This window comes from Glycine soja, chromosome 16 (assembly GCF_004193775.1).
Source record: "Glycine soja cultivar W05 chromosome 16, ASM419377v2, whole genome shotgun sequence".
In the NCBI taxonomy this organism is placed as follows: Eukaryota; Viridiplantae; Streptophyta; class Magnoliopsida; order Fabales; family Fabaceae; genus Glycine; species Glycine soja.
In genome coordinates this window covers 10,994,657-11,066,745 of record NC_041017.1, presented here as the reverse complement: position 1 = coordinate 11,066,745, position 72,089 = coordinate 10,994,657, and the positions used below count along the sequence as shown (strand labels likewise).

The window sequence follows — 72,089 nt, the reverse complement described above, 5'->3', positions numbered from 1 at the left end:
AGAGAATGAGGAAAAGCCTTTAGAAAGATATGATCTTCTTGGACGTCAGGGGGTTTCATGGTGGAACAAACAATATGGAACTCCTTAAGATGCTTATAAGGATCTTCACCTGCAAGACCATGAAACTTGGGCAGCAAATGTATTAGTCCAGTCTTGAGAACATATGGAACACCCTCATTAGGATATTGAATGCAAATGCTTTCATAAGTGAAATCAGGTGCAGCCATCTCCCTAAGAGTCCTCTCACAAGGTGGAGGTTGAGCCATGTTCTCAGTATAAAAATTAGTAGTGGAATGCTCAAAATCATAATATTCAAAATCACCCTCAACAGAATGCTCAAAATGCACAGAATGACCAAGATGCATACTATGCCTAACTAATCTATGAAAGGTTCTATCTATTTCAGGATCAAAGGGTTGTAAATCACTTGGATTGTCCCTAGTCATACACTATATGCAGCAAATAATGTGTTTCTCAACAAGCACTTAACAAGGGGGTAAAACTACAGCTATACTCAAACGATATCAAAATGAGCTGAAATTTTGTGAGGCACACCCTAAAATCATGAAAAGATAGCACAAAAATTTTCAAACAAAAATTCAAAGTCTAACTATGAAAACTACCTAAGCAGAGTTTAGAAAAATAGGACAATAATACTTGAAAAATAAAAAAAAATAAAACTTAGTAAATGGATGATTTTTGGAGTTTGGGAGTCCCCAACTAGCTTCCACAGTATGGGAAATTTTTTTCTACCCCAAATGCATATATAATAATAGTTATTCTGATACCCAGAGCAAAAGTTATCACCGTTTTAAGTTTTGCTAAAAATAAGTTCCCAAAATTTTTGTCTCTCTCAAATACTGTCACACTAAGTGCTCCTGGTATTTTTCACACAAAATATGGATTAAAAGAAGCTACCACACAAAAAATTAGCCAAAAATAACAACTCTAACTATCAAAACAAAAATCGTTAATTAAATTTCAAAATCCGTCGCTAATTCTCAGTCGCTAATCATTGTTCAGCACTGTTCATAGCAAAACAAAAGGTTGAATCAGTCGCTGAATCCGTCGCTAAAACAGTCACTAAACAGGGAATGCAACTGAAATGCAAAACAAAACGCTACACAAAATAAGATAATTAAACACTATTATGAACCTTTGGCCCACTGCTCCCCGGCAACGACGCCAAATTTGATTGAGGTCATACCCGAATCAAATAAACATTAAAAATGCATTATCTAGGAAGTGATCCTAGGTCGTCTCCCAATGAGCAATGTTCAACCAAATGTTCATAATAGTTAGTAATAAAACAGTAACGAATTGGGGGTGGGTTGTTTGTTTTTATAAATTAACAGCAAGCAAATTTTAATTAGAAAATATCAGAATTAAAACACGTTGTTTCCCCTTGATTCACAAGCAAGTCTCTTATCTTAGGTTACGAGAATTTATCCTTTATCTGTTCAACCACTTAACTTAATCCAACCTTAAATTAAATTACTAAGCGAAATTCAACATAAGACATTCATTATGTGATTAAGCAACACATACACCAATTAATCATGAACGAACTGATCATTAAGCATGAACGTAAATTAAGCGCAGAGACAATTAATCAAGCACTAAGCATGCATGGATTAATAGCAACAAATACAAAGTAATTGGTGAAGAGGAAAAATTGATCAGAATTCAATAGTAATAATAAAACCTAAAAGAGAGTTGTGCTTGATCCTCAAGAGAAAACAACGCTGGAGACTTGGCCTTCCATTAACCAGTAGAAAAGAAATTGTAGATTGAAGCAGAAAATGAAATTTTATTGCTATGTGAATAGTAAAAACTGGAATTGCAAAACCTAAAATTATTCTTTCTCCCTAAAATGAAAAGTGACTAAAACCAAAAGGAGAGATAAACTAAAACTAGAACCTTGGTGCTGTTATATAGTTCTCAGCCCCAAAGCTTACAAATCTGTTTTAAGTCCAAGCCCATAAATAAAATAAAATCTATATAAGATAAGATAAAACAAAATCTAGATGAAATAATATCTAGATGAAATAAAATCTAGATAAGATAAGATAAGATAAGATCAAGATAAAATAATATCTAGATGAGATAAAATCTAGATATGATAAGATAAAATCTAGATGAAATAATATCTAGATGAGATAAAATCTAGATAAGATAAGATTTGGTAGAATAAAATTGTCTGCTCTTTTCAAGTCCAAGCCCAATTCCGGATTCAAGCCCAATTGCTTATAATTCTCCTGAAATTAAATTAAAAACACAAAATTAATCCAGTAGGCCCAAATGATAAAACTGCATAATTAATTTGACAGTTAAGGTTAATCAGTAATTAAAATGGTGACAAAAAGGGTTAAGAAATATGAGAAAATGATGACACATCATGTTTATTTATCGCCTTGTATTAAATTTTAGTACTTTATTGCCTTATTTATTGTTTTGAATTTTTTGAAAAACTTATGTGAGTTTATTTTGACTAATTTACGTGTGGTTTGATATTATGTTAGCATAGTTATAGATTATAACTCTTTTTGGGATTTAAACATAAAGTTTTTCTTGAACATAACATGATTTGGAAAGAATCAAACAAACAATATTTTTTAAACTTATTTTTGGATCAAAACACAACAAAAGGATTTTTTTTTTTGAAAAACATTGAGAATGAAAACAATGAAGGACTTTCCCAAATACCAAATGAATTAATTTGAATATGGAAACAGGCCTTAAGCTTTAGTGATTGTATGCAACCACAAATTTTACATTGAGTGTCCTCATTGATATGTTCTACAGTCGATTTTGTATAAATTTCAAATTGTCATAACATATGATTCGTGGATATGATTTAGGCTTTCTTTCTTTACATTTTAAGCCACTGGCCAAAAAGTTATCCCAATGTATATTATTTTTGCCATTTGCAAGCCCTCTGAGCCAAACATTTGATATTTTTGGAACACTAACCCAGGATAAAAGTTTCCTACCTTACCATAGGTTAGGAGAGCAAAGGTGTTTTGTTGGGGAATTCTATCATTTGGTGGCTAATGTGATGTAAATACTCTATTCTTAATATGGGTATTAAGGGAAAACAAAAAGAAAAGAAAAATAGAAAAGAAAAGAGATAAAGAAAAGGAAAAACAAGTTCTTTATGGATAAATAAATGTCTGAATCATGTACAAAGTTGTTGTAAATATATGAATAGAAAGAAGTGATAACTTGGTTGAAACGAAAAAGGATAGCAAGTGATTGTTCGTTTAAGTTACTAGCTAGATTTTTATGTATGCCCTCTTATTCTCAAGGTATGTTTGAATATCCAAAAAAACCAAGATTTCCTTCAAAATCAGGCTCAACCTTAAAAAGTCCTATTGATCCATGATGATTATGCACATTATCTTTGATTTGATGGGAAATGACTTGCAAAATTGATTTATGACATATCGGTGATTGGAATTGAGATGAAGCACTTGCTTATGTGAGAATTATACACCTTTGATGAGGTTTTCCTCTATTTGAATGCATCCAGTGTTTCCTCTAGTGTTCTTTAGAAACAAAATGCGAAATGATCTTAATCTCATTTTTGGTTCTGTGAATTCCATCTTTGTGCTTTCATTTCTCATTGTTGCATTTTGAAAATTGTTATTATGATCAATTTGGGGGTTGATTCTTTACAAAGCATGTCCATAATTTTTGAAGCATATTTATTTTATACTTATACTATTGTTATATGTAATTTTTCTTTACTTTGCTTAAGGACAAGCAAGATTCTTTACAAAAATGCAACTTCCTTCTTCATATTTACTTTTCCAATTTCAAATAACTGTTTGGATTTTATGTCTTAATAGAAACCACAAATAACAATGATTGGGCACAACTGGTTAATGTGATGAAGCTAAGGTTGAATCATTCAGGTAGTACTTAAGTTTGATCCTTGATGAAAATAATTTTTTGTCAGACTTTATTTATGTCCCAACTGAACTTCGAATTAGTCATGGTCTCTTTCCTCTTAAAAATATATATATGGGGTTTGCTAACATAGACTCACTTAAAAATTACAAGGTGTATGTTCGCATCAAACACCTTTTCAATTGGAAAAAAACCAATTTGTTATCATTTAGATATGGATAAATCTAAGAGTTGTTATGTAATTTTACTTTTCTTTATTTTTTTAATTACAAATAATTTTTTCTCATTCCCTTGTTATCTTTTACGCACACTTCCTCCATCTTTGAAGAGTTTCTTCCTATTGGCCCCACTCCCATGCAACAAGCTTTGACGTTGGTTGAGCTAAGAAGATGTTACAATGGGTCTATTGCTTTTACGTTGGACTCTATGATCTGAGGTTAAGGATGTCCGATTATAATGATCTACATTTTGCAATTTTTAGATTATCTTTGTCTCTGAGCTTGGCTTGAAACAAATCATTTGTTCATGAGGTGCGGTGAACAAACCACCATTGAGCTTACAAGCAACAATACTTTGTTGATTGTAGTGAACAAAAAAAAAATATTTTCTTCAATGGTTGATCACATACCATTGAAAAAAAATCCTCAACCATTTATGCAATCAATTAAAATTCAGCATAAAGGAGAAGATGAATGGGTAAATAAAGAGGATATGAAAAGAGAAAATAGTGGTTGAAGCGAGAGAAACGTGGGAGACAAAAAATAGATAATTTGTATTTTTTAAAATTAAAAAAAATTAATTAAATTAAAATTACTTAGCTACCTTTAATTTATGTTGATGTAAAGTAAATGATGAAAGTCTTTTTTATCCAATTGAAAAGGTGTTGAATAATAATATACACCTTCTAATTTTTAAGTGGGTCTATATGGGATTTGCTAACGTATACACTCATATTTTCTTAATACGAGTGCATTAGCAAGCTACACGATGAGGTATTTTAAGATAATATTTAGTTATAGGTTGCTAACACAATCATACTAAAAAAGCAATGGTGTGCAAGTTAGAAAATTCCTATATACATATACATATACATATACATATATATATATATATATATATATATATATATATAGAGAGAGAGAGAGAGAGAGAGAGAGAGAGAGAGAGAGAGAGGATCAAATGACACCAAATCTCATCCATTCATTTTAAATCTAATCCAATTATTCTAAATGGTTCACTAAAAATCTCTTATGACAATCTCTCTCCCCCATTACCCCTCTCATGTGGCTAGCTTCTACTTTTGCTGCCAACAAACTTGTTATGCCTTTCCCATCATGGCGACAAAAGATTGGAAATCAAATTAGCATATGCAATTTCTAATTGGATTTTATACCATTTGTTCCCTAAACAGAATTCTATACCACTTTTTTGTCAGAAAAAGCAAAGATTCAAACTCAAATCTTTTGTACTAAGTGTCAATGGCTAAATGGGTGTGGTTGTGTGGAATGTTGGAGTGAGCACAAGAGGCATGTAATGGTGGCAAATGGTATAAAATCAAAAAATGAATACAAGTTTGTAAGAGTCACCTACCACACTAAGAACTTAATGGTCAAGGAACTTATTATTAAAAGATTTTAAAAGACCTTAATTTATTCATAGGAAAAAGGTGGAAATTTTTTTCATTTTAAGTGAAACTTTGAAATGGAAACTAATTCATTTCTAAAATAAGAAAACCATACGTAGCGTTGTAAAAACATACGTAGCGTTGTAAAAACAAGGAAACACGAGAAGGAGGGTTGAATCATGTTTCTTTGAAACTTTTTTGCAAATTAAACCTTTAAAAAAAAAACCTATATTGTCTTATAGAATGAGTTTATACGTGTGATTGATATTAAGTTGTACAAACAACAGTTTCAAAAACTCAATTTTATAAATAAATAAATAAAAACCTTTACTAAAAGCAATGTTTATAGAAATCACAATTCAAGGTTAGACAAATAGATAGAGCAAGAGATATACCAAATTTTATATTGTTTCATCTTTATCTTTGAAACTACGTCAATTCTTGGAAAATCCACAAAATTTCACTATCACATATATAAAGTACAAGTATTATTTTACAAGCCACATTTGGCTTGACCCTAGCTAGTTGTTTTATACTAGCTTTTCAAGCTAAATGCCCAAGTTATCTTTTATACAAATCCTCTCAAAGCTTCAACAAATCAAATAGATTTGTTTGATGTAAGGGGTACATCAACTTTTGTTAACATCTTATAGATTGATATAAGCTTATGCCCATATTTAATACTCTCAAGATTTACAAGGTGTTTTGATAACTTAGATTCTAATCTTAGAATGAATTACAAAGAATTTGAGTGCTTGTTCACTCATAAGGTTCTCTAACTTCAGCAATAAAAACTTTAGTTCTTAACAACCTTTATCCAAAAGTAAATGTTTTGACTGAATGGCCTTCTTATTCTTCTTAATTATTTGTAGGTGAAGGTATCCAATAAAGCATTTAATGAAACATTTATGTAGCTCACCAACTTGTCAAAATGATATGATAAAGTGGCTTGCTTATCTTCCTTATTCGCACTCCATATCTTGCATTAGAAGTCAAATCACTTGTTGTACACTCAAGTACACTACAATTTGTTTTGACATGCCTTTTGATGGAGTAGGTAGCTTTTTTAGTTGACTTCTTTCTCTTTCTTGTTCTTTGATTGATCCTATGAAAAATAAAAGAACATTCTCTACATAAACGATCAAATCTTCTAAGCATTAAACATGTCATAAATGCATTAACTTAGCATTTATTGAGCTATCATCTGTTACACAAACGTAAACCCAACAAAACTTCCATCTGGTGTGTGATAAGACGCAATCTCAAAACTTAATATAGTAAAGACTTAAAATTGCTACTATATGTCAAGAACAATTTCAAAAGAGAGATCATATGAACTAATCAACAATAGAACATATGCTGCCAAACAACAACAAAAACTTGATAGGAAATAAGGAAAAAGGAAATTGAAGCACAAATTGTAACAACTTCAGAATTTTGCAATGAAAGCAATAAAAAAGGAAAAATATAGATGAAAAAAATCAAAGAACCCTAGAAACCCCAAATCCATAAATCCCCAAATCTTATATCCCAATTCCCTAATGGTAAAGGCAGTGAATGATGTTGTACCCGCGTTGGTACCTACGTTGACAACAAACCCATCCTATTCCTCGATCTTGGCCTTCTCAACAACCTCCTGATTGGTAGTGATATAGATGTCAAGTTTGTGAAACGGCTTCCCCTTGACCTTATTGTCACCGAAGAGCTCGCATGTGACAACGCAAAGCATCAAGCTAATCATTAATGTTTCATAGTCGCATGACAAGTGTCATACCCTAATTTCGTCCGAGGACCTTCATTTGCTAATATTTTGAGTCTTGCTAGCTGAATTGAGCTACTTAACGCTAGTTGCCACGCAATCCATAAGATTTTTCGACGTTTCAGAAAAGAATGTGGAAAATACTCAAAAGGGAGGGCAAAAGGGTCATTTTTACACTTTTTTAGACCCCTGGCTCGCCTGGGCGACCAAAATAACTTCATGATGAAGTAACTAGCTCGCCTAGGAGAGCAAAGTTGCTTCAGAATGAAGTAACAGCTTGCCTAGGCGAGAGCTACCTTCATCCCAAATGTCATGTTTTGCTATAAATAGGCGTGAAGGGAGGCTCAGGAAGAGGTCCTAAGGTCCAGAATTGAGAAGAAAGAAGATAAAAAGAAGCTAAAACATCGCCGAATCGTGACTGCAATCGATTTCTACATTGTTCTTCGTTCATTCTTTGGTCGTTCTTCATTCTTCATCTGGTTAGTGTTTACTTTTAAGAATTTGAACTTGATCCATGGACCCTTAGGGGTCTTCTTTATTGTTTTGTGCATCTTCATCTCCTTCTCCTATCATCGGTAATCGCTTTTCTTTTGTAAAGTAAGTTTTAACCAATCGTTAGTACCGCAATTTATCTTTAAGGGATTGGAGGTTAATAAACAAAAATAAATAAATAAAACCAACTCATAAACTTCTTCATTTCATCAAAAATCAAGAGATCGTTTCAAGGTCCAACGCCTTAACGATTCTCTTCATTTTTCAAACTTAAGAAGATCGCTTCAAGGTTCAACGCCTTAAACGATTCTCTTCGCCTTTTCAAAGTTTAAAACATCGTTTCAAGGTCCAACGCCTTAAACGACTTTTGTTCCTAATCAAAATCAATCTTTCAAAAAAACATAAAATCAGTGTAACACACAAACTTTCAGACTTAAAGAACTACGTAGGTCTGAATTCCTCATCGCACTTGAGGATACGTAGGAGCAAGGGCAACACCCTTGTCGACCCCAAAAAAATAAAAATATAAAAAAGGGAAAAAGATAATAAACATAAAAAAAGGAAAAATACATAATTTTGAAGTCATGTTTTGCATACTTGATTAGAGGCTGTCGTCCCTTGTGACAGGCGTGTGGGGTGCTAATACCTTTCTCGTGCGTAAACAACTCCCAAACCCTCATTTTCAAAAATATGCAGACTTTCGTCCTTTTGGTTTTTTCTAACGTTTTCCTCGAATAAACATTGATAGCGACTCCGCTCGTTTTCTCCCTTGGAGACAAACGCTTTGGCCTATCCATCTTGGCCTTTTCGCACCCCCGCCGAAGGGTAGGTTGCGACAACAAGTGTTAGAACTAATGGAATCGGGGGACAAGGACAAGGAAGAAGATGACAATGATTGATTGTTAGGTTCAGAGTCAGTATCTCAAATCACCTCGTCGTCATTGTCCTTCTTTTTCCCTTTAACCTCTTTGCTGCCATGGAGATCCGAAAAGGTGAAGAAAAAATTTAGATTTAGAAGAGGATGAAAAAAAACGCAAATCTAGAAGAAGGTGAAGAAAAAGCTTAGACCTTACTTTGATTTTCTTCTTCACCAAACACGAGAGAGACAAATGCCATGAAAATAGGAAGGAAAATAATTGCTTTGATGTTGCTACGGGATGTACATAAAGTTTACAACAGTTTAAGCACTAGGCATAATGTCTTCACAACAAGTATCTATACTAGATGGAAGGCAAGAGATGTCCAGTTATGATGTAATCATAGATTGCAAGCTCTTAGGCAGGAGTTTTTGGTGCTTGCAGTTTTTTGTCACTTTTTATTTGTGGTAGGCGATAAGAAAATGTACCATTTTTTTATTACTTATAGTTTGTTATTAAAAAACACATAATTGAGATTCTTAGCCGCTACTATATTAAATTAATTATTTTGAGTTTTAAATGTTAACAGAATATTAACATTGTAAATGGAAAATTGAAGAAAGGACAAAATCAGATGCCTTTCGAAAACAAAGAACCAAAATAAAACTTTTAAAACTTAATATACGAAAACAAAAAAAACACAACCACCAAGTACATACTCTACTCCATGGGACATCATCAATCAATCATCGAACATCATCATCACGAGTCTTTCAATCACACTCACCAAGTACACCAAAAACAACCATCAAAGACAAAATCTACTTCATAGAGATTCAACATCATATAAGCGGTCTCCCATAAGCCTCATCCCTAATGTAGTCTTTCTCCTTGACCATTCAAGGAGTCTCTTGGGCTAGCCCTATAGGAGAAGTGTGATTTTATCGAAAAGAGACAAGTGTGACAATGGCTTACCTTTCTAGGTTTGTAATTACATCTATAGGGATTCACCCGCTCATCTATTTTATAGGTCCATTTAGCATTAGCCACCACAAAACCACCATCATTAGGTTGGGAGCCCACCAAACACCTTCAACTTATGTGTTTACTCATTGCACATGCACCTCTTTTGCACACACGATATATTTCTGTACACCAACTGTGTACCCACCATATACTGACAACAAAACATATTTTGAACCCTTGAGGTCTTTGATACGATGCCTCCATACCTCCATCTCACATGGCTTGGCCTAAGGGTCCAAATGACAATCCAACAACAACCCATCCTCTATATGCAAAAAGAGTCACTAAGCCTCTTGAAAAGAAGTTCTCAACACTCCATCACACCATTTAGAGACAAAAATATAGGGGTGGTGCTTGGGAAGATATCCCACTAGGTGAGACCCACAGGTCGCTTTAGTGGGGTAGAGTTCTAGCATGGAACTCATCTTCCCTAGTATAGCATTTTCTTTTCAATAAAAACTTTCCCAAAGGCCATAGCCAACCTTTCCAACACATAGGGTAGTTACAATACAAGATTATCATCTCATCAAACATATATATCTCAATCAATAACAAGATAATCTCAACAAATAAAGACATTCTCTCAAAGATAAATTTACTACATTTACTTAAACATTTATAAGATTCATAATATCTACAATTTTTTTTAATGATCATATCTCAAACAATCACATAACGTCCATCACATCATTAATTCACTTACTCATGCTTATCACATTCATGAACTTATCCCTAATTTTCTAAGCAAAACAAGAGAAACGGGGTGCAGTGGTGCAACATTAAGCATACTACAAAATTGTTCATGTCATTTAAATGGTCAAAGCCCCAAAGGAATGGGAAAAAGTTAAGATTTAAATGTATTTCTTGATTTTTTTTATTTTTTTTGTGAATTTGATCTTTTTACAAATTTATTTTTGCAAATTTCGGTCAATCATTAATTAAGTTAAATTGATAATGATGTGACGATGTAACTTTTATGCATTATGAGACATTATAATATGATTCATAAAAAGTTTAATTATACTCATTTTTATCTTTAATTTTATAAGGACAAAAAAAAATATTTTTGAATTTTAATTTATAAATTGACAGACTTTTAATATTCAAAGAAATTGGAAGTTTTCTTTAAAACAATAAATTGGAAGTTTTAAATTTCAGTAAATGAAAGGAATAAGTAAAGAGAAGTAAAATTGAAATCTTTATTACTCTCATTTATTTTTTAAATGGAGAAAATAATTAAAATTCAAATCCTTTTTTTAAATGCAAATAAATAATTTAAAAAGTTGTATAAAAACTAGAAAAATTAAATAAAATGAACACAAATATGTCTAAAATAATAGTTTAATAAAATAAATTTTGAAAAAATTATAAAAAATTTCATTATTTCCATCCTCTAAAATTTAAAATTATTATTTTTTACCCATTTAAATATTTGGAGAAAAATTCTGGTTTAAGTTACCTTTTTGATTTATTTATCGATCTATAAGAATCATAATGATTTATTGTTTTTTATTCTCTAAATAAATCATATTCTAATAATATTTAATTTTAGGTAAATAATATTTTTCTTTTTTACTTTTATGTATGTTTACACTTATGCACAACTTAATATTTCTAACATATTTTTCATGTTTTTGTAGGTAGTAAGTAAAGCTTTTTTATATATACTACTAAAGAAAAAATATTGTGCAATGCAAAAAAATAATATATTGAAGACTTAATTCTTAATTTGGTCCTCAAGTTTTATTAAAGTGTTCTAAATTGGGTCCACATATTTTAAAAAAGTTCAATGAAGTCCTCAAATTATTAAAAGTGCATGATGTTAACCTTCTTGTTAATTTAGATTGACACCATTAAAAAAAATTTTATGTGTCTGTCTCTTCTCCTTCTTTGTTGCTCCTTCTTTGTTGTTGGAACGATGACTTTTTCTTTCTCTCTCCTATTCTCCCCTCCTTTTCAGATCTGAGATATTTTCCCATTCTTCTCCCCATCTCCTCATCCAAACCAATTCCATCACAAGGTTTTTCATCACCGAAGCTTTTGAATATGAGTAGCCGCCATCAAAATCGGCATCACTCCATTTTAGATTTGTGTTGCGAGATGAAGTTGTGGTGGCTTGAGACTGAACACGGTGGATGACTATGACCCCACCCCAAACAACGACGACGTGTAGGGATCAACTCAGTGGTGTTGATTTGTGGTTGTTAGTGACAAGTTTGTTGGAGCATAAGATGAAGAGCGTCATGGCATACTCTTTTGATCTCTTTTCTTGCAGTCGTGGATGAGGAAGAGGGCATGGTTACAAAACCTTGTTGGTGTTGGGTCATGGATGGGTGGTTCGAGTTCGACTTGCTAGAGTTAGCAACAAAGGCACTATTGTCGTTGCTGATGCAAAAGAATAAGGTGGAAGATAACATTTATGGGTTTTTAGGGTTTCTAGGATTTTGTTTTTTTTGTGAATGAGGTTTGATTTTGATCAAAACCCATGCCATGGCCATGTTTGATTCCCTCTTTGACGGGTTTTTGTATTGTGAAATTTTGATTTTGATTTTAGCGTTTTTGGGATTTTTTTTGTTTGTGGATTTTTTGTTGAGTTTGACTGAGCGTTTGTGATTATACTATGACGGATTTAGTGGATTCGGGGGTTAGAGGCTTGAAGCTTTTGCTTGTTGGCCATGGCAATAAGGAGTAAGGATTATTAGGGTTTCAGAAGAAAGGGAAATTAGGAGATGAAACCTAAATTTAACAGTGTTGCGGCATTAGGTGGGGTTGCTGATGTTTCAAAGAGTAAGGAGAAGAGACAAAGATATAACCAACGATGTAGTAAATTGATAGAAATAACAACATTGATGTATTTTTAACAATTCGAGGACCTAACTGGACTTTTTTAAAATATGAGGACCCAATTGAACATTTTAGTAAAACTTGAAGACAAAATTGAGCATTAAGCCTATATTGAATTATCATATTATCATAAGTAGTATAGACGCTAAGAATAAAAAAATTCATATAAATAATCATGTATTAAAACCTTAAAATTAATGTCTTCTCCTCCTATCAAAGCTAGAATGCAGATTTAAGTTTCCTTGTTTCCTACTCCTTAAGGCTTCATTAAAATTAATGTCGACGACAGTTTGATGGGAAATCTCAGAGATTCAGGCTTTAAAGGGATTAGAAGAGATGAAATTGGATAATGGATTAGCAGTTTCAAAGGTTCTTGTGTGTTCACAACAAACTTAATGTCGAATTGCACGCAATCTTGTTTGTGCTGCAGTTGGCATTGAATATTGGTTACACAAATGCTAATACAAATCAGACAAGATTTGTGATGAATGATGATTCAGATACTAACACAAAATCCTCTTATAGATGCATAAACAATCTAAGCACTTAGTCCTTTTCTATCATAATGTTCAAGGTGTTTTGAGAGTTTTTTTTTACTAATCTTCCAAGAATAATAAGAAAGATTGGTTGAAGAAGAAGAGTAAGAAATATTTACACAAAATCAAAACTATAACATCTTCGAAAGGTTTTTAGTTTATATAGACCACGTCTCCAAGTTCCATTGTCTCATAACGAGCAGATCTTCATTTGACCTTCGTCTTATAAAAATAGGATCATTGGGTGCATTTAATGCACGTCTTTTTCTCATGTAAAAAGCTCTTCCCTTAAGGCTTGCGTGTACAAGAAATTGTAGTAGACAATCATGTCTTTGTGTCAGAGCAGGTCCTGGATAGCAGAGTTCATCTTTTGATGGCATATCAGATCTTGACTCTATCTTTCATTCATGTGTGTCAAGGGAAAAACTAATGCACACATTGGTTAGCTAAACTGGATTGTTCTTCTAATGTTGGGCTCGAGATTCTGAACTCTAGTTCGTTGGAGTTGAGGTAGCTCCTTATTGTGAACATTTGTTTGTTTTCTATTATTGCTTGTTGTTATTTTCCCAATCATGAAAAAATCTTAAAAAATGTATTAAATTAATATGAACATCAATGCATAAGTAGAAAAAAATGTTAATTTTAACCCAATAAAAATGTTATATGACAATAAAAATGCAGGCACACTAGTAATTATAATTAAAATTAACAATATTATCCTCCAACGATAATATATATTTACATTCGTATAAAAGAAGATAATATATATTTAAATGGGCACTTAAAAATTATTAGGTGTACTCTAATATTTTCTATATTAACTATTTCTTATGCTAAAAAAAAATCTTAGTTTTTTGTTTTGAAAAGAGGTGAAATTGGGCCTGATTCTGGGCCGGGTAAGTGAAGCAGGATCAGAAAATAGGATTTCGTGTGTTGAAATATAAAACGCGGAATATTAGGGTTTTAAGGGTGGGCGAGGTAGCCAGAGAGTGATACAATACAGAGTGCGTTGTTGCTCCTTCGCCACAACTCCCTGCCAACATGGGTGAGTAGTAAACGCTTCTTTCACATCTATCTCTAGTCGTTGTTGTGTTACTGCAAAACCCTAATGCCACGTGGTCATTCGTGCAATTTTCTCTAATGGGATTTGTTCTGAATCAGGTATCTCCAGAGATTCTATGCACAAGAGGCGTGCCACTGGTGGCAAGAAGAAGGCATGGAGGAAGAAGAGAAAGTGTGTGCCCCTTTCATTTATTCATTTTAATATTATGAATGTTTTTATTTATTTTAATTTGGTGTTGTTTTTGTTTTTTTGCTGCTTAGAGTTTCCTAATGCTGTTGCTGAAAGTGAAGGATGTGTTTGTATTAGATTTTTGGTCGTTTTGATTGGTATGATGGTTAGGATCTTTTCTTGGTTGTTCATGGCATTTGACGGTTTGAAATTGAAAGTGTTTTTTTTTTATTCTTATGTTTTTTTTTTGTGTTCTGGAGCATATGGTAGATCTAGGTGTAGCTGTTCTTCGGGTTTTAGTTTTTGTTTTGTTAGGGGAAGGGGAAAGGAAAGGGTTATTGTACTAGAGTTTCGCTTAGAAGTTTGATGCAAAATGGGAGACTTTTTCTAATCTTAGCTTGATTTCGTTATTGTGTGCTGCATTTTTTTTATTTGTTTTAGATGGTATGTGAATGACTGAGCAAGCACAAGAGCTTCCATTTTACTCTGTCTTCACTTTTTGCTGTTTAGGATCTGTTTGTTATGCTATTCTGGAAATTTATTAAATGCATATCCGATTTTCCCCTTCTGAAATGGATTCTGTTATTCAGTTTTGTATCTCATTTTTGTTAAGTACAAAATCATAGGACAAAATAGGAGATATAAAAATTAGGAGCTTAACATTTCCTACTTAAGACAAATAAACTGTAAGTGAACTGAGAGTACCTTACAGTTTAATAATAATTTTAGCCTTACTAATAGCTATTCTTTCCAATTAAATTTCCCTCAGTATAGTCTAAGTTTGTTTTAAACAGAATTTGGTGCAAGTTCTTTTGTACCTATTGTGTGTTGGTATTTGATAACTTGTTTGTATTTGATACCATTTGTTATAAATACACTGTAATTTGTTGGTATTTATTTTCAGCTGTGATGGTATTTGATAACTTGTTTGTATTTGATACCATTTGTTATAAATACACTGTAATTTGTTGGTATTTATTTTCAGCTGTGATGGTATTCTATTCTAATAGTTATTTCTTTAACTAAGATATTTTGGTGGTTTCATATAGGTATGAGCTTGGTCGCCAGCCTGCTAACACTAAGCTGTCAAGCAACAAGACAGTCAGGAGGATCCGGGTTAGAGGTGGAAATGTGAAGTGGAGGGCACTGAGATTGGATACTGGAAATTACTCCTGGGGAAGTGAAGCTGTAACTCGCAAGACTCGTATACTAGATGTGGTTTACAATGCCTCAAACAACGAGCTTGTGCGTACTCAGACTCTTGTAAAAAGTGCTATTGTTCAGGTTGATGCTGCTCCATTCAAACAGTGGTACCTTCAGCACTATGGTGTTGAGATTGGTAGGAAGAAGAAGACAGCTGCCAAGAAGGAAACTGCAGAGGTGATGCCTTTGGAATTTTTGCTTGTTCTTTCTTTTCTCTTTTAATATTTTACTTTATTCACTGTTCTTAATAGTTCCATGCCTTGTTTATGTATAACTTTTCTATTTTCAGTTGCTGGTTTTGGTTGTTTAAGTAAGGTTGGACATTAGACATTTCAAAATTGAAACCAATACTCTGATGCATTACATAGCAGTTCCTGATTCATCGCATGTTTTAAAAAGTAATTTATGGTGTGTCAAAGCCATCATTTTTCTATTTTTATGCATTGTCGAAGAATATGTGGATTCGACTTGTCTTATACTGTAGTTAAGAACATTTGTTGTTGTCTAAATAAGATGTATATGCTGTTGTGCTTCTTAAAGCAGCGTATGTTATGCGTTAGTAGAAGGTACAAATGGCTGAACGGGCAAAACCTATTATTGTTTTGTTTATGATGAGAAATGAGAAATAAATGATGCTGCTTGGTGCTATTTTGTTATTCTTTCCATTGTATTTGATAAACATAAACAGTAAATATGTAAAACATGATACTGTAATTTCTTCAATTGATGGATGAAGTGGACTGCATTCTCATGTATAGAAGCTGATATTTGTTTTTTTGTCTTGGGATGTAATTTGCAGGAGGGTGCTGCTGCTGTTGCTGTGGAAGAAGCCAAAAAGAGTAATCATCTGCAGAGAAAATTGGAGAAGCGCCAGAAAGATCGTAAGCTTGATGCTCACATTGAGGAGCAGTTTGGTAGTGGGCGTTTGCTTGCTTGCATTTCCTCTCGGCCTGGTCAATGTGGCAGAGCTGACGGGTAATTTTCTTAAATTGTTATTGTGTTTAATATGTTTATAACAAATCCTGTTCATATTTGTTAATTGTGTTCTTTTCTTGAATTATGCAGCTACATTTTGGAAGGTAAGGAGTTGGAGTTTTACATGAAAAAACTCCAGAAAAAGAAGGGAAAGGGTGCTGCTTGATTTTAGTGTTTCCCAGATTTTTATATGGCTTTAGTTGCTTTTATATGTTGTTGGTACAATTTAAGGTGATGTTTTGTGCCACATGACATCTTTTAGTGCAAACTATCTTGTTAGTCCTTTGCAAATTGACATCTTAATTTTGTTTTGAACTGTTTTTTTGCCACCGACGAGTTACAATTTTTATTAATTGAATGTCTTGCAATCCTCTTATTGTTGGGTACTAGGGGAGGGGGTGTTCAATGGCAGATAAAGCTACCGGGAAATGTCGCCCGTTTGTTGGCTGACATTTTAGCAGCCATTCAATTAATTTTTAAAATTATTAGGTTACTTAAGGATAATAGTATGTTTGAATATGGGATTTGTTATTTTAGAAGTAAACTGTAAAGTGAGAAGGTTCCACTTTACACATCTTTAGAGAAATGAAAATAGTAAAGTTAATATGATTGAATAATTAACTGTGGGATTTATTTCATCTCATTAGGTTTTATACCGAATAAGTTGGTTTAATTACTATTTTAGTCCCCAAATTTGGGTTTTTTTTTAGTTCTTGAAATTTAAAAATTCTTTTTAGTCTTGTATTTTAAAAATTGTTTGTTTTAGTTTTTGACATACTTGTACTTTGTGGTGGTTTTTAAGTATTTTGTGTTGGGTTTTTTTAGTACTTTTTTTTTTATAGTTTTCAAATTCAAATGGCTAAAAAATAAAATTAAGACCGTTAACAATTGTTATAAAGAATCAATTTATTATATAGGATTAAAAATGTAATTTTTAAAATTTAGAGACTAAAGAAATATTGTTAAATTTTAGGAACTAAAAAATAGATACCTCAAATTTAGGAACTAAAATAGAATTTAAGTCAAATAAGTTTTATAAAATAGGCAAAATTATACTTTTGGTCTCTTATTTTAGTTCTATTTTCGTATTTGGTCTCCCGATAATTTAATTCATAAATTTGGTCTCCCTTTTTTATAAAATCGTGCAATGGACGTCTTAATTAGACGTTGATTGTTATGTAGTGATGTTGATTGTCATGTGTCAACGTCTCAGAGACATCTAGAATTGCATTTCTTTAACCTATTTGTGGAAAAAAAAAATTTACCCTAAAATTAATTTATTTACAAATCCCTAATCCTAATTTGTCTTTGTTTAAGGTGTGATCTTAGAGCAACAAGCTTTTGTTTCAGAGCCATAGTGCCACCAACATGGTTCAAGTGAAGATCTTAAAGCAAAGTGAAGTTGCTCCACCACCATGCTCACTTCCCTCAACCATCATTCCCCTCACTTTCTTCGATATTCCATCGTTCTACTGTAACCCCATCCGATGCATCTTCTTCTATGACTTTCCCCACCCCACACACCACTTTCTCCAAACAGCACTTCCCATTCTCAACATTCGTGATCTTGTTGACACCCTTCATGACCAACAACAACAGCAACAAGTTAAGGTTCTTGTCGAGTTCCGATAGAGGCTATCCCAGGGTTTCGATTTGGAATTCCAGGACTTGGTTCTACGAGCAAAGGTGTTCATGCTTCTGGAGTGCATGTTGTTCGAGAACTTTAGTTCGGAGCGGGTGAAGGAGGAAGCTGCGATGACAATAGCAGCGATGGTGAAGTTCAACAAGAACGTGTTTGTCGGGTTGGTGTTGATGGGCCCACCATCAAGGCCTTGATTGCGATGGCTTCGGGATGCTTCGTTCACGTTTTACCGTTGCTGATAAGATTTATTCGAAGCCCGTTGGTGGACGAGATTCTCTGCAACAGCGAGATCCCCAAAATTGTAGGGTTTTTGCGTTCAAGCGACTTGGGGCTTGGCGTTGCCGCGTTGGATTGTGTTTTGGAGCTTGGGTATATAGGGAGAATGGAAGTAGTGGAAGCGATGTTGAAAATTGATTTGGTTGAGATTCTCATGGACTTGCAAAGGGAAGAAGGGTGTTGTGAGAGTGATTGTGATTTTGCGTTTGAGTGTTGTGTTTCGAGGTTTGCGATTCAGGTGGAAGTTGGGGAAGGGTTGAGTGGTGAAGAGAAGAGAGAGGTTAAGTCAGAGATACTGAGGATTGTTAAGGAAGCTTCTCAGTCTGAAGCCGAGTTTGCCACCGTTAGCGTCGAGATTCTGTGGGGTTCTTCACCTTAATGAATCGAATCAAAATGAATAACAGTTTTATGTTTAGTGTCCCAAAGTGGTAAAGTGCTTTTTGTTTTGGGGCACGATGAGTTGCCCACTGCTTGTGGTTGGTTTGTTGGCAATGGCAGATGTGGAATACATAGCTCACTTTTTGTTGGACTCAAAGACATGAAGCCAGAAACAAAAGTGGGTTTTAGAGCTTATGTTTTGCTTTGTGTTGGTCTAAGTAAATTGGTTTTAGGGTTTTTTTTCAGGGTTAGGGATTTGTAAGTAAATTGGTTTTAGGGTTTTTTAGGGTAAATTTTTTTTTACCACATATGGGTTAAAAAAAACACAATTCAAGGTACCTCTCAAACGTTGACATGTGGCAGTCAACGTCACTGCTTAACGATCAACGTCCAATTGAGGCATTCAGGACCAACATTGCAGGATTTTATAAAACAAGGGGACCAAATTTGTGAATTAAATTATCGGGGGATCAAATGTGAAATTGGAGCTAAAATGAGGAATCAAAAGTGCAATTTTGTCTATAAAATAGATATAATTTTTTTCCATTTGCCAAAATAAGATTTAATAGCTTCGGTTCTGCCAAATTCTACATTCGTAAGTTTATAAACAAAAATGAAAAAAAGTACCCAATGTTGTTTTTACTGATTTTAATGTTTTAATATAATTATTATGGAAAATAAAATGGTGCTCTCACCGAATACAAAATTAATTTTGGGTTTCTCATCTTTAAATCGATTCAGTTCAAATTCTCTCTAGTTCTTTACTTTGAGCTAACCCGTTACAGATGGAATTAATGCCAACGGATCTAGATTCCCCCCAGCAGTTGGTTTCTCATAGGGTAAGATGTGGACACAAATAACAGTACAATTCATATATGAGCGTTTCAACAACCAAAAGTTTCGTACAAAATTTAAATAACATTTTCTTTTATTTCCATGATGATGGTCATGATGATGAAGGTGATGACTATTTAGTGATGGATTAACGATAATTTTAAATAGTGTTTCAACAAATCTACTCAACTGATTGAGATAAATTTGGAAAGAGGAAAAAATTCTCCTAGGGGAAAGATTAAGGTAAGACCTTACATGGAATTTGTCTTCTTTCATGCATTTTATATATTAAATAAAATATCAAGTTATTCCAAGAATAATTTAAAGAGTTATTTCTCATTTTTATAATTTATTTTTTTGATATCTAATAATTTTAACGAATGAATAATCTTATTATATTCAAAGTCACAATGCAGTCTTAAAAGTTATTTTGTGGTTTCCATTAAGACATAAAACCCAAACAATTATGGAATTTGGAAAAGAGACCACTAAGAAAGAAGATTGCATCATGATTTTACTTATTTGCACACTCACTGTAATCACTAATTCCGCCATCTTAAAGTTGTGTATGTTTCTTCGGTCTGCGCTACATATTCAAGGTCAATATGAGGGAATGTCTAGCAAAGAATTTTGTGTGAAGTTATCAATATCATAAGGGTGTGCAAAAACTAATTTGGTAAAAAAATCGAATCAAACTAGTTTTGAATTGTAACTAGTTTGGTTTTATATCCAAATAGTCAAACTGATTTAGAAGCTAGTTCAAAACTGAATTGGTTTTAAAAAACTGGTTCGCTGAACGAGTTTTAATCAGTTTTAAACTGGTTCTAAGAGGCGAACTAGTTTCGAAATGATTTTTAAACTGTTTTGAACTATTTTTTTCAAATAAAAAAATTTAAATGAAAACAATTCGATTAACCGAATTGGTTTCATAAAATAGTGTACTCATTTTTTCTTGAATTAGTTTTGGGAAAAAATCAATTCGGTTTAGGTTTGGTTACAATCCAATTTAATTCGAACAAGTTTTTTTGCACACTCCTAAATACCATATCCTCCATTGCTTCCATAACAAGAGTGGAGCATAAATAAGTCCTGACATTTATCAAGTTCGACACTAATAAAATTCCAATCAATTCTACAACATAACCTCACATTTTGGTTGTGACAAATCTCTTGCCACTTTACCATCTGGGTTTCCATTTAATGGAGCACCATATAGTCCTCCATTGCCTTCAATAGAAGAATAGTGAAATGATAGCCCAACATTGTCTTCAAAGGAAGAAGCTGGAAAGGCCTGGTTGGGTACCACTTGGAATCTTTCCTACCAAATTATTGGAGAGATTTAAATATGAAAGGAATGACAAACTTGCAACTTGAATAGGAATTTCTCCACTTTGAGAATTTTGTGAAAGCTCCAAGGACTCTAGCTGTTCCAGGTTACCTATCAATGATGGAATTTCGCCGGACAAAGCATTGTTTGACAAGTTCAAGGCATAAAGTGCTTTGAATTTCATTAGCTCCTTCAAACTGGTTGGACGAGAAATCAATGGATGTCAAGGTTGTTAAAATTTTATCCAACTCAATCTGTTTACCTTAGCTCATAATTGTTGCACTGTCTTGATAATACATATGAGCACTAAGTTGTTTCCAGGTATCTTACCACTGAAGTTGTTAATTGCTAGATCAACTTTATGAAGCATGTTCCAATTGCCATTGGTGTTAGGACATCCAATGTCACCGCATAATTTATTTTTTGCAAAACGATGACATGCAGGGTCCTGGGTGGACATGTTCTTTAACAAGCACGAAAAGACATTAGTAATCTCGTTTTCTCCTACCTTAACACCTGTAACGTAGTGCAATTAGCAAGAGGTTTTGGAATCTTTCCATCTAATTTATTGTGATTGAGATCCAAAGTCCTTAGAGCACAGGAAGCTGAAAACATATATTGTACAAGGCCTGTGATATTGTTATTTCTCATATTCAATACCCCAAGGGTCTCACTCATTTCCATTAAACATGAGGGAATTGTTTCAAAAATGTTATTAATATATAGATCAAGAACTTTAAGTTATGAATCATTGCAAAGGGAATCGGCATGCAAAGTATTATTTGAAAGAGCGAGAAAAGCTGAGAATAACAGGTAATTATCGTTATGTATTGGGATCGATGAGCTAAATTTGTTGCTTGAGTTATCCAAGTAGATAGCTTTTTTCAGCAAAAATAGGTGTTGGCCCTCGAAGTTTATTGTGAAGAAGGTCAAAGACAAGCAAGTTGGAAGTAAATTTCTGCAGAGGTCCATTCAAATGAGTTAACAAATTGTGAGAAATATTAAGGCTTTCAAGATTCTGCAGTTTCCAAATCCAGTTGGGCACTATTCCAAATTATCTGAAAGATCTTTTCTCAAGAAGCTAGGGAAAGTTTTCAAGTTGCAGGATGCCAATTTTAGTATGCTAATTCTGAAAAAGGAAAGTAAGTCAACATTTGTAACATTCACAATGATTCATAAGTTATACTGTATGAAAGGTCTAGGTCTAATGTAGTTAAATTTCTGAGCTCCAAAAGCTTATTCAGCTGCATTGACGACCCATTGAACTTGTTGGAAGATTTTCTTATAAATAGTGATAATTGTAATATGAAAATTCAAACTTCCCTTTTAAAAATATTTTATTAATAGTATAAACAATCTATTCAGTGAATAACAGGTATTGCAACATTTTCTTTCTCTACTGTCACCTCTTTCAATTTATTTGTTTTTAACAGGCAAATAGAAACTTTTATTGATTAAAGTCGGCGCAAAATAAAGCACTAATTTTTTATTTATTTTTTACAATTGTAGTAGTATGGGGGAGGGGGGGGACCATATATCAGCTTTTGTATTAAAAACAAAAAAAAAAAAACAAACAAACTGATAAGTGTTAACATTTAGCTTGTCTTTTAATCTGTAGTTTTTTTTAAATATTTTTTGAAACGTCTATAAATTTTGTTTAATAACCTGAAACCTGAATAGCTTTTTTTCAACAACCTGGATTGCTTTTCTTATTTAACGTGTATAGCTTTTATTTAATAAACCTGTATAGCTTTTTATTTAGTACAATCTAATTCATAAAACAATGTGTTTTTTTTTATAAATATTTCACAAAAAAATACTCCAATACAAATAAATTTCTTAATTTTTATAATTTAATTATTTTATAAAGAAGATAATTGCAACTTTATTTATTTATTTATTTTTGAATTGTGTTGTCTATTTAAGAACCAAATAAAGGTGCTGAGTTGGAAAGATGGAGTACTTATAAGGTGCTTAAATTGAAACTAATTAAAATGAGTGACATGTATAGGTGAAACGTGAGACCCATTTAAACACCCAAGGAGAGGTGTGGGTATATGGATTATAATCTTAGGGAAATCATAAGATACATCTGCGATTCCTAGAGATCCACTCTTGCACATATGTTAGTAAAACCAGTACAAATTTGATATTGGCTAGGGCCAAGCATCTACAACATATTTATGGACGAGCTTACTTTATCACAAAGGTAACATTGAGGTTCTCTATTGACAAGGCTCAAAGTTTCATAATCACAATCAAGTGCAAAATTAACTATGATAAAGACAACAGTTAAAATTAATGGTAAAAGATGAAAATATGTTTGCTGACAGGTGTGCCAAAAACCTCTCTGCCTGATAACAAATACAAATTGAGCAACGACACAATGAAATTATGTGATTGTACAGTATGTCAATATAGAAAAAAAAAAAAAGAATAACAAATGTTATAATCTTAACAATCTCCACCTTTTCAATTCAGGCAGGCAAGTAATTCTATAATGGCATTGCATTATAGGACAGGAATGTTAAACCCCTTTATCTTTTTTCCAAAGTGTTGATACGTTTTGCCATTAGGAACTGAAACAACTGTTATGTAACTTAAGGCATATGACTCGGCAACAACAATGAGGCATAAGTCTTATACCAAAAACAAAACTGCAAGTTTGGCGTCAAGCAGCAACTGATTTGCTTTAATTGGGAGCCAAAAACCACACTGAACAGCTTAGGCTCAAATCAATGTGTTCAGGGATGGGTTTATGGTTTGGCCATTCTGACCTTTATCAATGAGGATCTTAGAGGTTTTGTATGCACTAAAAATCCAAAATCTGGACATCAACTAACCTGCTCTCCAATCAAATCAAGACCAACAACCAGAAAACTTATCCCTTGAAATAATAGGAAGTAGAAGTGAATTCCTTGGGCAGATAATAAGCTTCTAACTGAGGCAGTCAACAAAATTAATGCGAGATAAAGTTCTTTCCTGAAGAGACGATTTTTCTTGGTCTTCCCAGTTTTCTTTGACAATTCTAGTTTGCTTAGTTCCTCAATGCCTGAATCTGAGGATGATCTATGAAGACTAGTAGATCGCATTAGAGGTTCAGCTTCTTTCTCAAAGGCAACCAAATCTGTCTCTGATGACCTTCCCAACTTTTTTGTAACCACCCACTCGTAAGAACTTCCAAAGCGTAATAATCCAGATATCATGGCATTAAATTTAGTTACCGACATAGTGTTCTCAAATAGAAGGTAAGGAACTATAAATGGAAATGACCGTGGAGCTGGGAGAACACTTAGGAGGGACATGATTCCAGGAATGTAACAAACAACCCAGGCTGGGAGCTCGGCTTCAGGAAGGAACATGGTCAAAGGAAGAATGATGCAGAATAGCGTGAATGAATAAAATGGCAGGATAAGCTTCCTCAGGAGGAAGAAAAGAAATATCAAATTGACCTTCTTTACCCAACTAACCTGGTAAAAATGGAATTAACATCGTAGAAGTCAAACTATTTTAATAAATGGATGTAAAAAAAATGAGTTAGTATTCCATACAGTGCAAGATGTGCACAAATAACAGTACAAATAATTGGGTAAGCATATCTTTAGTATATATGAGCGTTTCAACAGCCAAAAGTTTTGTACAGAATTTAAATTGTATTTTCTAATTTAAAGAAAGAGAATTGTGAAGAAAATAACATTTAATAAGCTCGCACTCCATTATTCCACTACCCTAATGTAGATGCTTTAACAATGTTATAACAAGATGCTTAATTATTATACCACATTGATAATTACTGTTTTTAAAACATCAATTACCCCTATAATTGCCTTATTAATGACGTTGTGGGTTTTAATTAAGTGATCTTAGCACTATTTTAATTATTGGGATGAATTGGGTTTGAAGCAATTTTTCAGCAATTGTATATTGACATTAGTACAGTGTTTTAGCCATAACAGTTGTAGATTTGATATGTGTGTTCTTTATATGCCAAGATAGATGAAAAAGAGATATACAAGTTGTGAAATGTTAAATAGGCAAAATTCGGGCTTTCCAGAGGTTAAATTTAGCCTTTAAGTTTGAGCAGAGGTGCTGCCACACATATTGAACATACCCTCACTGTTTTAAACATATCTCACTTATTTTAAGCCCAATCAAGGCATATGAGCACACCATGGAAGCTTATTTCGTAGGTCATAGTTAGGACTAGGTTTATATTAGGGATTGTGAAAAACACAGCAACAGTAATATAGGGAATTTAGAATACAAATTGATACACTTTGGAATTTATTGTTTAGGGTTTTTGACAGATCCAAGATTCTTCTTCAAGATTTCAGTGTTGTTGTATTTCTGCACTCTTAAAGCTTTTCCAATGGTAATTCTCAATATCATGAAAGAATAAAGACCTTATCAATATAAAGGATTCAGGGATTGTGGTTAGGTATTGAGTTTGTATGCTTAATCTTTGTTTTGTACAAATTTTCTCATCCTTTTCTTCTTTTATGGATTTCTCTTGCAAACATGAATTATGAATATTTGACCTAAGCCTGATTGGGTTTAGACATTAATTTTATAATTGAAATAATAGAAACTAGGATTGATTAATCTGAAATCTAATTGAGGCTAGGTTAATAGATTGGTAATCTAGGTTAATTAAATTGATTTAGGATTGCGATTATGATTCTTGCTTTGTTGATTGAATTGTGGATGATCACTTGGCGGAAATTCAAAATTAACTACAAAACATGCTAATACTATAATAACAACAATAAATTTTGTCACATGAACTTGAATGCCTAGGATTGCTGTTTTGTTTTCTTGATTTGAACACCCCCCCCCCCCCCCCCCCCCAAAAAAATGCCTAACTGCCTTTTAATCAGATTAGAAATTCAATGTGTTCTAGAAAGAATAGCCTATATCCTTATACTATATATAATTACGGAACTTAGTTATATTTTGGCTTAAGTGTCACACATCACAGCCTATCACTTACACTGTCCTATATCCATTTGGATTTTAAATTCCTAAAGGCTTGACTGAAAGATAACGAGTGAGTAGTAGATAGTTGACAGCTTTATGATTAGTATCTAATGATTTTGCAAGATACTTTCAAATGACATAACTTCAGGAGGAGATAGTCGTTTTTTTTTATTATTAAAAAAAGATGAGTGTAAAGAAGATTGGGGCTGAAGGAACTTAGCAGGTCTAAAATACATTATTGGAGAGCCACTGGGAGCCATGTCTGGCCTCAAGGAAGACCAGATATTTTCCTACTATGATGCATGTCATGAGTATTACTCGGACCAAGGCATGAAGTGAGGTTGACTTCACATTCTTGAAGTGATCAGTTGGTGGGTTTTATCTTTTAAGTTTTAAACCCTTTCATGTCTTCTCAAGAAAGAAGACGAAAAACATACTACATATAATAATAATATCTAACATTTAAAATGCATATGATAAGAGCATACAGGAGATCAACAATTAATGCATCTAATTGGAAACATTAACAAGTTCTATGTATTCTTTCCTCAGCTTACTAGTAAGTAAACTACTTTACAATCATATTATCAATGAAACAAATCAGCATAAAATATTTATGTTGCCTAATAGCAAAAATTTGATATTTGATACCATCAACTCATCAAGTAGGCACTTTTCTAATGTTAATCTATCTTCTCATGTCTCATGATGAGTGTGTGCTTCTAAGTGAATTTATGCAAAAACAATTCAAATTTTACTACCAAGAAGTGGATATTTTCATTGAAAAACAATTTGGAAATATAGTTCTGATTCTTCGGAAAATAAAATACACAAAAGGATCAAACTATATTTATATTCAGATGATATAATAATAATAACAACAACAACAACATAACAACAGAATGCTAATTTTGTGGATTTAAAAGAATTGAAAGAAAACATGTGTCATGATGTGTGTGTGCTTCTAAGTGAATTTATGCAAAAACAATTCAAATTTTACTACCAAGAAGTGGATATTTTCATTGAAAAACAATTTGGAAATATAGTTCTGATTCTTCGGAAAATAAAATACCGAAAAGGATCAAACTATATTTATATTCGGATGATATAATAATAATAACAACAACAACAACATAACAATAGAATGCTAATTTTGTGGGTTTAAAAGAATTGAAAGAAAACATGTGTTGAATTCAATACCTTTGAACGAAGTATATCAAGAAAACACAAGCGAAACAATTGCATTGGACCAGAATGCCAGCGGTGTTGTTGTTTCTTATATGCCTCATAGGTCTCTGGAAGTTCACAAAGACACTGCAAGAAGACAAATTGTCATTAAAATCTAAATCATTTATGATTAGGCACCAAAATTTGAAATATAGTGCACCTTAACATCATTGAGAAATACAAACTTCCATCCACAGAGATGAGCACGAACAGCAATATCCATGTCCTCAACAGTTGTTCGATCCAACCAACCACCACTCTCCTCAAGGGCCTTTATTCTCCAGACACCAGCAGTTCCATTAAAACCAAAGAAGTTCATGAAGATACCATTCACCTGTTGTTCCACCTCAAAGTGGAAAGACAAATTGATGTTTTGCAATCTTGTAAGCAAGTTCTCATCCTTGTTTACAAATGCCCATCTTGCCTGTACTAATGCCAAATCATCCTTTCCCTTCAGTTAGAGTAAAACAAGGGGAAAAACGGTTAGACAGATTCTTAATACAGGAACCGGAAAGAATTTTCATTTAAAATGACTTGGTAATAAATAAGCATTTTCTACTATTTGTTTAGACTATTGAAAACATTGTTCCATATGAAAAATATTGTCTTTATATATAGAAATGAATTGTTTACTCTTTACTATCATTCTAATAGAAGTCATCAATTACTTTTGCAGCTCATATTGATGCAACTTTGAAAAATTTACAAGAAGCAAAGGCAGGAGCAGCATTAATGCAAGTGATGACATCTCAAAGAAGCAGAATTACTCATTCAAAGTTCAAACTAGTTTAGAATTGGAGATAAAATGAAAATACTCAACATATTTGACGAATTACAAAAGAACATTATCAAATTTAACTTGTTTAACTTCCTAGAAGTATGTTAAAATTTAGAAGAGGTAAGGGAAACTTAGGTAGGAGAGTTGGAATACTAGTTAGTTAGTCATGGAAGGGAAAAAGTTTATTATGTTTATCGCTTGTAAGTTGAACACTAGCTCTTTACAAAAGGAGACATCTTTTGTGAAGTAGAAATCCTTGGAGGAGTATTCTTTCTCCTATTTTGTTTAATTAATAAAATCTTTCTTTGGTAACAAAAACATCACCCTCTTGAAATTCAACCATGTCCTGTAGGCTGGAATTCTAGAGCTCTGTTTTAGGCACACAAAATGAGGGGACATGGGATGTTGAGCTTTTGCTAACACAAATTGGGATCTTAGCAGATTATTGGGCATGAAAGCCTCCAGAAATGAGGTTGTGGCAAATGTATGCCCCAAAGTGTAACCTTAAAGCAAATCTTCTTCCTTCAATTAGATCCATATTTCAACAGCCTCATGAGTCATGATCTCCTCCCTTGCCGTAGTTAATTGGGCTTGGTCCATTAAGCCTGAAAAGCAATCTTCTATAAAATCACAGAGCTTCTCTCTTGTGGCCTGGGCTTGGTCCATCAAGCCACAAGACATGAAATAGATTGATTGGTGTAATTCCAATTGTGTGCCTCTGGTCTTCATTCACGCTGCATTTCACAGCATAAATCCTTGTTGGCATCGCCACATCTTCAACCAACCAACAACTGACATACAGACTTGAATCCAGCAGTTTAGGCAGTGAAAAATTGACCATTATATGTGAGACTCAGAGCTCACTCATAGATGATCCATTAGCCTTCATGAGTGAATCTTAGTCTAGAGGTTCAGACGGTGGTGGATCGACCAGTTTGCAAGAAAATCAGACCTCCATGCCTGCCATATGAAGATTATGGTTCCACAGTTCTAGCAGCAGACCACTTAAAATCCAAACTTTTTGAGCCATTGCTGCCTTCCCCTGTTTGACTTCCTTCTCTATTTCTTCAACTATAGTATTGGGTTATCTTAAAAAGGGTCTTTGCAACCCAAATTCTCCTGTGTTCTGTATTTCTCCCTTTTCATTTGTGGATAAATCTCGGTTTCTCTTGCTAATTTGCATCATCGGTTGTTTTCTTCACCACAATGTGTCTGGTTCTAGATCATTGAATCACCTTCTAGAACTTTGTTTTCTGTCTCCAAAGATTGCAACAAGTCACTGCCGTAGTCAAAAGCACTACCCTGGGTAATTCCACCTTTATTGTCCAAGAAAGGGCTTCTGCTTCACCGAATTCTGACACACTCCCTCCATGCTCTTCTTGAAATACTCAATGGGGACTAAATTCTTTATTCAGCAACATATGTTTATGTAGCATGTGCTCCAGCTCTAAAATGCTGGCCTTGCACAAACGAGATTGCAATCCACGATAATTGAATACCCCCTTCACAAACACCTCTTTGTTCAACAACTCATTTGATTCTAGTGTTGTTGTAGTTTCTTCATCAACAGCTGCAGCATCTGTTCGATCTCTTCAACTCCCTCAATCTTCTTGATTTCTGAAAGCTGAGAACAACATTTGCTGGTCACCTTTCTTGACTCCAGGATCCCATCTTTCTCTTTGGAATTTGAATCCAGCAGGTTGGACCAATTTGTTACCAAAGAAAGATTTTACTGATTGAACAAAAAAATAGAATAACACTCCCTCCAAGGATTCCCCTTCACAAAGGATTACTCCTTTTACAAAGAGCAAGTGCTCAATTTGCAAACTATATAGAACGGAATCGACCTCTTCCTTTCAACCATAGCTTTTATGCCACAAACCCCCTCTAATTGACTAACTAATATCCTCACAAACATCTTCCCTCTCTCCTAACTCCTAACAAAGTATCAATAATTTTTAAAAGAAAATTTCAACCAAAAGACTACAAGGATAAAAATAAAACATTCTTTGCTGAGTCAATTATGTAACCTGAATACCAATTACAAAGTTGATATGGATAAAAATAAAACACCAATGGTTCAAAACTTCAGTTTGAATGAAAGGATGGTGGATGCCAGTGCATGTGTACAACTGATCACTCTTTGCTCTGAATGATTAACCTGATTTTAAATCAATAATTAGATCATTACAGGTAACTTTATATATTTATATTGTATGCTAGAGCCTATAGATCAAAAAGTTCACTAATCTCATTTTTTATAGTGTGAAAAGCATGTATAACATCTCCAAATTAAAACTCAGAGCTAAAGAACTTACAGATTCTACAACTTAATGACTAATTTTAAGGACGTATTCAATCTAAAATGTGAAATCATCATAAGGATTTTATGAGTCTAAATAACAAACATCTATAACTGTTCTTTTTCAAATTCAAATATATGCTGCTACATTTACTCAAATCAGCAGTACTTTTAACTTGAAATTTATAGACAAAAAGTTACCTTGAAATAAGGCACTGTCTTCTTTAAGAAATCCGGTGTTGGCTGGAAATCAGCATCAAATATTGCCACAAACTCATAATCCTTAACATAATCACAGTTCATTGCTGATTTAAGATTCCCTGCCTTGTAGCCTGTACGTATAAGCCGATGTCTATATATTATCCGAACACCCCTTTGTTGCCATTTATGCACTTCTGCCTTGATAAGCTGTTGGGTATCTACTTCATCAGAATCATCAAGAACCTGTACAAGCATTCTTTCCTTTGGCCAATCTAGGATACAAACTGCTCCAATGGATTGCTGGTAAACCTACAGGCCAACAAGATAAAAATTAAGCAATAATCACAAAAAAGGAGAGTACAGTGATATAAAATTAAGATATCAGATTCTTAGTAATTGATCAGCTCATTAAGAAAAATGCCTTTGCTGGTTTTACATTCTAGGGAGTAGGGAAGGGGCTGATTGGAAGACAGAGAAACTTATAGTGACATTGGTGATAAGAAGATGCACCTCCTCCTTTACACTAAAATGATGCTCATTATATGACTATTAAAATATAGACAAGCATGGAGGAGGAAAATTAGTATGGTGATATGATATGAAAATAATGGGAGGAGAGAGTGTTTCAAGACATAATAATTAAACAAGCATGCTTTTGTAGGATATGAGTTGGAAAAATAGGCACCACCTATCTTAATATCTTATTATCATTTTGATATATAAGGTTTGCTCCACTTACACACTTATTTTATTCTATCTATTAATACACTTTATATATTATGTATCTAAGCATAGATTGGGTATTATTATTAATTAAGCATATGAATGCTAAACAAATCTATTGCTTTTTCTTTCATCTTTTCTTGTTTGGTCTACATAGCCAAATGCTAGTTGGTTCCCTAAGTGGAGGATTAGGAGAAGAATATTTCTTCCCCTAAAAACACCACATACACACAACAACCCTCTGCTGTTCCTTTTTTAAAATGGAGCATCCAAACCCAACAGCTAATCTGGTCTCAGTCTCACTCACAATAACTCAGCAAAAATCCATTCTGTCATAGCTCTAAGCTTCAAGACATTTAGCATCTGCAAGTTACAAAGCTCTAGCTTTAATCAACCACACATGGCCCAAGCCATATACCACTACAGAAATTGTAGCACAAGCCAATGAAGCCACCCTTCTGCACACACACGCCTCATTTAGTTGCATATCACTCATTCACAGTATTCAAAGAAGAGTGATTTTGTAGGTCATGGTTTTACCTATCTTATTACCATTGATAAGAAAGCCTTGCTCCACTTATACATTTATTGTCTGCCTACAAATACACTTCCCATGCTTTGAATCTATGCACATGTTTAATAATCTTATTAACTCAGAAAGTTTTATCCAAATTATTCTTTTATCTTTTGTCTTTTCTTATTTTGGTCTAAGTAGCAGCATGCTAGTTGCTTTGATCAGTTTGTCCTCTGTAATTGCTTCCCCAAGTTCAGCATTAGGAAAAGGATAAATATACTATAGTAGTTGTTGATACATGGTTTAAGGAGGATCTAGTAGTAGTTGTATATGATCAATAGTGTTTCAGGTATGCAGCATTTAATTACAGCACATAGACAAATTTCTTCCCCTAAACACACAAGACAATTCTCGGCCATTCCCTCTTTAAAGCGGAGCATCAAAATTCAACACCTGAGCCAATCTCGCTAAAAATGTGACAGCAAACATCCATACTCTCATGACTCCAAGCTCCAAGACACACCCTCACATTTTGCCATCACCAAGCTACAAAAGCTCTAACATTAATCACCTAAACCCAAATACTGCCCACACTACATACCCCTAAAAGAATTTATTTACAGTATTTTTTGCTTATAATATATAAATACTCGTGGATGTGCTCGGGAAAACTTATGAAAATAGCTTATGATATGTCCACAAGTTGTTTTCAGCTTGTTTCAATAAACACTCCAGGATAACTTATAAAAACAACTTACAACTTATACAAAAACAATTTAACCCAATTTTTTTATGGAAACAACTTACACATAAGATTATCTTATATGATAAGCAGTTATTTAGTAAGCCCTTAATTAAGGCCCTGTTTGAATAAACTTTTCCATCAGCGCTTAAAGGAAAAGAAAATAACAAGGTAATTGAATTGAACTTTTCCTATAAATTAAAATTCATTTATGCACTTCAGTGTTGTTACATAGTGGCTATGGCCCCGCAATGGGGGAATGGCGTGGCGGATTTGTTGCCAACCGCCATAGGCAAATTGTGAAGGAAGTCTCGCCATGGTGGAGCCATATGGCGCAATGGTGTGTTTATAAGGCAGAATTTCGGCCTTCCACCATTGATAACACTGACGCACTTCAAGTCTTCAACTTTTAAAATTAGTTAGATGGCAGAACTTCAATAGAAGTTAATTGCACAAGTTGAATATAACTTATGGGAGAAGCCCAATTCATTTTACCTTCTTATTTTTTTTCTTCTCCTATAAGTGCTTACAGGGAAGTTTATCCAAGCAAGACTTAAGGAATCTTATAATACCAGGCCAATCAAGCCACAATACTTGCACTTTACCCACAAAATCATGCTCATCACCAACATTTACATCATTTATATATATAAATATATACTAGACACCAGATCACAAACAAATAACAAAAACGACAACCTCATAGAAAAAAAAAACTCAGCATTTACAACAGATTCGGTAGGTTTCAAAAAGGACAAAGCAACCTACATCATCTTACCTCCCTCTCATTGCACATGGGAATCTGAACCAACACCATCGGAAAATCCTCCACGCTCTGCCCCGGGCCATCGTAATCCACACTCGCCACGGGCTTGAGCCTCCGAAACTTGATCCAGAAGCACCCTAAGATCAAAATGACCCTGTCCACCGACTGCACAATGAACAATACGGTGCACAGATTCGCCAGGCTCTGCAGCGGAGGAGATAGATACGTGGCGCGAACGTCGAGCCACGCGGCGTAAACGACGCCGATGACGCCCAAAACGTCGCTCGGATCGGGAGGGCTGAAATGCCAGCCTTTGAAAAACGCGACGAGCTCGAACCCTAGGAGTAGGAGGACTGTGATGAGAAAGAAACGGATCGCGCGGTAGAGGCGCGAGGTGTCGCCGCGGAACGACGCGGAGTCGGTGATCCGGCGGTGGGCGGTGCGGAGGAGGAAAAGGAGGCCGTGGGAGAGCCAGCCGAGGGACGCAGCGAGCTGCTGGAATTTCAACAGGCAGACCCATGTGAGCTGCCGTGCGCTTCGGGAGCGTTCTTTCCTGCCGGAGCGGTCGTGGTCGGAGGTGGCGGAGTTCGCGGCAGTGGAGGAGTCCACGTCTAGCGCCGTGAACGGCGGCGGAGAGGAGTGGCCGTACTCGAGTTTTTTAAGGTTGTCGTCGAGGGGGTCGAGGTTGTTGGTATTGGTGTTCTTTTCGCGCTGCTTGTTCCACCATTCCTGGAACTCGTAGTTGGGAGTGCGAGACATGGAAAAGAAAAAAAAAAGGATTTGAATGAAGGGTAGTTAAAAAGAAAGATAAGAGATCTTTCTTCTTTCTGTTTTTTTTTTTCGGTATTATGGTGTTTTTGTTTCAGTGGTGACTGTGAAGGTGCTTGATCCAGAGGCAGAGGTGTGGTGTTAGAGCTATAATTAAGGTAGCACCAAGTTTTTAGCTGCGTGTGTTCGTGTTTTGTGCGTTTTCAGTTTCAGGGGCCAAAGGATTCAACTTGCTTCCATCACTTTTTCTTTTATGTATAATTTTTTAACAATATGTTTATTCTTCTTTTTTTTTAATGAACTATATGCTTCTTCTAATATATTCTTTTTTAAAAAATCTTTTAGGAAATTCATTAATGGATATTTCAGTGTTATTTTATGTATTGAGAGAGAGAAATAGACATGTAAAAATACGATATGATGTAATAAAAAATAATGAATATTCTCATTTATTCAAATTCATGTATTCTATCGTAAAAAATGTCAAGAATTCGTTATTAATTTAAATTTATTCTTTTTTACACCAATCAACTAAAAATTATTAGAGATCAGAAAAACTCGTGAGTGTTGCATTAAAAAAACAGGAGATTTTATAATTTTTAATAAATTTTAATAAAAAAAAGTATGAATTAGAAAAAAAGTTTGTTACAAACTATGTTTCTAATCCTTCTCTTCTATTATTAATTAAAATTCATTAAAAGAACATAAAAATTAAAAATATATGAATTTTAGTATTTTTATGTCTTATTTATTTGTCATTTTTGGAATATTTTTATCTTAAATTATTTGCTATTTTAGAATATTAAAAAACTATTAATTACTTTTTACTAATAAATTTTTGAGAAATAAATGCATTAGTGGAATAATAATAATAATAATAATAATAATAATAATAATAATAATAATAATTTGTGTATAATGACAATAATAAAAATCAAACATATATCTTTATGCATATCATCTAAATCTTTTTTTTCCTACTTATTATCTAAATCTTTCACTACTACTAAACTAATCCTAATAATTCTTACAGTATTATCATTAAGAATATTTTAATTAAATTTATATAAAAAAGAAATATTTTAATTAAATAAGATTATTCTATCATAAAGTTTGTAAGAAAAAAATATTAAAGAATAGTATGTCACTAATCTTTCTCTTTTGTTGTTATTACTATTGATTGGGTGTCCACGCGCTTATTTTTGTTGCTTGTGTTGTGCGTGATGATTTGAGGTGTGGGCGGAGGATGGTGGCGCGTGAGCGTGATTAGACAAGGTGGCGATGAGAGATTGCTTGTGGATTTGCTTCGTGTATGTTAGCAGACAAAAAGGGGTGATTCATGTGACTTCAATTAAGGAATCACGTTAGTGTCGCTATTTAACTATCTAACTTTGTAGTACTGCTCTGCTTTTGTTTATTATTTCTTATCTTCTTGCCCTGTCAGTCTGCGTATTATTTTTGTCATTTGATTTAGATTGCTTGATTATTGATGGTGGACTATCATTGCAGGTGAATTAGGGATAGATTGAGAGCGATTTATTTTTGGTCTTGTATGATTCAAAATTTTAAAAGGATCACATCAAGTCTATCCGATTTATTAACATAATATTAATTTATGTCCATTTAATAAAAAATTATTGTTAATAGTTTTTAAGAATTATTTTTTAAAAAAATATACAATATCAAACTAGATTGAAATAATCAAAAATATAATTTAGATCTATCTTTAAAATTATTATTAAATATATTAGTTCTAGTTCTTAAAATCCAACTTACAAAAATTAATCTCAGACCAGACTAAACCAGCTCAAGTTAATAGAATGTGTGCTTCGGTTGAAACAAACCCCTAATCAAGATTATCAAACTCGAGAATTTATATAAACTCGTGAAAGTTTCTTAGACTCAATTTGTAGACTCATAAGAGTCCACTTTATATAAAAATAATAATAAAATATCTATAAATAACATACTAATTAAACATTTCAACAATATAATAAAACAAAATAGTACATCATAAATTTCACAATACTTAAATAATCAAGTCTCGTAATGCACCACTACTAGATAATAACTTGCACATGTTATACTAGTGGTAGATCATTCCCATCGAGGGTTTGATGTTATTAGAGAACAAGGTTTGGTGTTATTAAAGGTGAGGATTTTTTTATTCAAAAACAACACACTAAATGAAGGTATGTTGAACACTAAACATACAGAAAATAACTCAAAATGACTTACATTTTGATTTAAATTTTTTAACTTGCTGACTCGTTAACTCAGTGGTAAACTTGAGAGTCTACCAAGTTTACTTAGAGTTTTATAGAGTTTATCCAGAGTCTCCTAAAAATAGAGTTTACCCACAAGTCAACTCGCAGAGGGTAAGTGGACTTGTAAACTCGTAAGAGTTAACAAGTTAACTCGAGAGTTTGATAATCATGTCCCTAATGTCCAAGCATAGTATTGTACTGTAGTGTTTAGATCCCAAATGACTACATGACAGTATTACATGGACGGTTTTTAAGATACTACATTTTTATTTTATCATTAAGATACTTATCTTTGGGGATTTAATGTTGAAACATTAATGCTTGAACAAAGCGTTTGCAATTGGACCAAACTAAAAAAGTGAAAAGAAAAAAAAACATTTCAATATTAAATGAATAGGGACTGTGTAAACATTTTTTTAAAAAAAAAACATTTCATATCACTTGCAAAATTAGCCTTGTAAGTACTACTCACTAATCATAGACACAAGGAGGTGAGCCTACATGTTTGTATTGTCAACTTGTAATAACTTAATTGGTTATACAAAATATGTGAGTTATTATAAATTTTCTAACACGATCTCAATTCTCACATATTAAAAAACAAAACCTGTTTGAATTTTAATCTATACATCACCAAGCCTAGCTATGACACACTCTTGTCACACATCTCATCCCTTTGATTTTCTATTAATATTCGTTGGATAAAATATAATATATAGAAAATATAAAATATTTTTATTTTGACCACCAAAAGTTTCAAATACTCAATCAACAATTCTATTTTCTTTTTATCTCTTTCTTTGTATCACATTACATCATCAATCAAATCAATCAACTATCTCTCATTCTTTGTTTCTCTCTCAAAATGTGTACAATTCAAGAGTTGTCTAAAACTTTTTTAAAAAATATATGTAATATTGTCAATAATAATAATAATAATAAAATCGCAATAATTCAAGAATTGGTTTGTATAAATCCTTGAATGAAATGAAATATTAGGTCTTGCAATAAAAACCACCCCAATTAAATAAAATGCAAAGCACCACTATGATATGAAGTATTTATTCTTTTTTTTTTCCTGACTAAGAGGGGCTACAAGCCCCAAAAAACAACTTAAAACTAAACAAAGCGAGACAAGGTTGAGATATCAACCCTTAACTAGTAACCAATAAACATTGGTGGCTCCAAAAAGTGGGAGAGGCCTTGAATCGATAGCCCATATTTATCCATAGAATCACCAATAGCTTTACACACGAAGAACATAATTCACAGTAGATGTCAACGAATGATCAAAACAATCCATTATGGCTCAAACAATGTGGAAAGTTGGATGTTGTTGATCACATCCATCTTTAATTAAATTGCAATGCCTTAAGAGAATATGATTGAAGCTTAATCTTGAGGCATCCATGCTCCTTGGCTAAATTCACACCATGAAATATAGCCCAAAGTTTAACTTGTAAGATAAGGATGTTTCCCAGTTTTGCAAGACCCCCCCCCCCCAAGACACATTTACTATTATCGTATCCCTTACTCCATCACAATTCACAATTAAGTCGATTCCTGCTTTTGGCTTCCACCTGAAGGAAGCATGTCTGGTAGTCTTTGACCCTCGAACATGTATTCCTTTATCGAAATTGCTTGCAGCACTCCAAGCAGATTCCATTCTAAGAAGCTTTAGCAGGATGTCTTCTACGCTCCACAAGATTCCACGAAAGATTTTGTTGTTTCGCCTTTTCCATATCAGGTCTAGAGTCATCCTTTTCAGGCCAATTTTCAAGAAAAAAGACCTCCACCTTTAGGTTCTTAGCCATCCATTCTTATAAATCCTCTGCAAAAAAAAAAAAAAAAAGAGGTTAGCAAAATTTGGAACCATGTGGTTCCATATCTCCTTCGCATGCAAGCAGTCGCATATGCAATGAAGAACATTATTCATCCTGCCACCACACATAAGGCACATATAATCCTCAGTAAGACCCCTTTTCCATCTATTTTCATTGGTGGCCCATCTTGCTTGAGCAATCTTCCATATGTTCTTCCCACTTCCACATATTCTTAGGATGCATTTTTGTCTTCCCATTTGCAATGATATCAATTGTTGGTCTTTTTGTTGTTGTTAGATAACTAGTTTAATGTTGTCATTTTGACAATTGTTGGTTACAGAACATGCTCATATAATGACAAGTTTGTTTAAACAAGTATTGATGTAACACTATGATTTTTAATTAATGTATGATTAAGTGATTTTAATAAAATCACAAGAGTAATTAAATTTGTTTTTATGTTGTTGAAAAATATAATTTGAATGGATGTCTTGTGTTATTATATATGGTGTTGGTTTTGTGTTTAGGACCTCAAGGAGTTGGGCTATTAAGATAAGTAAAGGGATGAGTGTTTTTAGCAAAAGCTAAGGGAAAGAGAGAAACCCAATAGTCCCTAAATCCCTAAATATCCCAAACACTATCCAATATCCTCATTTTTCACTTCTCTTCTTGTTCCTAAAGCTACCCATTCTTTAGAAGTTGAAGAACTCGAATCACCCACTCAAGGAGCACATATTTTTCCCTTTCATTTGGGAGTTCCATAATAGCTTCCCCTTTTTGGGTGGTAAGTTTCTTATCTTTCCAACTCACTCTTCTTTCGATATTTCTCCTCTTTGCTTGGGTTGAATCATGCTTGAGTTTTAGCTTTCTAAAATCTGACTTGAGCTTTGTTTTTGGTGAATTTTCGTGCTTGTGTTATGGGTTGTTGTTGGAGTGGGAGAAAACTCTTTTCCTTGGCTCAAAGTATTTATTCTCCTCCTTTTCTACTAGAGTCCAAAGCTAGAATCCACCCAAGGTTAGGGAAGTTCACTCTCTTTTCTTGTTGTATAATGATTTTTGGTTGTTTGATTTGAATCTTGTGTTTTTTTTGTTGGGGTTTAGTATTTAGAAGCTTAAGGGTTGATTATTGATGTGTTTATTGTGAGTTTGGATGCTTAGGTAGCCATTAATGGGGTTTAAAAACTCATATTTTTGAAGAACTTTTGTTGCAAAATTTTCAATTATGGATTAGCTAAAATTTGTAGTTGTAGCTAAATTTCGATAGAAATGGGTTTTGCAAGAATTTAGCTAAGCTACGATTTTTAGGTGAAGCTAAATTTTGATAGAATTTGGTATAGACAAATTTAGCTGAAGCTACAATTTTTAGCTAAAGCTAAATTTTGGTAGATTTGATTTATACGAATTTAGCTGAAGCTATGATATTTAGATGAATATAAATTTTTGGCTAGCTAAATTTTGTGGCTTAAACTAAAATTAGGCATAATGCTTTATTTATCCTTAAAACTTTCTTGAGAGTTTCTAAACCAATTCCAAGTGCATATAAAATGATTTTATGAGTTTTTATTATTATGTTAAAGTTGATTACAAGTTGAGATCATGGAATAACTATTAATATGCATTTTGGTGAAGTCACTATAAGAATTCAAGGTGTGGAAGCTCCTATTTTGCTTAAGGAACTAGGGATAAGTTCATGAATGTGATGAGCATATGAGTAAGTGAATTAATGATGTGATGAATGTTATGTGATTGTTTAAGATATGTTTAGTTACAAATGATTATGTTAAGGTGTACATGAATAAACATAATTGTTCTTCCTTGAATGAAATATTAACAAGAGTGAAATATTTTGAAAATGGAAATGGAATGTTGATGAAATAATGTTGTTGGATGATAATCTTCTTTTGTAATTGTCCATGTGTGTGAAAAGGAGTTAGCTATGACCTTTGGGAAGTCTTTTTTCTTTGTGGTGATGAAAATGGTATACTTGGAAGGGTGAGTTTCATGCCAAAACTCCTTCTCACTAAAATGACTTGGGGGTATCGCCAAGTGGGGTATCTTTTCAAGTACCACCCTTATGTTTTTGCCTTTAAATGGCATGATGGTGTGTTGAGAACTACTTTCCAAGAGGTTTAGTGGCTCTTTTTGCCTATAGGGGATGGGTTGTTGTTGTGTGGATAGTTGTTGTTGAAATGCTATTTGGACCCTTAGGTCAGACCATGTGAGATGGAGAGTATGGAGGTGTCAAACCTAAGATCTTAGGGATTCCAAACTAGTTTTGCCATCGGTATACAGTGGGTACACAGTTGGTGTACAAAAATATATCGTGTGTGCATAGGTGGTGCACATGCATATGAGTAGGAATGTAAGTTAAGGGTGTTTGGTGGGCTCTCAACCTAGTGTTAGTGGTTTTCGTGGTGGCTAACTCTGAATGGGCCTATAAAATAAATGAGTGGGTGAATCCCAATAAATGTAAGGTCTTGCAAACCTATAGAAACAAGTCATTATCACACATGTCTATTTTCAATAAAACCACACTTTCCTCATAGGGTCAACTCAAAAGACTCCCTGAATGGTGCGGAAGAAAGACTATGTTATGGGATGTTGCTTATGGGGGATCGCTCATATGGTGTTGAATCTCCATGCAATAAAGAATGTCTTTGGTGGTTGTGTTTGATGTACTTGGTGAGTCTGATTGGTAGACTCATGATGATGATGTTTGATTAATGATGTTGATTACCTGATTGTAAATGAGATGTTCCTTAGATATAATTGATTGTTTTTATTATTTGAAATTTAAATTCCATGTTTAAAAGGTAATTAAGGTTTAGCTTTCATTATTTGTTGACTTTTAATTGCTTTAAGTATGCTTGTTTTGGTGAGATTACCCTTGCGTTGTGGCACATGTAGGGTTGTGATTGTGACGATCTCAAACTTCATGTTCATGGGAGCAGATGACTAGGAGGTAAATCTACCTTATGGAGGCATCATGGATAGACGTACATGAACGCAAAGATGCGTTGCTTATTTTCTTTTCCCTGGGTAGCTATGTTTATATAGTTGGCTGCCTTAGTGTCTAGGATGTGTGTAAGAGTTGTATATGTTGAAGTGTCGTGAGGCATGTGGTTTTAATCAATTGATTATACATGCATGAATGTTTTATCTTGAAGTTGATGCTTTTAGCTTTAGGCTTTTGAAAATGACAAAAGTTCACAAGTATGATCATAAATAAATTAATTGAAGAGAATGAAATAAAATAAAATAAAGTCTTTCCCTTTGGTAGCTTTAAGTTAGTATGTAGGCATGTGGGTCATTACAATTGGCATTATGAAGAAGTTCAGTTGTGACAATCTGTAATTTTGTATGTTCATTTTGGTATTGAGATTTAGTTTGTGATGATATGGTCTGTCATTGTTTTAGGTTCAAAACAAAGTAAATAATTTTGATTTAATTAGGTCTTTCAAAAGTCCACATATTGTTATAGGTCCCTAATAAATTGGAGGATTAATTTTGTTTTAGGTCCATGTCTTTTCATTATGTTTTGTGTTTGGTCCTTAATTGTTGAATTTTGTTATCTATCTCCCAACCCCTGCCATTAGTAGGGGTCGATTTGGTTGTGTTTGCAATTCTTGTAGTTTGATTATAGTTTGTAATTGTTAACACGTGATCTACTCATGTGCGTTTTTGGTCTAATTATGCTTAAAGTTAGAGGTTATCTATACAATGCCTACAAGGACACCATTTCAAATCTAATGTCCAACATTCACATAGGCACTTAGATAGGGACTGGTCCATTCACTCTATAAAATCAAACCATTTTACTCCGTCATTTTCTTATACAACTAACCTTTTTTTTTGTCATATAATATACTATTCCTATTAAGTATTAATGTTCTTTCATCTAGCTTTTTGTCTCTATATCTCCATATTTTCTATCTCCCCAATAGTTTCTTCAAACATTAGTGGCTACCACCAAATAGTCTATTGGTTTGATTAGTTATAATTAGATAGTGAATAGACTTATTTATTATGATATATTTTATATGGATTTTTTTTTGTACTTTGAATGTTAAAACTCTATACAATAGTAGTAATATTTTATTTTAGTTTTGAGTGTTATAAAGTTATAATATTATTGTTATTTAATACTAATTTATGTATCATTCAATCATTATTATTATTTTACAAATACTAGTTCAACCATGGTTCACCTATGGTTGAACTAATGAATCTTGATTCAGTGTCTTGATCGGTTCAATTATTCATTTGATTTTAAAAACATTGTCAAAATCAGATGGACCAAACACCAACCCCCCTTGACTAGTTTAGAGAAAGATAAGGATTCTTTTTAATTTTTTTAACAAGAATTTTTCTAATAATCTTTTCATAAACTCTAAAATTTTAATTATATGTTATAATTCTTTTGTCAAAATTTTAAATATCAAATAAAATGAGATAAAGAAAGTACTTAAAATTTTAAGGGTAAAATATATTTTTTTCATCCCTCTAATATTTTTGAATTCAATTTTAGTATATCTATAATTTTTTCCCATATTTCATCTTGTAATTTTGAAATGCATCACTTAATTGGTTCTTAAATGCAATTTAAACCACTTTTTGTCTTTTTATAAAGTGTTAGTTAAACTACTTTAAATAACAAAAGCGATGCATTTCAATGTGATGCATTCAATAAGTATTTACAATTTGAAATACGAGAAACATATGAGATGTATCTATGTAAAATAATATAGAAGGCTATAATATTTGAATACTATTGTAATTGTATATCAAATTATGACAGTAGATAAGAGTGGGGTAGGTTATACATAATTATATAATCAAACTCCCTTGTCGCATCCTATATATCTTTAGTTTTATCATATACTACTGTCATATATCTTCTCAATTTACATGACAGAAGTGCTTTTATTCCGAACAAGCAAATTGATTTTGTACTCTACCAATTTCATTCTTTCTTGGCCAAAATTTACCCAAGATAAAAGTAGAGGGTTTTGTGGGGTAGTTGGCAAGTTAACTTAGTCTAATGTCCTTTTCTTTCATTCAACTTAGCAATTGTGTCTGTTCTAGGGAAAGTGAATCATCTTAAAGGCCTAGGGAAAGTGTTTGAGGAAGAGGAACTAAATGTAAAAGTATTAAAATCCCTCAATAGAAGATGGTAAGGGAAAGTCACGACAATTTTAGAGTCCAGAGACCTCACCTCCATCACACATGCTAAGTTTTTCGAAAAATTAAGAGAATATGAAATGGACATAACTAGGATGGCCGAAGAGGAAGCTAAGGAAAAGAAGAGTAAAGACTTAACACTAAAACCCTCCATACCATCTAGTAATGAGAGTGATGAAGAAAATGCAAAAGGTTCTGAGAGCGAGAATCTAACATTACTTGTTAGAAAGTTTAAGAAATTCTTGAAAAAGAATAATTCTAAAGGAAGATTCTTTCAACAAATGAATAATTTTAAGAAGAATGACTCAACCTCCCCTAACTTCACTTATTTTGAGTGTGGCAAGTTGAACTGCATAAAATATGAATGCTCCATCCACCTAAAGAAACAACAAGAGGGAGAAAAGAAGGGAAGGAGTTATAACAAGAAGAAGACGTGGGAGAAAAACGACACTTCAAGTCATTCTAACAATGAAGAAGAAGAAAACCTCTGCCTCATGGCCAATGGAGAAGTTGAAAGCGTTGTAAGTTTTTCTAAATTTGAATATGAACTTGATGAAAACTATGACCAATTTCTCAATGCCTTCAATGAGATGCATGAGGAAGCTCAGAAATTATCTCTTGCCAATAACTTCCTTAAGCCACATGAAGGATAATAAGGTGTTCAAAACACACATTGCAGAATAAAAGGATCTATTTTGTATTTAAATTATATTATAAACAGATGACATATTAAAAAGTGTACCTGTTGATGAGCTCTTGAAGCATAAAAATTCTTCAATAGTGTGAAGACTCTACGTGTATCCACACCGAGACTGACCTCTATTCGTCAATAACTACATTTGAGTAGATCTTCTAAGAGGTTCTTGTGTTGGGTTCAAAGGTTGCTGCAATTGCTCTAAGATTGGTTCATTAACTTCTTCTTGAACAACAAATTGTTCTTGAATAATATCTTGTTCTTAAGCCATAATCGTTTGAGTTGAAGAGCTTTGTCCTAATTTCAAAACATCAAAGAAAGGCCTCTCAGTTTCCATCTCATGTTCTTGAGTTATGTTATCATTGGTGACTTGAGTCTCATCAAGTTCAATTTCTTTACCATGGTTTCCTTCTACATGAAACTCTCTGTCCAAAAAGGTTGCTCCTCTTTCCACAAACACTTTAAGGTTAGAAGGTTGGTAGAAATAATATCCCATTGTTTCTTTAGGATAACCAATGAATCTACACTTATCAGACCTTGCCTCAAGTTTATCTATTTGCAATCTTTTAACATAAGCAGGGCAACCCCAGACCTTGATGTGTTTAAGACTTAGTTTCTTTCCTTTCCATATCTCATATGGAGTTGTAGAGACTACTTTTGAAGGAACTTTATTTAGCAAGTAGGTTGCTGCTTCTAAAGCATATCCCTATAAGTTTAAGGGAAGATCAGTGAACCCCGTCATGGATCTAACCATATCTAGTAAGGTTCGATTTCTTCTTTCAGATACACCATTGTGTTGTGGTGTTCCCAGAGGTGTCCACTGAGAGAGAATCCCATTCTCCTTTAGATAGTCAATAAAGTTATCACTAAGATATTCTCCTCCTCTATCAGATCTAAGCATTTTGATACTCTTACCAGTTTGTTTTTAAACTTCACTACGAAATCTTTTAAACATTTCAAATGATTCAGATTTATGTTTCATAAGATACAAAAATCCATATCTAGACATATCGTCAGTGAAGGTGATAAAATAAGAATATCCTCCTTTGGCTTGAATCTTCATGGGCCTACAAACATCTGTATGAATTAGTCCCAATAACTCAGAAGCTCTTTCTCCACTTCCAATAAATGGAGGTTTAGTCATTTTTCCTTTGAGACAAGATTCACAAGTTTCATATGATTCATAATCATAATTATCAAGGTAACCTTCCTTGTGCGACTTGTTAATTCTTTTCTCGCCAATGTGACCTAGCCTACAATGCCAAAGATATGTTTTATTTACTTGATTATCTCTTTTTCTTTTGAAACTAGAAGAAATATGCATAATCGAGTTATGATTCACATCTCTTCCAATACTAGTACTTTGCTAGTAGACATTATTAAAGAAACTGATCCTAAAGCTAAGGCGACAACATTTGCTCCATTCCCTACTTGTAGATTTATTTCTCCTTTCTTCAACCATCTAGCTATCTGTAGTCCTTGCAACTTATTGCAAATATTAAAACTACTGCCTGCATCTAATACCCACATTGAAGAATCAATGACAGTTAAAGAAATCATGAAGACATTTTTCATTAATATCTTACCTTGTTTCTTGTTTTTCAAAGAATCAAGATACTTCTTGCAATTTCTCTTCCAGTGACCTTTCTCCTTACAGAAGAAACATTCAACATCAATTTGGTCAATCTTGTTCCTTTTGTTCTTGGGTTTGGTCATACCACCCTCAGGTCCAAGATGCTTCCTTTTTGGTACTTTGCCTTTCTTCTTGGAGCTTTTGCCAACTACCATGACAATTCCTTTCTTCTTCTCAGAAGCAATTTGATTCTCATAATCAATTAGCAGATTAAGCATCTCATGCAAGTCACAACTCATCTTATTCATGTTGAAATTCACAATAAATTGTGAAAATGAATCAGAAAGTGATTATAATCAAATCTTAAGAAAACTCTTTCCCAAGAATGCACCCCAACTTCTCAAGTTATTCTATGAGATCAATCATCTTAAGAACATGGGGTCTAATATTTTCATTTGCAGCAAGTGAGGATCTAAACAGGGCCTTAGATAACTGAAATCTAGTCATCATGCTTTGACCACCATACATCTTCTTAAGATGTTCGACGATCTCATATGGGTCCATGTCTTGATGTTGCCTCTGGAGTTCTGAGCTTATTGATGCCAAGATAATGCACTTAGCAGTAAGGCACTCATCTAGGTACTTTTGAAAAACCTTGGTTGCTTCAGCATCACTCAGATCAGGTGCTTCCATGGAAGGCTTATCAATAGTGTCAATAAGCTTCTCATGCATGAGAACAATTCTCAAGTTGCAGTACCAATCATCATAATTGACTCTGACTAGTTTTCCAGATTCAAGAATACCACGAAGTGATAGAGAAGACATACTGTTGATTAAGCACACAACAAAATATAGTTGTGTCAGAGCATAATTTTTCAAACCTTTTAAAAATATAAAAATATTAATGATATTTCTAATAATAATATAGTAATGTAAGAAATACTTATTTCTTTTAAGTGGATCACATAAAGCCTCTAAAAAATTGTGAGTGAGCCACTTGGTTATCAAGTCGTTTCTTATACACATTCCAAGACAATGTATCATATACATTTTTCAAATCAAAATAAGAAATATCATATCACATAAGTTCCTGGTTGTCAGGTCAATCCTATTGATATCAATAAATTAATTTTAATACTTCCCTAGGTTGTCTAAGCGCTCAGTATATAATTAATTTCAAAAACATGCATCTTATGCGAGAAGAAAAAAAAATTATTAATTATAAGTCACCTATTCGTCAGGTTGTTCCTTATTATTAATCATTAAAAAAATTACATCATATGTCTCAATTTATCTTTTTTTTTCTATAAGTCTCCTAGTAATCAGGTTGTTCCTTATGATTAAAAAATTTAATATGTAAGATAAATCAGATGACAAACATAATTACCATTTAGATATATAACAATTATATGATTACGCACATAGCATAAAAAAAAAGTTTCTCTCAAATAATTGAACGAGATACAGTGCTTGAAGCACATACCTCTTTGATATCACATATCCTAATGCAACGTCTTTCCATTGAATTAATATCCAGCAATTTGAAAATAAAAGAATTAATAACAAATTGCTCAAAATTGAAGGAAAAGTTTAATCTTTTAAAAGGAATCCAAATAAAATAAAAAATCTATATTCTCCTTTATATAAAAATACCAACGTATATGATATGGAACACCTCAAGTAAATCAAGCACCGCATTAACAACCAATTGCAAACATTCCACCAATTCAAAACAACATCCACGTAACAAGATTACAAATTGCACAAAAAAAAATTATTTCATTTGACAATGTAATCATGCAATCATAACAGGCAACATTACGTGTAAGTAAATAAAAATTGAAACTTTTTCAAATTATTGTTAAATATAATTTAAATACAAAAGACCCATGACTCCAATACCAATTGAAGGATTATAAGGTGTTCAAAACACACATTGCGGAATAAAAGGATCTATTTTGTATTTAAATTATATTATAAATAGATAACGTATTTAAAAGTGTACCTGCTGATGAGCTCTTGAAGCATAAAAATTCTTAACTAGTGTAAAGACTCTACGTGTATCCACACCGAGACTGAACTATATTCGTCAACAACTTTGACAAGTGGAAAAATAAAAATAGAGAAGTGATATTCAGATTTTTTTTTTCAACGTGCAGCCTAAGGCTCTATTTATAGCACGCTAAGGATACCAAATTTCTGATCAAATCAAAATCATTATTGATAGTATCCTTTTTTAAGGTATATTATTTCTTGTTACCTTTTATCGCTAACCATTTAGCAATTAAAATTGAAATAATAATTGATCAAGTCAAACTTGTATCTAGCCGCCTTTTCAACCCAAATTCCAAATATAAAATCATACATGTTTATTTCTCTTCTTTCACCAAATCTTTCATATTATTTATATTTTCAGTGCTAGCAAAAATATAATAATATTCCACCTTTTTGAAATTAATTAATCATTTGATCATATTAAATTCTCTAATTTAATTAATCATCAAATATTAAAATAATTTCTTTAACAGAGATTAGAACACTCGTTTGTGTGTGACCCCGTAGGTTCAATATTAAGTCGGTAATATATTAATCAAATTAATATACTAATCAAGGTAGGCGTCTAGCAACACTCCTTAATGTTCGGATAGCATGAAGTAGTATTTTACTTTCAAGAACCATTAGAAGAGTAGTGTAATAATTTCTTCCATCTTTACAGCTCTCGGTTAACTCTAGAGTATGATATTACTATCAAACCCTTTTGAGTTAACTCATAATGACTTAAGAAACTCATTTCTTCTTTCATTTAATTTTCCTGGCCAAGATATAATTTTATTCATAGAGTTCAAACTCATTACCAAGAGTTGATGAATTCCTTCTTGATTAATCATTAATTCTATAGGTATTTAATCATATCCAATATCCATTCAACAAGTGTTCTAAAGCATTAGGTGTTCGGAATCAAAATACAACAAATAACCTGTTAGTTACTATGACAATCTCATGTCAAAAAAAGCTATTATACCTCTTCTTGAGAATTTTTTATTGACAGTTTATGATAAATTTTAACCATTAGAAAATTTCAATTGAGTCAGTTCAATGATCACATCAACATTGACTCATCTATATATGCAAATTAATAAATAAGATATATTAATATTTATCCAATAAATACTATCACATATATATTAATCTATCCAGATTATTGATATCCTATTTATAATAATCCTATGATCAAGAACAGTTTAGATTAAAATTAAAACAAACTTGTTTCTCATTATCATAATCTCTATTATAATAACAAGTCTTTAATTTTAATCAAGAACATTATCAAATGGACCATTTAATCAAAAAGTGAAATATGACAATGAAAATAAAATAATATTTTTTTATTAAAATTAAAATTGATTATATGTTGACTCGGATCGTGGACATACAAATTTATTTCCAACACCACATTCATGAAGAATTCCATGAAAACACTCAAAGACACCGTGAAGAACCTTAGGTGAGATATCCTGCAGCATTAAACTATATTTTGTAATGAAACCAATAGTTACTTCAACAATATCATCAATAGGTTTCTCGAGTAAAACCGTGAGTACGTAAGTCCAAAGCAATGATCTCATGAGCCACTTGCTGCTAGTAATTGAGGCTTGTCATTCGGCTTATAAGCTCTCTTAAGCTGCAAAACAACCCTTGTTAGCAAAAGATCCCCCACTTGAGGAAACTTAGTAATAATGACGACAACCAAGGCAACAAAAACACATGTAAATCCCGAAGATGCCATGTGCGACTTCATACATGAGTGACAAAAGAGTCCCCTTCCTCGATCTGATCAGGTTTTTCAAAAACAATTCTAGAATTATATATATATTTATATTAGTAGCATTAACCTTATTTACACGCTCGTTAATGCTCCTTTTCAAAGCATCCCACGTTAACCTTTGATATTCAGCACTACTTCCGAGAGGTGAGTGGTGACCAAATCCATATATGTTAATAAGGTGCAGTTTGGTGCCTAAGATATGTTAGTAGATATATAAGTCTGATTTTGTAATATATATGATAAACTTAATTTTTATTTTTGAAATTATAAAATCAATATATTGATGCAGGCAATTTAGTTATTCATTAAATATAATTAGCTCCTTATTTTTATTAAATTTATTCAAAACTTCATAGATAATATCTTATTAGATTTAATTAATTCAAAACTGATTAGATATCATTTTATTAATTAAAAAATAATTAGATAATATCTTATTAGATTTGTTTAAATTAATTCAAAATTGATTAGATAATATATGATTGCTTAAAAAAATAGATAATATATGATTAGATTTGAAGTTGATTATCTAATATGACAAAGGTACCACATGTCAATAAATAAATAATAAAGGGATGAGTTACCAACCTACACCGGTGAGTTATTTACAATCTACACATAAGTAATGCCATGTCTTGTTCCTTATCCTATCTTGTTTGTATGATATATTTTTAATTTGAGAAGAAAGCATTGTTGGAATAACCAGGAATCTAGAAGGGGAGGAGTAGAATATATTTTTTGATATTTTACCAATTATTTCTTAGATTCAATTAAAATCAATACCCCTTTACAAATTAAGGTTTTCTCAAAAAACTTGTTGAAGAAAGATCAACAACACCTAAAACCAATATATTAAAAAACCTTAGAAAACAAAGTTTTATGGCCTTTTCACATCAATTCTATTATCAAGATTGATTCACAAAAGTAAGGTTTAGAGAAAGAGAGAATCACACACAAAATTTGTACTAGTTCAGTCCTCAAGAGTACCTACATCCAATTATTTTAAGATCTCTTAGAACTTTAACTATTAGAGAATTAAGTACAAACACTATGCAATGCAATTCTCTAAAAGTCCACTTTTCCCTTGAACCCTACAAGAGAAAAACCAAAACTTTGTTGAACCCTAGAACAAGAAATTCCAAGAGTTGAAACTCTATCTTCTCAAAAAACCCTTGGTAACCCTAACCAAGATTAAGAAAGTAGAAAGAAATCATAATTGGATTGAATACACCTTAATGTGTAAATCACAACATCTTCAAGCTCTTTCTTTGATCATCAACTCATGATGAAGAATGAAAGAATCTTGATCAACTTGAATCTCTTGAAGAAATGCAGAGTAATTCCCTTAGATGATTCTTAGAATATATTTTCTAAAAGATAAGATTGTATCAAGAGTTCCTAATGAGAAAAAACAAGTGAGAGTATTTATAATTTTAACACTTGAAACTGATTTAATTGATTATCAAATATGATAATCGATTAATTTGTTCAAATCCCTTTTTGTTCTGCATTTCCTTAAACATGGTAATTGATTTCAAAATGCAGTAATTGATTATCTCATTTCACAAAGCGCTTCTCAAGCTTCTATGGTTCTAGAATAAACCTCATGACTCGATTCCAAGACAAATAATATTCATATTTCATATGTTACAGAGTAAATAGCTTGCTTGATCCTATTCAACAGGCACCTAAACAGGCATAAAACTTTCAAATTCAAACTTCCTCTTTCACAAGTTAAAATTTCACTCAATGCTATTGATTCTAAATTGGAATATAACAAGACTGTTTTTTTTGTCTGAACAAGAAGGAAGACAATTTTATTTTTTATATTTTAGTGTGTATTTTTTCACACATTACCTAAAATTTTGACAACTTATTTTTTATGGGAAACTTGGAAATCATGAGACTAAAATTGGTCAAACTTACTAATGACTTATTGTTAGATTATCGAGAACAAAAGTTTAAATTTTAGGATTTAAGTATGGGGTGAAAGTAAATAAAGCTTGTTCCAGATAAAGACAGGACTTATATTTTAGTGTGTATTTTTTCACACATTACCAAAAAGTTTGACAACTTATTTTTTATGGGAAACTTGGAAATCATGAGAACTAAAATTGGTCAAACAGACTGATGACTTATTGTTAGATTACCAAGAACAAAATTTTAAATTTTAGGATTTAAGTATGGGGTGAAAGTAAATAAAGCTTGTTCCAGATAAAGACATGACTTATTAATATAAAAATGAGCAAAAATAATTAGTTCTCAAGCTAGTCACACATTTATTCAATTAATCTGCACCTACCAAAAGACAAAACCTTGATTTGGCTTTATAGCTAACCCCAATAATTTAGCAAGCTCAAAATAATTTCCTGCCCTTCCCATCTATGTCATGCTTAATTATACATAGAGTTATAATAAACATTGTACATGTACCTATAAAAGTCAAACCAGATTGGGGGCAACAAAAATAAGCAACAAATAAGCATAACATATGTCTATAATGATATGACATCTATAAAAATCTCATCACCAAAACAAAAAAATACCGCTGTTGTTTTTTCTTTTCTTTCTTTAGAGAAAAAGATATCGTGGAAAAAGAAACTAGAAAAAATACATCAACTATCAGCTGAGCAAAACTTTGTATTATCCAATGAGACCCCACTATGATGGCAACTAGCCAAACAGAGAATTCAATGATGTATTTTCGGAAAATGAGTAAATGTCACTCATTATGGTGGGTCAAAGATGCAAGAAACATATGAGGAAATAAACCAATGATATCATATGCTAAATAACACTGTAATTAATTTAAAACAATATGTTATCATGTAATGTGTATTGTAAGTCTCAAAAGACCTAATAAGGAATGTGCAATCTTTTCCTTTGTAACATTAGGATTTCAACCCTAATATAGACACTTCACATTTCATGTAGATGTTATGCTGCCTTAAATCACTTCAAAATGATAAGAGTTACAAATCTTACAGTTACTCAATAGCAAACAAGATCAGGTTGTCTGAGCCTCATGTATGTGACGTTTTGTGTCCGGCATAGATAGAGTCATGCTTCCCCAATCATTAACAAAATAACCACAACATTATAATGTGCTTGATAAAAAAAAAGTTGTTTGAGAAATATGGTGTTTTTAAACACTTATATAGCTTAGTCATTTTCCACTTATTCTCTTCTCATCATTTTGATTTTAAATTATACTTTTCTAGTGTAATCAAACTGTTTCATAATCCCTAGTCACTACTAGAAACAACATAGCCAGCGACATAAAGAGTGACTGGTCCATGGTATGCATAAACTTCAGTGCAATTGGAACTGAATTTTTATATTTGCAGTACTAACTTACAATTATGAATACTTGCAGTTGTTTGCTAATGACACACCGTTGGACATCGACATGATCACCACAATTCGAAAAAAATGGGCAACATTTTTTTTAAAGACGGCAATAAGTAAAAACGGCTAATGATGGCGTAGGAGTATTTCTTTTTTTCCTGTATTTGAGACAATTGTTATGTTATTTTACACAGCGGCTATTTTATTTTCGGTCATGCTACTGTGATTCATAATGAATCACAAATCCTATAATGGTGATTGCGTGCAATGGTTTTCTGTTCATATAATTGTAGTAATATATTGTCTTTACCCCCTTCTACTGCATTGCATCTGCATTTGATTACCACAGCAACAACTAAGTGCAGCTATAGTACCACCAAGCTTGGCACTGCAGCAGTTAACTGAACAAATGAAGTGTCCACAGTCATTGGATGGTTGCCTGGTAGAGGTACATGTTATAAACTAATAAGATTTCCTGCGTGTTAGGTATAATTATTAAGAAGAGGCACTATATATATAGACTTTTATATATAAAGCTTATTAGAGTTTTAACACACTCTTTTTAACACACTCTCCACTGTTGGTCCTCAATTTATTGAGAATTATAAAATCAGAATAATGACTCATCATATGAGTAGTGGGACCTGTCAAATTTGTGATTTTTAAGAAATTTGAGCCAACAAAAAAGAGTGTTCAAGAGAATGTGTTAGAGACAGTGTTGCTACCATTTCTCTGTTTAGGAATGGTGTTTGTAGTTATTAGTGAAAATAGAAATAGAAAATATTTTCCTTATGTCAAACAGGCTTCTGCATTACTATTTTTAGTTTTTACAACATTATGATAGATCATTATATATTTTTTCTTTCTCTAAAACAAATGATTTCTTTATTGTCTTGGGGTGGTGTATATAAAAACTGATCAACACATTTTACTTTTCTTTTTTTGCCTGTTCATTCCAATGTACAAATGATTGGCTTATGATGCAACAAAATCTAAATCAGGAACTAACTAGCTCTTTTAATATAAAACATGTTTTCTTTATCTTTTACTTTTCTACAACATTCATGTCCCTTTCCCTTGATGTCTAGGCTGATGTGCTTGTTGATATATTGAAGATCTATTGAAGATTGTTGATATAATGCTCTCTCATCAGGTATGAAATTTTATAACATGTTCTGTTGGGTGTTTTGCTTCCTGGATTTTGTGATTTTCAGTGAATTTCATGTAAAAATAAGCTGATCTTGCAACTGATGGATAAATTGGTATAACCCAAATTACACTTTATGTTTATTTTTCCCATATAGTTTATTTTAGTTTATTTCCTAATATAATTATACTTTCTGCGTGAATGGTATAACCCAATTTTGTAAGCAGGGCAACTAAAACAACGACGGTCGTTAGTCGACCCGTCTTTATAGCCTTATAAAACAACGACGGTCGTTAGTCGACTCGTCTTTATAGCATTCTCCAACAACGACGGTCGTTCCACGACCCGTCTTTATACCTTCCTTCAACAACGACGGGTGTGCATGACCCCGATGTTGAAATTTTTAAAAGCAACAACGGGTGCAACCTCCACCCGTCTTTATAGATTTCTGAAACAACGACGGGCCCAATTCACACCCGACGTTGAAATCGATCCGAACAACGACGGTGCTCATGAAAGTCCGTCGTTGACTTATGTTATATAACGACTATTGTTAATTGCGCACTGACGTCGTCTTCTGACATTACAAAGACGGTGGTTGGGCTGACCGATGTCGTTGTTGTCGACTTACAACGACATCTGTAACAAAGACGGTGGGAGGCCCGACGTAGATAGCTTAGTTTGACCGATGTAGAATCTGCTTTTTGTAGTTGTGAGTGGATGTGCTTTGCCACACTTTCAAAACATCAACTGGATCACAATTTATTATAAATGTTATGATATATTCCAACTTGCTGAGGACAGAAAGGCAAGAAAACGAGTTTGCTTATGACATTTTTCTTTCTAAATCAAGCATTGTATAGACAATTTTTTTAATATTAATATACCAACAAAACTAACATCTTTACCAGTATCCTCTTTCCCTTTTTTAAACTTTGCAAGGTGTTGATGATACTCTTCAAGCTCTTTCTCCAACCTTTCAATGAACTAGCTAGTATGTTTAAGGGCCTATATTTCTCCAAAGCCTAGAAAATTTTCACAATAAGATAGAAACCATAAGTCCATAAGCTTTATGCTAAAAGAATACAACCCAATGCTTTCTCAACATAATTTATTCCCCATGGAAAACTATGAATCAACACTTTGCAATTTTTAAACTTATCCAATCCATCAAAGCACCAATCTATCCATTTCTCAGAAGAAAAACACAGGGCTTACTGTCATACCCTAATTTCGTCCGAGGACAATTGTTTGTCAACATGTGGATTTTTGCCAGTCACGTTGAGCTGCTTAAAGCCAATTGTCGCGCGATCCGTAAGATTTCACAACGTTTCAGAAAGAAATGAGCAAAAAAACTTAAAATGGGGGTGAAAAGATCAATTTAGGGGGTGTTCTTCTGCCTTGGGCCCATCTAGGCCCATTAGGAAGCTTCAACATGAAGCAACCAGCTCGCCTGAACGAGCTGAGCTAACTTCAACATGAAGCAACATGAAGCTTCAAAAAATAAATAAGTTTAAATCGAACATTTACTTTGAAAGTACTCTTTTAATGAGTTGAGAAATAACCAAGTGAAACTAAAGCTAAAATCAATTCACAAATCAAGTTTTTGCCCGCAAAAAGGCCATTAGAAACCGTTTCAAGGTCCAACACCTTAAACGGTCCTTTTTACTTTTATCAGTTAAAATAAACCATTTAAAAGTCTAAAATCAACACCTCGCGTAATTTTCTTGCTTTTCTCAAAGAACTATGTAGGTCTAAGTTTCTCATCGCAATTGAGGATACGTAGGAGCAAAAACCCCGCTTTTGTTGACCCCAAATGATAAAAAAATGTAAAAAAGGGAAAATAAAATAAATTAAAAGTCATGATTTTGCATATTTGATTAAAGGCTGTCATCCCTTGTGACGGACGTGTGGGGTGCTAATACCTTCCCCGTGCATAAAAACAACTCACGAACCTTTTATTCTTAAAGTTCGTAGGCCCGCTTTTGGTTTTCCTAACGTTTTCCTCGAATAAACGTTGGTGGCGACTCCGCGCGTTTTCCTTCCTTGGATGCCGCACCCATGAGCCTCGCGTCGCCCTCTCGCCAAAGGATAGGTTACGACACTTACTAGTACAAGTTTATCTAGATAAAATATGATTAATCTCTTAATAGAAAACAAAAAATTATAGCTTCAATTCACTAGTGTACATGAGGCATGTGAGAGAGTAGGTCCCCAACATTACTATTAGCATCAATATGTCGAGGCATAATCCAAAGTAGTCTTCAAACTTTCATAGCAAACTATATTAGTCAAATGTAGTAAAAAAATAAATGAAATGAGCATTATGAAATACTACTAATCTAAATTAAAAAGGCTATAAAAGATGCAAATCATTCCTACCAACGCACATCAAGAAAAGATGATTGCCATAATAACTTTTTTTTTATTTGAATGGTTTTTATCCTTGTATTATGTCAATCCTCTAATATATTGCAAGTTTGCAACATACATCACACTGACATGCACTCATGTTCAACTCAAACCTCAAGTAGATTATTTCAACAATTCTAATTGCCCAATACAAGAGAAACAAGGGATACTTACCTTCAAAATGGCGTCTAAATAACAGATTATGATAATTTATTTTATTTTCAGGATGATTGTGTTTCCTTATTTTCAGGGATCCTAATATTTTGTCTAGTTAGGAACCTTGTCCCATTCTTAGGGATTTTATCTTTTATCTTAAGAGAGTTTTTTGTTCTCATATAATTAGGATTAGGATTGTTGTATTAGTAAAAATAGGACAATTGGATTAGTGTCTTGTATCACATCATAATACAAATATCATATTATTCTGAGTGTCTCCCCGATTCCCCTATAATTTCAACAAAAATACCATAATATATTTATCACTAAATACATTTGGTCAATGAGAAAAAATGCAAAGGAAATTACCTCCGCTTTTGATAATGTATTTGGAAGTGACATTACTTCCGACTGTACATAGTTCTTTCCGCGATAAAAAATGAAAGTATTATTGGGCTTGATGTCAATCATAATGCCTTGCTCACTCGAGCAAGCTCTTTAGCATATTAATGAACTTGCCCTGGTTTACAATGCTTGCAGACAACCTTCACTGTTTCATGATTTTTCCAGTGAAGATGCATATTAAGAACTACCCCACTAAACATTCCTTGTCTCCCAACTGGAACATAATGTTTCTTTTTCTCACCAATGTGCTTTAGGTAATGCCTCTCCTCCTCGGTTAAAATTTCATGATCAAATGTTTTTGGAAAGGATTTTGGTACATCAAATTTTCTTAGCTTCTCAATCAACCAAGTTTCCTTTCGCTTGGCCTGTAGAATTATAAGTTAAAATAAAAGACCGCAAGTTAGAAAAAGGAAAAATTAAGGAGGAAAGGAACAATGCCTCATTCCAGCCTATCTAAGGTACTAAATCAGGTCTGTACTTATGAAGGGAATGGCCAAGTTAAAAAACAAAAAAGATATCTATTATCCAAGCTTATGTAGATTGTGATTTTATATTGATAAGCTAGGTAATGGGAAAAAAATAATATTCATAGTAATATCTGAAAAATATAACTTAACAAAAACTTCCCCAAATATAGAAAATAGAATTTCATAAAGGTATTTCAAATACAAATCCATGTGTAGCAACATTCTGGTTATTTCAATGCCCACACATCAAAGAAAAAGGGAAGCGCATTAATTTAGTGAATACCATAACAATGTTCATACCATTGTTCCTTATTAAAAAAAACTAAAGGATGTCAAAAAACATAGATGATAAAATCATTAAAGTAAATTATCAACAACATTGAAGAAGCAAGGAACAACAACTATAGGAAAGAAAGCTTTAAACTAAAAATTACAGTCGTAATAATATCCAACCTTTTCAACTTATATCTAATTCTAACTTCTGGATTTGGGGAAATCATCTTTTTCTTGGCCTTCAAATGATAGAACCTAAGCTCATTCAATTTAGCCTTTCTAGACATTTTAACTTTTTTGTTCAACTGGCTCTTCTTTCCATAATCAATATCATCAAACTTGTCTAGAGAGAATTGTACAAGATTATTGTTAGTCTTTAGCTTAATTGAATCATTACTAATGTATTTGGCATGAAGCCAACTTCCCAAAATATCATGGCTTCCAAAGATATTTGATCTTTGCATTAATAAAAATAAGATTGTGCAATGTTGAGTCCTCTGAATATGGTTTTAAAAATAAGCAAGAATATAACAATGGTTATTGATAGTCAAAGGAGATATATAAAGAAAAATTGGAAAGCTCCAAATGGAATCTACACACAATGATTCACAACAAGCAACATTGACAATACAAACAATCTAATCATAGAGCATTCAAATCCATGCTAGAGATAATCTCGACTCTTTGACAAATATTGTGTTTCAAGAAGATAAATATATCCAAATTCATAAGCACACTGATCTAGAAGGTGACTCAATCATTTATCACTACACAAGAAAATTTGTAAAAATAGGTGTCACAACCCAAATAAAACAAAAAATGCAAACATTAGAGCTTGTTTACCTTGTAGCTTGTTCCTTCTCCTCCTTCTTCTTCCTCGTCCCGTTCTTACTCACTCTAAAACCCTAAACATGCCGCCATTAGCATCTCTGCATCCTTAAAGGCTCTTACTCTATTTTTGTTCCTTATCATTTAATTCTCCCTCTCTAATTTAACCCCCTTTGTTTCCCCCAACCCTCTTCCCATTTCCATTCCCGAACCCTCCCCACTCCTTCTTCGCTCTTCATAATCAGACATTTCTCATCAAAAACCCAAATGGATCATATTCTGCACTTCCTCTCCTTAGAGCTTCTCAAAGAGCCAGACATGGACGCTCTCTTCGTCTCGCAGTACCTCCACCTAAGCTTCTCCCACATCACTCCAACCCCCAATTTGATTCTCCAAACCCTAAACCTCTCCCCTGAAGTTGGCCGCATTGTATTAGGGTTCCACTAATGGCTCTCTTCCAACCCCCAATTTTCCCACACGGACGATACTCTTTCCTACTTCATCGACTATTCCGGCCACTATAAGGACTTCAAGGCCATGCATAACGTCCTCTATGCCGCCTCCCCCGCCGCTGGCCCTAAAACACTAGCCTCCGTGATCAATTGCCTCATCCGCGTGGTTCAGTTCTTCGAGCGAATGGAGAGAGACTATGGGATGAAGGGTGATCATCATAATGCGTGAGAATGAAATAAAAGAAAACACACATGCCTTTCAAAGATGGTTTTTTTTAAAAATCTTGTTTTTAACATCGTTTCTTGAAGAATCTAATGTCTTAATGCGCTTTCAAAGACGGTTTTGAGAAAACCGTCTTTAAAAAGTTATAATTATTTACAAAAATGCCACAGCATTTTGGACAACATTGGTTCTTGTAAAATCGTCATGAAACCAACATCGTAGAAGACAATTTTTTTAGTAGTGAGTATAGTCTATAGTAGCGAGTGTCGCGTCCGGATGTTCTATTGACACCACATGTACCTAGGTGCGGCATGTATAACACATAGTATGTGTTACCTCACATGGCCATACCCATTCCCTCTGTGAACGACGCCAGACTCGTAAGTGTGCTGACATTCTCGACATCATCAATACATAAAAGTTGTGGTTGTAGGGATGAGTCCTCCGATCCTCAAAACGCCACAAACAAGCAAACAAGGAAATAAAACCTACTTAACCACTACATGTGGTTTTTCTAGGCAAACAACACTCTTGAGGTCCTAAGCGCATAACTAGCACACTTGTCACATAGTAGGGCCTAACCTTTGCCGCCAAGCCTATCAGGTCTTGATGGTCTTATACAATTACATGGATGACAGTCAGGAGTGATTACCATATACGAATACAACATACACCGATCTCTAAGCTCCCAACTCAAAAAGCCTAGTCTAGGAGCCTGTCAAGAGTAGCAAAGTGAGGCTCATGAGTTACCCGTGGCAAATCAGTGCACCAAATGTCGGGTAGTTACCACTCACTAATTCCCCTAGGTTCTTCGAACCTCTCTTCCCACTATACCCCAGTTTATCTCTTTCCATCATCCACTTTCTCAATGTAATCTCATCTTCTATTAGATGGAATAAAACCACCGATTCCTTATGCTTCATTCAGTCCTTTTCACTTTTGCCATAACATCACGTGCATAGCCCTCATGCCACCTCATTGCATGCATAGAACTCAAGCCACGTACATCAACAATCTCGTACATCCTAACAAACAAGAGAGAGAGAGAGACTCGAGCCTACGTACAACTCTCAGGGAACCAATATTGCCCCCTCATGAGGTGGAAATCACTTGTTACACAAATATATCGAACAAGATAACAACTATAATTACAACCATCTAATAATCATAACAAACAATTTGTCAAGGGTCGGACACCCCCAGACTCATATCATAGTGAGTACAGGTAGAATAGCAATATACATATATAGCATAATGTAAATCCACACACTACTTATATAATTTGTCGGGGTTCACACTCTGTCAGTTTTTATCATTCAACAACAACAACAATTATTTATATGCATCTCATTAGCTCTATTAGCATATAACTGCCACAATTCAAGACATACAACAATCATTAGGTTTTATAATCTATCTTAACAATAATTTAGCCAGTTGACCTACAGTTCTAGAATAAATAATCATAAGGTCACTTCATCCAAAGGGAAAAACTACAGAGCTTTCATGTTACTAGTTATTCTTCCATTTTCAACAATTGTTTGTCTGAGACTATTTGTCTACAGATATGTTTGAAACTATTTTTAGCACTCCCTAATATTTCCTTAAGATTTTTCTAAGTTCTAAAACCATTTTTGAGCTTAAAATTACCAAGATAAGTCATCTACTATGTGAAATTAAACTTCTATCCAGTTTTGCAAAGTTTCGCTCCTAAACTTATTTTCAATTTTCTAGCTGTTCTGGGAATCGGCTTTTCATAAATTTTACATGCTACCATATATTTTCACACCTAACAAACTTATTTTTGAAGTCAAACCTTTAAGAAAAACAGTCCATACAGCCATAACAGCCATTTTATTTCCGTGACAATTAATTCCAAAAAAGAAATTCCCTAAACTTGTTTTGTTCATAACTTTTACTTGAAAATTCCTATTTAAGTGGAATTTAAGACTAACTCTAAGTTTTGACACCCAAAGAACTCATTTTTAACCTTAAATTTTCAATAAAAATAACACATCATACAGTTCCAGCCAAGGCAGTTGCTGCGAATTTTGAGCATCAAAACACCATTCAATGAAGCTTAGCTTCCAAAGACAACAATATTAGGCTTCAAGAATTGGAGAAACCCCCTTACCTTGATGAAGCTACACAAAAATGGCTTAGATGAACAAGGGGATCAGATCCTTAATGTCTCAAGCTTCTAAAAATGAAAATGAAATTTTAGAACTGTGTATTGATCCACAAAAATAACCCCATATTCATTCTAAAAATGAAATGAAATCATTCCCAATTTTCCTTGTGATGGTCTGATTATCAACTTCCCTTGGTAACAAACAGCGCATGAGAAATCATTGGACTAAAGAATCTCATGGTTCTTCAATGAGAGTCCACGTGAATTTTAACTATATTTTGCATCATCATAGACCTGGGATAGCCCAACCGGTCATGTCACACAACAAACTTATATGGATTCATAAACTTCTAGTTTAGGATAGCATTTCAATTGTACTTTGCTTGAAACTAAAGCAATTTTAATGTACAACTTTGTTCTTCCAAGTAAGAATACATTAGCTTTTCCAAAATCTTCAATTATATTTGTAGTACTAGAAATTATATACTACCATTGACTTTTTGCATTACTAAACAAGAAATTTTTCATTATTCTTCATAGAAACACGTAGCATAAATAATCAATTTGAGAGAATATTGTTTAGAAAAATTTATTTGAAAGATATCAATCTTATAATTAAAATATTTATTGGATTGGAAAAGCTCACATAAGGTTTGTAACATCAAAACCCTTGTTTAATACTATTCCACCTTTTTCCTTTTCATTTTTTTACATTACTTTCTCACTTCTGTTGGAAAAAAGTATTCTTAAATTTTTTTCTCTATGACCATGTCCATGACCATGAGCAGGAGTACGACCATGACCACGACACAAGTATAATCATATATTGCTGCATTCACTTCTAGAAATGGAGAAGAACCAATTGGACACACCTTATGATTTTTCATCAAAAGCTTATATTTTTGCTCAACAAAAAGAAGGCAAGAAGTTAATTCATAAATGTGCATATCAAATCAATGTAAATTAACAATCATAATATGCATATCTAATGAGAAATGTACTTATTCATATTTGAGGGAGGGAAAGGTCATCAAAATAATTATCATCAATACTACAAATAGAAATAATCTATTTGACAATTTAATTTTAATGATATACAAATTTCATCGCATCTAAATGCCAATTAAAAAGTCAAAAAAAATTTAGAATTGCTTGTACTAATTAAAATGTACAATCAAATAGAGTTCTCAATATTGCATAATTATATCCATTTACAATTTTAAATTAATGTAAAGGTAAATGTATCCTATAATAAAGAACTATGAGAAGAATCATAGTGATAATATCTCTATTTTTTTATAACAAATGATATATACTTTTTGTAACTGAGTGGCTAACTAGATCAACATATTCTAATACACCTCTTTAGTCAATCAAAGTAGGTTACTAACTAGATAAAAAAATCTAAATATTATCTAGGGTCTTCTCATTTTTCTCATCTTAAATTTAAGCATAACTCAAAAAGTCTCAATTGACAATACAAGAAAAATATTCTTTATTCATAGAATGATTTAATGATTATTAATTAAGATAATATGGAAGCAAATCAAGCATAGGTAAAAGATGACCTCAACAAAGGAAGATGAGTGTAAGTACCATCAACAATTAAATCAGACCCCAAAATCAAAAACAACTGCCACTATCCTCATATTTATTTTAGCAAAACTCAACATGTTACCATTGCATAATTGAATCCAAAACTCATACGACCCCAATCATAACATAATGATGTACTTTTCTAAATTTAATGTAAACAATACCTAAAATGTCAAATTCTCAAGTTGATTTTGATTCTCCATTACTACGAGTTAATACCAACAACTTATGTAACACCTTAAAATCTAGATTTACAAATACACTTCAAATATCTTTTATTCATCTTTATAAACAAGTGAGTTCAAAGTCTTTTCATAAATGTCATAATAGAAAACAAAAAAGATAGGGTAAATTAAGATGAGTCTCCATGGTCTACAAACATAACCAAGTAAGTATCAAAGGTAAATAGTAAGTAAATAAGATGACTAAACACATATAAAAGTTCCTAAAAAGTAGGTATATTCAAATCAATACACCAAAATGGAAACCTAAGTCTCAGAGCAGTCATCTATCCAAGCCTAATGAAATAATCGCGCCATAAAAAAGGTACATGTCAAACGAAAGTGAACCCTCCAACGAGAACCTGATGAAGAATTATTGGAGGGATCCTCCTGCACTCAAAGATGCTAACCAACAATCAGAGATCCATCTTGATGCTCATCATTTGAACTTGAAAATGTTTGTGTATGGGGTGAGTCCTCCGCTCCCTTAGAAGCCACAAACAAAGAAATATCACACACCAATCTATACAACCACCATGTGTGGTTCACTAGCAAACAACATTGACGGTATGCTAGTCCACACATCTATCTCATGCATTATCACATATTGGACCCATACTGTCATTAACCCCCCTGGCGTTAATGGTCTTATGCAAACACTACCACTAAGCCTCCCAGACCTTAATGGTCTTATGCAACATATGGATGATGATTGGGAGGATACATTTCATGTCGGTACATGACATAGTGCTCTCACCAACCATGGATACAATTTAACTCTAGTTAGGAATAACAAGTGAGGCCCATGAGTCTCATGAACTAATCTGAAATGTCCTTGATTGGATTATCACAACTCAGCATTCCTCCAGGTTCCTTTGAACCATTTGAACCATCCCCAAGTGTACCTACTGTATGTCATCCATCTTTCTTCTAATGATTCCTCACTCATCCATCATGTTGAGAAGCATCAATACTTCAATGAAGGTTGCATCAGTACACATGAATAGACATTAGAGGATATTTTTCCACTGAGTTAGGTTCATATCCCCAACTCCCGACATAATCATCTATCTAACTCTAACACACTTTCACAACCGCATCCGTCCATTCCTTTCCTTTTTCATCATAATGTACATCGATCCACATGAAGCTTCCGACCGTAAAACCTTTTCCATTGTGCACACACACACAAAGCAACAAGAGAGGAAGGAAAATAACTTTTTTCCCTCTATAGGCCATAAATATAGCCCCTTAAGTAGGCAAGCTCACTCCTTATATTAGCAAATCAACCAACATCATCACCATAAACACAATCAATTCATTAACATTAATTTGCTCCAATGCCGATGGTCGAACACCCCCAAACCCAAAACTAAAGCACAAATTATAACTCAACATCATATAATAGAAGCAATCTCATTATAGAATTAATCTCATAATAAAGCAATCTCATAATAGGAACAATCTCATTATAGAAGAAATCTCTTAATAGAGTATCATGTAACATCATCCAATAAGCATTAGGAATCTAGTTCATGAAATGGTATCCCAAGGTCCAAGTAAAAATCCACACAATTCATAATAAATCAAAAAGTAGCACATACTTTGTTTTATCGTAGTGCAATACCACCATCTTATAAAATCAATATCTTAATCATCTCTTATTGGAATTTCATAAACATTATCACTATAGAAAGCCTTGTGTGTCTAGTTTTGAAAATGGTGTCACACATCATCATAGGATCACCACACACAGATAACTACTTCTTTTATTAACACATGTCCAAACAGGACAACAATTAGAATCCCTTGCACATGCTCCTCCCAATTTTAATTAGCTTTTTAGTCAAACAGTGAATTAAATTATGAGTGACCCCAACTTTTAAACCCTATCATGTTTAGTTTTCAGGGACATTCATCATAATGACATATCATTTTCAAATCATTCCCAGTTCACAAAACAAACACTAAAGGTTGAAATAGAACATCCAACAAAAGGGTCATTTTGCAGGAATTATAGAAAATTCATTTTTCACTTTAATTGAACGTATTTTATATGCATTCATATGCTCCAAATGTCTAATTTCATAATGTAATTTAAATTTTAGCATATGAAGTCTCAGTCAGTCCCAAAATTCAAGTTCATAAGACATGTCACAACAGGAATTTTCACAAACACCTTGTGTACATAATTTTTAATATCAAACAACATAGCATCATACACACACACACACACACACACACACACACACACACACACACACACACACACACACACACACACACACACACACACATATATATATATATGACTCTAAATCATCTCTTAGTATCTTTGTCTTGCTTCTATAAAACCACAATTCCTCTTGTTGTTCATAGCATTCATAATTGAAGTACTAAAATTCTATCATGCACTTTTAATATATAAAATCACAATTTCATAACAGAAGCATAATTTAGAAGCAACTTCTCCCATTGACATAGAAGTTCAATTTTTGAGCCTTTTAAATCTATTTTTGGAGTCCAAAGGTCTCAATTTTAACCCCAATTTCATTTTTCCTGAAGTAGTGCAAAATCACCCTAAAAGGGTTCAAACTTGATTCTTACATAACTTATGTTACACAAATCCAAATTGAAAAGACTTTATATGCTTTCCTAGGCTTTGGGGGTCACGGAACCCAATTTTAGCATCCAAATCATCAAATAAAAAACAAAGCAGTTCCGATGGCATTGACAGGGGCAAATACTAAAATACACAATATAAAAATTAAAGTTCTACCATTGCAACTACACATATAGCCCAAGGATTTGGAAAAAATCTCCCTTACCTTGGTTCCAAAGATCTACATGCTCAAAATGTAAAATTGGACCACACCCACTTGTAGCCCTTGAGAAACTCTACCACATATAAAAAATGTAAGGGAAAAGGAAAAGATTAGAAGAAGAAAGAAAAAGAGAGAAGCTGGAAATCCCAAGACAAATGAAAGATAGAGACCCACATCTCACAAACCAAGCACCAAACCTCTGTTTCTCTCTCCTAAACCTCAGTCACCAACTCCTAAGGTGAGGGGTCTCCCTTAGTTTTTATAGAGGCCCCAAAATTAGGTCTAGGGGTTCTTTAGTCATTCCCATAATATGATTTTTTGAACGTTTTTGGGCATATCTAACCATCCTATTTTAATTAATTTGACTCCAATAAATAAAGCATATTGTCACAAATAATTTTGAGTTCAAGTCCTTTGAAATCACTCAAATCTAGTTTTAAATGAATTTTTATGATTAAAATACTAATTATGCTCAATAAATTAATTATTAATGCATAATAAAGTATTTCCTTGAACTAAAAACATGAATTTTTTTAATTATAATTAAACTAAATTTACTAATCCTCAAAATAACTTTTAGCCTAAAAAATCACATAATTACAAAAATACCATTAATGAGGAGATTCCTTTACTGTAACTTTTCTTTGACTGGTTGATTATGGTTGACTAGATGTTGATCAAGACTTTTTTATGATCAAAATACATCTTCTTAAGTCTAGAATTAAAATTCTAGAGCACTTATCCATTTAAGGATATCACACACACACACAACAATTATTTCATTACTTAAAATGCTACAATGTTAACTATCATTCAAATGTTAGTTGTTTTTATTAGGAACTATTTAAGATACAAAAATCAAAATGTTACAACTTGTTTCATGCAAGCATGCATATTTTAAAATTTCAAGATGTCATGTAATAGAAAATAGAATCAATGATGGTACTATGTTAACATTTAGGAATCATACATGTATGCTATTGGCAAAATGTAAATATCAAAGCTAGAACATGAAAGTTGGACTCAAGAATCCAAACAAATTAGCGAAAATAAAATATCATGAAACAAATGGAAGTAGAATCACCTTGAATCTCTGTTACAAAACTAAATATGATAATTCTTGAAATCTGAATTGAAAAATATGAGCTTTGTGCTGATAATGTGTTATAATAATATAATACTGAAAGTAGAGAATAGAGAAGAAAGAACAATAAATAATGTAGAGAATGAAATTATTTCTTTGTATATTCTTACAAAGATAGCCTATTTATAAGCAGAAAATGCAACTCAAAGGTTGCAATTTAAAGGTTACCAAATATTTAAGAGTATTAAGGAGAAATAAATATAGAAGATGGAAAGCCAATGGACATCCACCAAATAATAATTATTCATAACATATTGTGATATTTAAATGGTCAAGTTTATTTTAAAAAGTTAATTAAATATATACAATTTGATGCAATCCTACCCCCCAAGGGCATTGGATAGAAGACTCCAAGAAGATTGGGCCAAAGATGCAGGAGAAGGCCCTGGGGTTCTCATGAGCCTTAGGATAGAATTTGGGCCCATGAACTAAGTATGAGTCCACTTATCTTTGTACATATTCGATTAAGGTTTCATTATTTTCGGGCCTTGTATTTAGGGCTCCATAGTGTAGGGAGGGTACCCTAGTAATGTAGGATTTTTTAGCACTTGTATTTTAGGGCACCTAAACTAGTTTTTGTATTAGGGGTAGTTTTGTAATTTCACATACGTTAAGTGCACTATTTGATGTGTGTGTGTTGGGAGATAAACTTAATTGGATCGGGAGAAGCCCAATCCAATTAAATTTTGGACCATCTTAAGGGGGAGGTGAGCATTTGCTTGCTACACCCCATTGTCACATCATATAGTCACACATTGTGCATCTCCTTCATGCTTTACATGCCTCATGATACCTAAGCACACTTAGTGGAGAATCTTAGACTTGATCTTGAATTAGTGGGATGAACTGTAGTTAAAATTCACTAATCATAATTAGTGAAATTTTGGCTCCACCAATTCAAATTCAAATTCAAGTGAAATTTGAATAAAAATTCAAATTTCCTTCCAATTTTGTGTGACACTTAGGCTACAAATAGAGATCTTGTGTGTGCATTTTTTTTCAAATTTGATCATTTGAGAAATTATAATTCAAAGTTCAGACCTCATTTGAGGCATAAATTTTGTGCCCCTTCTCTCCCTCTCCCTCCACTCATCTTCTCTTACCTTCAAGCTCTTATTCATGGCTTCCTATGGTGGTGAGCTTGTTCTTGACTCATCTTCTCCTTGAAGTGGCATCTCCAATCACCTTTCCTCCTTCTCCATTTTGTTTCCATTGATCTTCAAGAAGCAAAGGACTCCATTGATGAAGAAGATCCAAGGCCTACAAGCTCCATATGGAGCTACATCATGTGGTATCAGAGCGTCTTCATCTAGGTGATGTTCTTTTGCTTCCTCTATCTTTTTGTTTGGTCAATTCACTTTAATTCCTTGTTCTTCATCTTCTTCTCCATGTATCTCCTCCATTGCTTGTGGTTTGGTTCTGTTTAGAGTAGATTCAAAAAAAAAAAAAAAACCGATTAAATCTTAGATCTACACTTGTTCTTGCATTTCTATGGTTCAAATTTAATAGATCTACTCTTGAATCATGTTTTAGTGTTGATTTTAGGTTCTATCATTTTTCAGTCACAATCTTCTTGTGCTAAACCTTTGGATCTCAATTTTCTTGCAAAATATTGATTAGAAAAGAAAACACAAAAATCTAAGTGCAAATCACTTCATTCATGTTGTCTTAGAGTCATGTTTAGTCATAATAATTGTCACATTATGTTCTAATTTTGTGTTGAATTTTAATTTTGTTGATTGAATTCTAGATACATTTGTTCATGTATTCTTGCAATTCTTAGCCTATCATTTGAATTTTGAGTCAAATCTTGCATGTTAATTAGTCCTTAACATGTTCATGCAAAATTCTTAGAGAGTCTTTGATTGTAAACCTTTTCTTGAACTTTTAGGTTTCCTTATGCTTGTGTCTATTGTGAATTTGAGTTTTGGTGATTGAATTTTTGGCTGAAATTTTGATCCTAAGTGAATATTGAACTCCTAAAAGTGTGGTAAATAAGCCTAGTGAGTTCAACATACATAGGAAGGTTGAAAGTAAGCGTAAGGCAATCAATATACCAAGCTTAAAAAATTCGAAGTCTGAAATTGCTAGTGCTGATAGCTTGAACATATGAACTTGTAAAAATGACTGGGAATTGGTCATTGAAAATTTTGAGTTGAAATTTTTACTGAATTTTCTAGACATCTGGAAAAAAATTAGAAAAAAATAACCAAGTGATTTGGATAAAATGAAAAAATAAGAAAAATCACACAATTTGGCAGGAAAATCAGTGTCCAAGAAAAAAAAAGTGAAAGGGAAGTGTGCTTGTTGTTTTGGCTCAAAATTTGTTCTATAATTGGTGCCTATTTTACACCAATCTTAGTTTTGATATTTCAACTGAAAAGTAGTGTGAAAACAAGTACCAAAACTAGAGCTTTCTTGAGTCTTTTTTTTATAGTTTTTCTACTCTATTCTAGAGCCATTCTAGGTTTCTCTTTGAGTCCTAGTTTGCTTTTATGTGCTTTTCATTGCTTTAATTGTTGAATAATCCTTGAAAAATTTTCTTGTTAAAACTCTACTGGTTTAGCTTTCATTTAATTTTTTTGGTCTTTGGTTATTGTTTGTCTCTTTGTTTCCTTGTTTGTGAGTTGTCATATAGGGAATTGGAAAGGAAGATTAGTGTCATCCCTTGAAGAATTTGAGTCAAGAAGCAAGGGGCCAACCACCTTAAGAGCTATTAGACTAAGAATCACTCCAAATTGAGTGAATCACCAAAGAGAGAACAACCACCAAAATTGAGGTCTTTTATGTAATTTTGCAATTGGCAATTTACTTACCTTCATTGCTTTCAAATTTTGTAACAAAAAGGCCTTTCACTGGAAGTGTGTTGGGAGCCTCCAATAGGTTACCAAACTTCCATTTGTGTGTAATAATTTTAGGCAATTTTCCCTTAGGATAGTGAGTGTTTTGCTAGGAACTTTAAATGAGGTCATCCAAACACTCTTAGGATCCACCTAGTTTACATTTCTTGCACTTTAATTTCTTGCTTACTTTCATAGCTTATTTTCTTTACTAGTCACGCCTAGTTCATCTTGTTATTACATAATAATTTCTTCTTGCTTATCACGCTTATCTTGGGTTCTTTTGAACCCTATCTTTTACCTTTTACAAACCCCCAATAAGAAAGAACCACAACTTAGGAACCAACATGAGTCATCATTCATCTAGTGTTAATGGTGAGGGTACTAGTTATAAGGACCCTCTATCTAGAATCTTAGATGAGTTGAGTTCCCTCAAGTTATGGAAAGAAAAACTAGAAAGAAAAGAAAAAGGAAAAGAGAGGGTAGAAATAAATCAAGATGAGAGGGAACAAATAAGGGAAGAAGAAAGAAGGAAAATAAAAAAGTTAACAAAAGAAAAACATGCCTCCTATAGTAGTCATGACTCTTGCAAGAGCCTAAGTGAAGAACTTTGTGACTATTATGAAGGAAGGCATAGGTCACATCTTAGACCTCATTCCCATAGGAGAGGAAAAGAAAGAAAACCTCAAGAGGATAACATTAACCTCCCATACTTCCATAGGAAGGACAATGTAGAGGCTTACTTAGATTGGGAAATAAGGGTAGAGCAACAAATTAAAAGGAAGTCTACTTCAAAATCTTATGGCTCTCACTTTTATCCAAAGAAAGACCAAGGTCAAGGCATCTTAGGGGCGGCACCTTCTAAGCCCAAAGATGATAAGGGGAAGGCAATAGAAAAGCAACCCCTAAGGCTAGTATGCAAGAGAAGACTAGCTCTATAAAGTGCTTTAAATATCTTAGAAGAGGATACATTACTTCTCAATGTCCCACCAAGATAACCATGATTATGAGGGGCCAAGACATTTGTAGTAGCCAAGATGAAGCTACTACTTCACCTTCCTCTAGTGAAAGTGAAGAAGCAAAAGGGGAAGAATCTAGTGAAGAAATCTACCCCCAAGAAGAATGACAACCTTTAATGGTTAAGGAGGAGTGTAAGGAGGTAAGTGTCTCCTACAAGAGGTTAGCTAAGAAGGAAAGTCATTTTGCAATAAAGACATACATTAAAGAAACTTCCCCTCTTAGACAACCTCCACATCTTCTCTTTTGTAAAAAGACACTTGTTAGCATTGTCACACCTCTTGGGCTTGAGGTTATTCCTCAAGTAAAGGAGTTGTTGTATGAGGGTTTGGTTCGTAAGAGCTTAAATCCTTGTGCTTTGTTGGTTCCCAAAATAGGTATTATGAGGCACCGAATCCCTATGATAGGTGGTATGATGAATGTGTTGAGTGGTGCAACCCTCTTTTGTAAAATCACCTATGCATCCAACATCTTCATGATTCACATACATAGGGACTCGTTAGGTAGGTTTGTTCTTATTTTTAGTTTCAATACAAACTTAGGTGCTCATATGGGACACCTTAGGTTTGTTGTAATTTTTGGTAGGAATAATCAACATGAAAATACAAAAAGGTATGTTTTATTGCATTACTTTCCTTCATTTTTTAAATAGTGATCAAGGGGTTCTCACGAACCCTAAGAGAATAAAGGTCATTCCTGAGTGGCCCACTCCGCCAAGTATAAGGAAAATTTGGGGCTTCCATAACTTAACAAACTTTTACAAAAGGTTTGTCCCATATTTTTCTATACTTGTAGCACTACTCATTGAGTTGGTGAGGAACCATGTTCCCTCATGGGAAGATGCCCAGGAAAAGGGTTTTCAGACCTTACCCTACTCCAACATACCAAACACCACTAATATATATATATTTATTCTTTTTACAGGTGTTGAGGGAAGAAGCCCAGAGTTTCAAGAACCTCTAGATTTGAGGTCAAATCCTTTTCAAGGGGGATGGAATGATGCAATCTTACCCCCTCCCCCCCCCCCCAAGGGCATTGGATAGAAGATTCCAAGAAGATTGGGTCAGAGATGCAGGAAAAGGCCCTAGGGTTCTCCGGAGCCTTAGGGTAGATTTTGGGCCCATAGGCTAAGTATGAGTCCAATTATCTTTGTACATATTAGATTAAAGTTTCATTATTTTTGAGCCTTGTATTTAGGGCTCCATAGTGTAGGGAGGGTACCCTAGTAATGTAGGATTTTTCAGCACTTGTATTTTAGGGCACCTAGACTAGTTTTTGTATTAGGGGCAGTTTTGTAATTTCACATACATTAAGTGCACTATTTGA

At 33.2% G+C, this 72,089-nt stretch overlaps 2 protein-coding genes and 1 pseudogene across 2 annotated transcripts; 1 reads left to right on the top strand and 2 right to left on the bottom strand.

Annotated features, from left to right (window-relative positions):
• The first annotated feature begins 13,898 nt into the window (after window positions 1–13,898).
• Window positions 13,899–16,827, top strand: LOC114391137 (40S ribosomal protein S8-like). The gene is made up of 5 exons (XM_028352130.1): window positions 13,899–14,095; window positions 14,212–14,284; window positions 15,331–15,661; window positions 16,284–16,459; window positions 16,550–16,827. The coding sequence occupies exons 1-5, from the start codon at window positions 14,092–14,094 to the stop codon at window positions 16,623–16,625; spliced, it is 660 nt and encodes a 219-aa protein (XP_028207931.1). The 5' UTR covers window positions 13,899–14,091; the 3' UTR covers window positions 16,626–16,827.
• Window positions 16,828–23,191: 6,364 nt separating this feature from the next.
• LOC114390509 (probable xyloglucan glycosyltransferase 6) lies at window positions 23,192–34,137 on the bottom strand. Its single transcript, XM_028351250.1, has 5 exons — window positions 33,159–34,137; window positions 30,402–30,710; window positions 27,281–27,571; window positions 27,094–27,207; window positions 23,192–24,386 (listed from the first exon to the last, which is right to left on the bottom strand). Exons 1-5 carry the CDS (start codon window positions 33,903–33,905, stop codon window positions 23,751–23,753), a joined length of 2,097 nt encoding a protein of 698 aa, XP_028207051.1. The 5' UTR covers window positions 33,906–34,137; the 3' UTR covers window positions 23,192–23,750.
• An 11,720-nt stretch (window positions 34,138–45,857) lies between these two features.
• LOC114389766 lies at window positions 45,858–57,950 on the bottom strand (annotated as a pseudogene).
• Between the last annotated feature and the right edge of the window lie 14,139 nt (window positions 57,951–72,089).

Coding starts and splice junctions, on each gene's coding strand:
- LOC114390509 (XM_028351250.1), bottom strand. CDS start 33,905: ATGTCTCGCACTCCCAACTACGAGTTCCAGGAATGGTGGAACAAGCAG. Junction 27,208..27,280: donor TATTTCTCAATGATGTTAAG/GTGCACTATATT, acceptor GTCTTCTTGCAG/TGTCTTTGTGAACTTCCAGA. Junction 24,387..27,093: donor TTGATATACTTCGTTCAAAG/GTATTGAATTCA, acceptor CATTTTTACCAG/GTTAGTTGGGTAAAGAAGGT.
- LOC114391137 (XM_028352130.1), top strand. Junction 14,285..15,330: donor GCATGGAGGAAGAAGAGAAA/GTGTGTGCCCCT, acceptor GGTTTCATATAG/GTATGAGCTTGGTCGCCAGC. Junction 15,662..16,283: donor CCAAGAAGGAAACTGCAGAG/GTGATGCCTTTG, acceptor TGTAATTTGCAG/GAGGGTGCTGCTGCTGTTGC.